At 43.9% G+C, this 72,089-nt stretch overlaps 1 protein-coding gene across 1 annotated transcript; it reads right to left on the minus strand.

The window, feature by feature from the left end:
* Window positions 1–11,928: 11,928 nt before the first annotated feature.
* On the minus strand, window positions 11,929–46,039 carry LOC125553805. Its single transcript, XM_048717499.1, has 10 exons — window positions 45,688–46,039; window positions 45,459–45,602; window positions 45,105–45,377; window positions 28,733–28,777; window positions 26,470–26,602; window positions 26,226–26,388; window positions 26,023–26,151; window positions 25,744–25,938; window positions 25,256–25,378; window positions 11,929–12,042 (listed from the first exon to the last, which is right to left on the minus strand). The coding sequence occupies exons 1-10, from the start codon at window positions 46,037–46,039 to the stop codon at window positions 11,929–11,931; spliced, it is 1,671 nt and encodes a 556-aa protein (XP_048573456.1).
* Window positions 46,040–72,089: the final 26,050 nt, after the last annotated feature.

Below are 72,089 nucleotides of genomic sequence, written 5' to 3' on the forward strand. Positions count from 1 at the left end.
AAATAGGCCGAGATATAGTTAATAATGATTGAAATTACCTATTGACTATCCCGTTCACGATGGTGTAGTCACTTGCTTTCTTAAGTAGCGAGTCTAGTACTTCAACTGTTCCTTCATCAACTTTAATGATTAACAAGATCCAGTGATATCTGCATGCACACACGTTTGCATGTCTTAATTAAGCGGGCATATGTAAGCAAAAACATGTAGCTATAGCTAGTAGGGAAAAACAGAATTTGTAGTACAAGACAGTGTGACTCAGTGGAAGTTGTAAGGAAGTAGTATATCTTCATTGTATTTGAGTTCCTTGAAGAACTGTAGCATGCTTTCCTCTACACATTATGCGTGATATGGATCTAATTTCCATGTGTATTCATTAATGGTATTTGTGTCAATGAACCCAATGCCATAGCGTCCACCTTTTTTCATTTCATAAATCTTCATCCTGCATAATACCACAGAAAAGAATATAGTGAGGATAATTACAGGTAATGATTGATCAAAATGATCAGCTAGCTTGAGACTTAAATTATAGAAAGGAATCACTTACAGACAATAGCAACTGACGATAGATTTGTCAAGTGCGTCTTTATTGTATAGCTGAAAAAGTTCTGAATACTCAACAGTCACAGCTTTCTTATGGTAGTAATGCTCCTCATTGACATTCACCATGAGGGACTCTCGATTGGAAATCTTGGTAATGTCCATGTACCATTGATGCAATTCATACATTCTTGTTGGGAGCTTATTGACCTCCTCTGGCTCGACCAAAGGTTGGCCCTGGGCATATTTTCGTTTTATTTCCTCCTCTCTAGTCGGAGACATGGGCTCGATATCGAGGAGTTGTCCAACAGTGATCCTGATCGATTGAGCCTGCGTAATATGCTCCTCGGTTATTACCACATCGCCCACCCCGGGAACGTTAACGGTTTGCCCACAATAATATTGGGCACGCCTACTCTCATGTGTTGTTGGCACAACAAGCGGGGGGATTGATTGCGCAGCCTGTTCTCCCAACTGGGGAACAGTTTTACCGCTCCTTTTGCCAGCTGATTTGCTCGAGCTCGCCACTTTCTGTAGACGTGCTCGATTTAACTTCCTGAGGTGGCGCTCATAGTCTGTGTCAACAGGCTTGGGAGCTGGTGGTTTAGCCATACGAATGAAGTGGTCAATCTTTTCCACAGGCACTTTCTCCCTTGGCGGCGGTGGCGGTTTCAGTGCGAAATGGGCTTCCACCTCGGCCTTCGATATGGCTACGTTTTCCGCCTCGGACTTGTCGTAAGGCCTCTGCGGAAGAGGCACGAGGCTTGGACCATATTGAAATCGCTTGCCTCCGCCTGTACCTGCAGTACTACCTCGACTTGTACCGCTACGCACCATAGCTGAGGCGGCTCTCTTCCGTTATTGCTGAGGCGGTAAAGACGGCTGGCGTGGCTGAGTTGGAGGAGGAGGAGTGGCCTGAAGCTGTGCCGGACTTGGAGGAGGAGTGGCCTGACGCGTTGGTGGACTTAGAGGAGCGGGAGTCTGCTGACTCGGTGGCGGACTGCGACGAGGAGTCGGATGACGTGGTGTCGGTGGCATTCGAAAGATGATACAATCCTTTATCCATGGGATGATACGATGGTTGGCCTCTCCTAGTGTGTGCTCATTGTCACCTCCAGGAATGTCAAGCTCTAGCCCCGAATATTGGTCCACCACCTCATCAACCAAGACACGAGCATAGCCCGCTGGAATAGGGTTGCAATGGAAGGTTGCCTCAGGGGGATTTGTAAAAGCAAGGGCGTCCGCCAACTTCATGGATATGTTCTTCATTTTGAAGTGTAGCTCGCAGTTAGTGTTCTCCATGATGTCATCCACTTGGTAGCTATCCAGCAATGCGTCACCCAGGGCGGAACCCACGCTGCTTCTCGGCATGGATGGGACGGTGCTATCCATTGGTGGATCATCTGCTAGCTGCTGAGACCCCCTCTGCTGGCTAAGTGAGTCGATCTGCTCCTGCTGCCACTGGAATTTGATTGCCAAGTCCGCGTGCGCTGATTCTAGGCCTTGAAGGCGTTCATATTCTAGCTTCCTCTGCTCCTCCTCCATCTTCCTCTTCTTCTCCTCCGCAATCTTCTTTCTCGCACGGGTTCTGTAGTCGGCGTTCCAGTCCGAAAACCCCTCATACCACGGAATAGCGCCCATGCCTCGTGTTCTTCCCGGGTGTTCAAGATTTCCCAGGGCACGTGTAAGCTCGTCGTTCTCTCTGTTGGGCTCGAACAACCCAGATGGAGCCTCTTCTATTGCAACAAGTAGCTTATCTTCGGCTCCGTCTAGACATGCCTTCTTGCAAACTTTGCCTTTCTTCGGGTCCAACTCCCCCCCCATGCGCATAGAACCAAGTCCTGCACCTGGGGGGCCAGCGCAATGTTTCTGGAGTGACACCTGCATCCAGCATCTCTTTCTCAGACTTATCCCACTTAGGAAATCCCACCGCATAGCCACCTAGCCCTAGCTTATGGAACTTATCCTTTTTTGCGGCATTGGCCTTGTTTATTCTCGACCGTTCCTTAGATAATTCCGAATCCTTGAATTTCACGAAATCGTCCCAATGAGCACTTTGGTTCTCTAGTGTTCCCTCGAATACTGGATTCTTCCTTCCTCCGTTGACGTACTTGGCCCATTCACGAATCTTGTGGTTCTTGAATGCAACCGCCATCTTCCTAAGAGAAGCGTCCTTGACTTCCTCCACATCTGCATTTGTGAAATGATCTGGTAGGGTGAAATGTTCCATGAGCGTTTCCCAAAGAAACTGTTTTTGTCAGTCGTCGACAGAAGTAACTCCTGGACGTGGCTTTGATGGCTCTCTCCATTCTTGAAGGGAGATCGGGAGTTGGTCCCTCACAAGAACTCCGCACTGACGAACGAACTTGTCCGCAATCTTCTTAGGCGCGAATGGTTCGCCATTAGGTCTGATTGCCTCGATATTGTACTTTACGCCCTCCTTCAACTTTTTGTTCGGGCCTCGTTTCGTCCTGTTGCCTGAAGATTTGCTCGATCCGGATGGCTGAGAGAAGAAAGATCGATTCGTTAATATATCTTCAAGTCATATAAAACATGTGATGATCACCAGATGCCTGCTTATATAAATATATATACCTCGCCGGTCTTTGTTGTTTCAAGATCAACATTTTCTTCGTCATGTTCATAGTTCACGACTTCATCAATTCAGTCATCGTGATCGAACATCATATCACCCTCCCCGGTGTTGTTTAGATATTCGGAGCCGTCATAATCTTCTTCATTCTGATCATCATCTCGCCCGCGAGGATTGCGTATGATATTGAACAGGGCCTCTTCTCTCTCTCTGCTGGTATTGTCGGCCATACGTTTTGTTTAACAAATCCAAAAGAAATATATTCAAATTACAATGCATGGATGCAATCAATTAATAAGGAAAAACTGAATCAATCATAGTACATAATAAGCATCATCGAATATAATCTCGAATACGTCGTCTCGAATAATAGATATAATCTCGAATACATCATCTCGAATAATAGATATAATCTCAAATACATAGTCTCGAATAATAGATATAATCTCGAATACATCGTCTCGAATAATATATAATCTCGAATACATCGTCTCAAATATTATATATCGAGTACATCACTGGCTAGGTAGCTAATAAAGATTGAATACTACAGAAGAATCTAGGACACTCGCGGTTCCTGCGGCGCGGGCGGTGGACACCCAAAGAGAAGGAACCCTCACAGGATCATAGCTGAAGTGAGATCCCTGAAGAAACTGCCAGGTATTGGAGAACCTGCCGCCCTCTAACGCAACCACATAGCGATGGACATGCTCGTCCTCCTCCCTGACACGGCGACTTACCACCTCCGGCGGGGCCGGCTCCCTCCGCACTGACACTGGCCCACGCAAACGCCACCAAACGAGATCAGGGTCGACAACGGGGCCCGGGGCCGGGTTCCTCATCAAGCGGCGCGCCCCTCCAGGCAGCACCTCCCAGTGCCAGCCCGGCGGAACCCAGTCCCGGACATGGGTCAGCCGGACATCGTCGCGGACGGGTCGACGGCGGATGCTGGCCGGGCATCGTCGAGAACAAATACTAGCTATATGCCCGCAAAAAGTAACATTTTTAATGATTGGATTTTGATAACTAAAATTTCTAACATTTCTATATAACTAACATTCCTATAACATTTCTAACAATGCTATATAACTAACATTTCTATAACATTTCTAATATTTCTATAACTAAAAAACAGAAGAAAAAAATTATAACATTTCTATATATATAACTAACATTTGTATAACATTTATAATATTTCTATAACTAAAAAAAAGAAAAATTTCTAACTTTTTTATAACTATTTCTATAACTAAAAAACAGAAAAATTTCTAACAATTCTAGCTATTTCTATAACTAAAAAATAGAAAAATTTCTAACAATTCTAACATTTCTAACAATGCTATATAACTAACTATTTCTATAACTAAAAAAAGAAAAATTTCTAACAATGCTACGTGTGTGTGTGCTCACCGGCGAGGCGAGAGGCGACGGGGGGCGGCGACCGGGACGGCGACGGGCGCGGCGACGACGGGGACAGGGACGGGGCGGCGACGACGTGGACGGGCCGGGGCGGCGATGACGGGGACGGGGACGACGCGGGACGGGCCGGGACGGCGCGGCGGTGACGACGGGGACGGGGACGACGCGGGACGGGCCGGGATGGCGCGGCGGTGACGACGTGGCGGCGACGACGGGGACGGGGGCGGCGACGAGGGTTATGGAGACGGGGGCGGCGGGCGATGGGGTAGAGGAGAAGAAGTAGAGGAGAAACTGAAATTTTTGAAGTGTTTTGTTATATAGGATGGACCTTTAGTACCGGTTGGAGCCACCAACCGGTACTAAAGGCCTGTTTTGGGCAGGCCAAGCGGCGGGAACCGCACCCCCTTTAGTGCCGGGTGGTGGCTCCAACCAGTACTAAAGGCCCCCCCTTTAGTACCGATTGATGCTACCACCCGGCACTAAAGGGGGTGCACTGGCGCAGGTGCGGTGCGAAATGTTTAGTCCCACCTCACTAGCCGAGGGGCGTCCGCACTGGTTTATAAGCCCCAGTGCGGTAGCTCCCTCGAGCTCCTCTCCAAAGCAGGCCTACCGGGCCTAAATGTTCTGTGCTGCCCTGTGGGCCTACTGGGCCTTTGCGGGCCTACATCCTGGCCCAACAATAGGTTGGGTTTCTAGTCGTATGCAGGCCGCTGTGGCGCAGTAGGTGGGCTTTTTTTTTCTTATTTTTTTGCTTTATTTATTTTTGTTTGAGTTGTTTTTTTTCTGTATTTAGAGTTTCTTTGTGAATATTTTTGCTTTAGGTACAAAAAATTACAAACTTTATGTTAGTACCGGTTGTTTACAAATTTGAATATTTTAAATTTTGATTTATTTGAAATTTGTGTGAATCACTAGTTTGTGAATAACTTAACTTTGAGAATAGATTTTTCAGTGATTCTTTTTTCTTATGTTTAATATTAGTGTGTTTTATCATTATATTCAATTTGGTAATGCTTAGGTTATTTAAAAAAATGAAATGCCTTTTGTAACGGATGAGTTTTCGTCCGAAACCTTGATACTTCAAAAGAGATTGTCCATTTAGTACACGAAGTGCATCCAGTTTTTGTAGTAACCCTCTCTACTTTTTTGCACATGCTATGTGGGTGAAATTATGATACCATGCCAACTTTCAACCTTTTCTGAGTTCATTTGAAATGCTTTTCAATTTCAGGGTCATTTAGCTTAAAAAAATCAGTAAAGGCATGAAAGAATTTGTTTGCACATAAAATTTCTTCGCGTTTCAAATGCCAAAACACATAACTACCCTAACTATTACAGAGATTCCCTCCTGGGTGTGAAACACAGAAGAAAGTGATGATAGTGAAGCCGATCACATCCCAGATCTTTGGGTGTGAAACTTTTTCTTCGCGTGTGTCCCTTTGCACCATAACCATGGAAAATCTTCATCATTTAACGGGATGCTCGGATCAATATTCACTGTGAATGGAGCAATTTCATCAAAATTTTCATAATCTTCTAACATGTCTGTCTTTTCATCCACTCCCATGATGTTTCTCTTCCCAGAAAGAACTATGTGCCGCTTTGGCTCATTGTACGATGCATTCGCTTCCTTATCTTTTCTTTTTCTTGGCTTGGTAGACATGTTCTTCACATAGAAAACCTGTGCCACATCATTGGCTAGGACGAATGGTTCCTCTGCATACGCAAGATTATTGAGATCCACTATTGTCATTCCATACTGCGGGTCTTCTGTTACCCCGCCTCGTGTCATATTGACCCATTTGCACCGAAACAAAGGGACCTTCAAACCACGTCGATAGTCAAGTTCCCATATGTCCTCTATATAACCATAATATGTTTCCTTTCCTGTCTTGGTTTCTGCATCAAAACGGACACCACTGTTTTGGTGGGTGCTCTTCTTATATTGGGCGATCGTGTAAAATGTATTACCATTTATCTCGTACCCTTTGAAAGTCATTATATTCGAAGATGGTAACTAGGACAACAAGTACAGGTCATCTTCAATAGAGGTGTCATGCATGGTACGTGTCTGCAACCAGCTGGCGAAACTCCTGGTTTGTTCACGTGTAATCTAGTCATCAGACGCTCCGGGTGTTTGGAGCGTATCAAATTCTTGTGTTCATCCATATACGGAGCCACCAAGGCGGAATTCTATAGAATTGTGTAGTGTGCTTCAGTGAGAGAATGTCCGTCCATACATATTATTTGTTCCCCTCCTAGCGTGCCTTTTCCATCCAGTCTGCCCTTATGCCGCGATTCAGGAACACCAATCGGCTTAAGGTCAGGAATAAAGTCAATACAAAACTCAATGACCTCCTCATTTTCATGGCCTTTGGAGATGCTTCCTTCTGGCCTAGCACGGTTATGAACATATTTCTTTAAGACTCCCATGAACCTCTCAAAGGGGAACATATTGTGTAGAAATACAGGACCCAAAACGTTAATCTCTTCGCGTAGGTGAACTAGGACGTGTGTCATGATGTTGAAGAAGGATGGTGGGAACACCAACTCGAAACTGACAAGACATTGCACCAAATCATTCTCTAACCTTGGTATGATTTCTGGATCGATTACCTTCTGAGAGATTGCATTGAGAAATGCACATAGCTTCACAATGGCTAATCGAACGTTTTCTGGTAGAAGCCCCCTCAATGCAACCGGAAGCAGTTGCATCATAATCACGTGGTAGTCATGAGACTTTAGGTTCTGGAACTTCTTCTCTGCCATGTTTATTATTCCCTTTATATTCGACGAGAAGCCAGACGGTACCTTAATACTAAGCAGGCATTCAAAGAAGATATCCTTCTCTTCTTTGGTAAGAGTGTAGCTTGCATGACCCTGATGTATGTCGTCTTTTCCGTGCATACGTTGCTGGTCCTCCCGTGCCTCAGGTGTATCTTTTGTCTTCCCATACACGGCCAAGAAGCCAAGCAGGGTCACACAATGATTCTTCATCACGTGCATCACGTCGATTGCGGAGCGGACTTCTAGGTCTTTCCAATAGGGCAGGTCCCAAATTATAGATTTCTTCTTCCACATGGGTGCACGTCCGTCAGCGTCATTTGGAACAGGTTGTCCACCAGGACCCTTTCCAAAGACCACCTTCAAATCCTTGACCATATCATGTACATCAGCACCAGTACGGTGGCGAGGCTTCGTCCGGTGATCTGCCTCACCGGAGAAATGCTTGCCTTTCTTTCTTACGGGATGCCTACTCAGAAGAAATCGACGATGTCCCAGGTACACATTCTTCTTACAATTAGCCAAATATATATTGTCGGTATCGTGCAAACAGTGCGTGCATGCGCGGTATCCCTTGTTTGTCTGTCCTGAAAGGTTACTCAGAGCAGGCCAATCATTGATGGTCACGAACAGCAACGCCTTTAGGTCAAATTCTCCCCCATGTGCTCATCCCACGCACGTCCACCTGTTCCATTCCACAGTTGTAAGAGTTCTTCAACTAATGGCCTTAGGTACACATCAATGTCGTTGCCGGGTTGCTTAGGGCCTTGGATGAGCACTGGCATCATAATGAACTTCCGCTTCATGCACAACCAAGGAGGAAGGTTATACAAACATAGAGTCAGAGGCCAGGTGCTATGGTTGCTGCTCTGCTCCCCAAAAGGATTAATTCCATCTGCGCTTAGACCAAACCATACGTTCCTTGCGTCATCTGCAAACTCCTTCCCGTACTTTCTTTCAATTTTTCTCCACTACGACCCGTTAGCGGGTACTCTCAACTTTCCGTCTTTCTTACGGTCTTCTCTGTGCCATCGCATCCCCTTGGCATGCTCTTTGTTTTGGAACAAACGTTTTAACCGTGGTATTATAGGAGCATACCACATCACCTTGGCAGGAATCTTCTTCCTGGGGTGCTCGCCCTCGACATCACCAGGGTCATCGCGGCTGATCTTATAGCGCAATGCACCGCATACTGGGCAAGCATTCAAATCCTCGTACTCACGGCGGTAGAGGATGCAATCATTAGGGCATGCATGTATCTTCTGCACCTCTAACACTAGAGGGAAGACAGCCTTCTTTGCTTGGTACGTCCTCTCGGGCAATTCGTTGTCCTTTGGAAGCATATCCTTTATCATTACCAGCAACTTTCCAAATCCCTTGTCAGATACACCATTCTCTGCCTTCCGTTGCAGCAATTCCAGTGTGGTGCCTAGCTTTTTCTTGTCACCTTCGCAATTCGGGTACAACAATTTTTTGTGATCCTCTAGCATGCGCTGCAACTTCTTCTTCTCCAAATCACTTGCGCAGTTTCTCTTTGCATCGGCAATGGCCCGACCTAGATCATCAACGGGCTCATCTGATGCCTCTTCTTCAGCTTCTTCCCGCATTGCCGGCTCAGCTTCTTCCCGCATTACCGGCTCAGCTTCTTCCCTCATTGTTGTATCATCGTATTCAGGGAACCCATGGCCAGGATAGCTGTCGTCGTCCTCTTCTTCTTCATTGTTTTCCATCATAACCCCTCTTTCTCCATGCTTTGTCCAAACATTATAGTGGGGCATGAAACCGGACTCAAACAGGTGGACGTGAATGGTTCTTGATGTAGAGTAATTGCGACCATTCTTACAGCCAGCACATGGACAATGCATAAAACCATCCGCTCGCTTGTTTGCGTCAGCCGCAAGCAGAAAAGTACGCACGCCATTAATGAAGTCGGGAGAGCATCGGTCATCGTACATCCATTGCCGGCTCATCTTCAATACACAGCACCGAAAACATCAAATTAATACAATACATAAAGTTCATACATAAAGTTCATACATAAAGAGCATACAACACTTTAATGCAACAAACAAATAACTCTCTAGCTAAAGAATTTAAATGCAACAACAAATGCGATCAAGATCGCAACTAAGGTAACAATTGATCCAACAGCATAATGATACCAAGCCTCACTATGAATGGCATATTTTCTAATCTTTCTAATCTTCAAGCGCATTTTCTCCATCTTAATCTTGTGATCATCGACGACATCGGCAACATGCAACTCCAATTCCATCTTCTCCCCCTCAATTCTTTTCAATTTTTCCTTCAAATCCTCGTTTTCTCTTTCAACTAAATTTAACCTCTCGACAATAGGGTCGGTTGGAATATCGGGTTCAACTACCTCCTACATACAAATATCTATGTCAACTTGATGGGCATAATTTGTCATAAACACGAAATGCAATGAATAGTTTTAAAACAGAATATACCACATCCGAATCATAACCCGGACGAGGGCCGATGGGGACGGATATCAAAACCATGGCACTATGCATAACAAACAACGTATGGGTAAGATAATTATACGAGTAACTATATATCCAAATCACACAAACATCATTTTTATATATAAAACTTCATGAACAAGAGGCTCACCACAAGGTGGTGCCGGCGACGGGACGTTGCGAGCGATCGACGGTTGTTATGACGGAGATTTAGAAGGTACTAAGTAAACCACACCTACATATGCAAAACTAAGTGTTATTTTTGACCTCAAATTGCATATAAATCAAATACTAGCACATATATATAATTCCTCCCAAATTACTAAACTCAAAAATCAATCACTATATAAAGCATTGCATGAGCTAATCTAGCAATGAGAGATGAAAGGAAAGAGTTGCTAACCTTTTTGATCATTTGAATGGATGGGGGCCTTCAAATCATGGGCAAAATGTGTGATGAGCTTGAGAGGAAGAGGGGAAAGAACAGAGAGGAGAGGGGAAAGGGGAAGAACAGAGCGAGCTCGAGTGGATGAAGGGTCTATGCAGGACGACCTTTAGTACTGGTTCGTGATACGACCCGGTACTAAAGGAGCTGGAGGGGCCCCGGACTGACAACATCTAGCCACCACTCACTTTAGTACCGGTTCGTGGCACGAACCGGTGCTAAAGGTTTTCCACGAACCGGTACTAATGAGAGCGGCCCGGCTCACCGTTAGAACCGGCACTAATGTACACATTAGTGCCGGCTCAAATTCAAACTGGCACTAATGTGCTTCATGTTTGACCCTTTTTCTACTAGTGTCACCCAATAAACCAATTGGACCGATGACTAGGGCTCGTGCATGATCTATCGAAACCGAGTTCAACTCCCTCCTTGTTGAACTTCAATCACATGAGACATGGATACTACATCAAATGAAGACATTTTTTATGCTCAAGTACCAAGGGACTAGCCATGGAGAAGCTAAGGACCAAGGCCAAGCAATGGCCGAAGAAGAACTTGGTGAAGAAGAAAAAAATTAGGCAATTCTGACACTTACCCGAACGCTAGGACAACGTCCCAGATGATCGGCGTACACCCAGATGATCCGGCTTCTAGCCGCGACAATCCGGCTACAAAGCCCGAGGACACCCAAAGCCTCTACGCGAAGTCGGATCATCCGGCAACCTACCCGGATCATTTGGAAGATGCTCGGACATCCGGACAGCGTCCCGAACGCCCGGCTGTCCTTAGCCACTACGACCATAGCCATACCATATGGGTGACTACCCAGATCATCTGCGAAGTGTCCAGATCATCCGGGCACCCACTCGGACGTCCGGCCTTGCCTACACGCAGATCGGTGATGTGGCCTTGTATATCTCCACCAGCCTGTCTATTCCACCCTAGGCTATGAATAGACCTTCCGCTCCTCCTTGTATGGTTAGAAAAGCATATTATGAGATCTTGAGAACTTTTCTCCTATCTACCTCTCCTTTTGGAGATCAAGGCCTCCTTTAGGAGAAGATCCCAAAGTGGATATCCAGACCTCCTCCCCTAGGGATTGGAGAAGACGATCAACAAGATCTCATTTCCTCTCAGGATTGGGAAGAACTATCCTATGCTATTTCCTTTTGTTGGATTTGGATCTTGAATCTTGTATCTGTATGTGGAATTGGTAGATGTGTAACCTTGGATGTCGCTTTAAGTGTTCCTCATGTGATTCTACTCTTGATTTCTCCTTCCTCACCACCAAGTGTGAATAAGATCTCCACCTATGGTTTCATCCTACATCAGAAGTGTTTTACAAGAAAATATTGTGCCTAACCAATATTTGCTAGATGGTATATCATATGCATCATTACAAAAACAGTTTAAGAATTATCTTGCCAAAGCAGTACCGAAGCAAGAGAAGTTCACATGTTTCACCGCTACAGTTATATATTTTATCTATCAGAAAATATCCATGCCTATGAAAGCAGGCAACATAGCGAATATATTAGGCTAAATGAACATGTGAGGTGCATAATTCTCATGGAATTTTGATTTTTGTTTTGTTCCTCTAGATCTTCATATCTAGCCTTCCAACAACTTGCACAAGGCAGCCGCTACAATCCAGTATATCACTTATCATCGAATGCGACAATCGTTGGAACTTGCCCATGATTGACAAAGTCTATCTTGTTCAATCTAACACAACAAAGGACCTGCTCAGGGAGTTCCTCTTGCTTCTGGGCCTGCAGTATGATTATAAAATCAACTAAAGAAATGAAAATAAGTCAGACAAAAGAAATATGATATTTGTCTTGGACAACTACCTAATTTTTTACTTTCTAAATGGAGACACCTCTTACAATGTTCATTGGTCATCTATGTTTTATTTATGAAAGGTCAGGCATGAAAATAATGTGTCCACGCGGTAAAGCATATGATCCTTAATCATTTAGAGCTTGTCTAAAAGGAAAAGATTGCATGTCGGCTGAGCAAGGTCGTCCTCGCCAGTCGCACACATCTGGGCCACGTCGTGGGTCCGAGGCATAGCTTCCTTTGCTTTCTTTATCCTCCACCAAGAAACACAATCATTTTACTTCCATCTCACTTTTCTTTTTCTTCTTTGTCTCCTGATCACCACGCATGCCCTGTCCTAGCACACCTATCCTTTGCTCTCTTCCCACCATGCTGACCACGAGCCATTTCAATACCACCAATTGAAGCGCTACTACTTTGCCTCCTCCCACACGCAATGAGAGCGACCATGATGGAGTGGTGCTCCACCCTCATGGTACTATCTAGAGGATGGATGTGACGACGATGAAGTGGGGAGGGGAAGGTGTGCCCTGCCTCTTACCATCTGGGACGCTAGTAGTCTCCCCCACCTAGGCATCCCCCTTTTGCCTCGAAGTGACCAGAGCTCAAAGGGAATTTTGAGTAGAGCATGAGCCTCGACAAAGAATCTACAAACCCCGTCACCATAGTTTTTGACCAGCCAGTACAGAAGATGAAACCTTGGTTCCTCCAAGATGTGACTATGGTGACCAAGGGAAGCGACGGTGTTGAATCGGACAACTCAGTATATTGGAACACACAACATGGGTGATGGAACCAGTAGCGATGCATGTTGCGAACGCATGGCTATAGGGGTGGTGATGGCTGGTGCAGGATGTTGGAACTAGAAGTAGGGTGTGCTGCGACTGGGTTTATAGTGGGCTCCGAGTTCCGATCCCATCTACGCCGAATACTACAACCGACAACACCAAAAGATGTGACCGCTGGTGGATGGTGCTGGAACCGACATCAAACGATGTTGAAACTAACATCAACGATGCTTCAAGCGATGGCCTGCAAGCTGGAACCAGTGCCTCTAGGTGCTACATCTAGCTTTGACAGCTGATGCGAGGAACTAGCAAGGCGTTGGATCCCAAGCGGACCTTTTTTCTCGAGGGTCACCGCAATTTGCGGTTACCACGGTAACCGTGAAATTCCGAAAAAAAATTAGATGAAATTTAAAATTGAAATTTGAATTCAAATATTTTTGACGTTGATATATATACGTATTTGACTCTAGAGTTTCACTAGAAATGCCCTGGCGTAGTGGCTAATGCACCACAACTTCCGCTTGCTCCTACTTCGCGAGTTCGATCCCTGGATGCTTCAGCATTTTTGAACTTTTTCTTCGTAAAAAAGAATAGAAATGCTAGAGGGCAGACTCAAACCCGCGACTAGAGATGGCACCTATTTAATCCGACATTAAGCGTTTGAATTCAAAAATTTCAAAATATTCGAGATATTTTGCTCGGTAAGAGTGTTTCTCGAGGGGAAACGGTAAACGTGGTAACCGCGTGGGATCATGAAATTTCACTCGGTACCCAAAATGCGGGGAACTAGACAGTCATCCATGGTGGATACGACGAATGTAGCTGCGATGAGCTAAAATTGGTGGACGAAGATGCCATGCACAAAGCTGCGACAACGAGGCAAGGGCTAAGTTGCCCGATGACATGGCGGGGGTGATTGGGAGCTATTAGTGGTGCAACTATTGTCGATGGCTGCTGGGAGCAAATTGGTCAGGGGAGCGTCATGGGAGTCTACATCTCTTGCCCAAGAACAAGGGTGTCACTTTCCCAGGTGCGCTATTTGTGTGGGATGCGTCCCCCATAGGGCAGTTATTTATTTATCCTATGTGTTTGTGGTGAAAGATATCCAACTCTCACCAGGGATTAATCATTGGTTTTTGGTCAACCGATTTGGGTTGTGGACATTAAGCTGACACTTAGCGGTGCCCTATATAATATGCTCAAATTGAGCAAACTAAAGAGTGAAGGACATATAAGTTGTTGATGTCTGTTCTTTCATCCTTCATGCCTTTGTGCCTTACGTAATGTACCAATTGTAGGAATAATAATCTTCGTGCTCATAAATACATACCTGAATATCCCATATGTCAAACATATGAATAATTCATTCATGGGAGCCACTCTAGCCCTAGTCGGTAGCCACTTTTGGCCTCGGTGTCAACCCACCTCCTCCCACATATCCCGCATGGTAACCCGTGGAGCTATCCCACACCCCCACTAGCCTATTGATGGAGCTGTGTTGGCTCTATCGTCATTTTCTATGTGCTCTTATAGTATAAGCCCTCCTACCAAAACTGACTATTGGACATGCCCCTATGTCCCTAATGGCGGAGGTGCTCACACACCAGACACATCTCTGATCACTCTGTATCCATAGCCGAGGTTAAATTACATTCGGTCCTCTGTGATGGAAAACAACCCAAGTACACCTGGAAAGTCGCAACAAACCGCAATCATTGTCGCCCCACCCACCGGTCGATGAGTGCCACACGTTCAACGACATGCGCCATAATGTCTCTGGTCGCTAGGCGACTGGTAAAGGAGTTGTTATCACTTCAGCCATGTAGTGTGTGGGTGCACTCTTCCTTATTTCCAGCCTATTGTGCACTACCAATTTGTCGCCTTAGAGGTGGTTTGACTTCCTTGTCTTATGGATCTACCTCTTCAAGTGGTGCAATCGTCTTTTATCATCTAGAACGATGACCTCTCCTCTTGGGTGGGTGGCTTGCCTGGTGCTATGCTCCCTCCGTTGAGCACATCAATGAAGCAAATTGTACCTACAGCTAGGAAGAGCTACACCACCGAAGCCTGATCTACTCCCTTGTAAGGGTATTCTCCCACCACTGCCAGCGGATCGTCAACTGTGCTTATAGTACCACCGTGCATGCCACTTCCGCTTTGAGTAGGACTAGCCTACGATTGATGGGATTCATCAAGTGGTGATAGAAACATGGAGTTCGATGGCTGCTAAGCTGGACCCATTCTACTGCATTGTCTCCCAACTCGTGACCACCACTCAACAACTTTGTTCCTGGAGAGCCAAGAAGATCGAAAATGTTTCCCTACAGCTGCTCATATCCCGCGAGATTATCGGTTGTCTTGACACCTCATAATATATCTAACCACTCTATGCCTTTCAAGCATGGATCCAACAAAATCTCAAAGGAACCTACCTCGAACTCGCCTTCCTCTAAGTCATAGTATGCCAGGTAAACATGTGTGGTTCACATGGCTTCAGGATGGCGACACCAACTGGTTGTTTGTCTACATCACATCATAAACAAAAAATAGGATCTTAGAAATCATTATTGGCCAGTCCATTGTGTAATGTTGCCAACATGATGTAGGTCCTCTTCCCCCATTTATCTCATCTCTTGTGGACGCTAGATGAGCATGATTTCTCCCTTGCAATGCAGGAGCTTGATCCTAGGTTTTTGACCTAGTGGAGTTCGAGTGCAAGGGTACACCGCCAAGTTCCTTGTTAGTTGAAGGAGTATAATAAAATTGGACTTTGTGAGGCGTTCAAGAAAGTTCTACGACATGAACCGGCATGGGGCTCCAACGACTTTACCAAGCTGTCATTATACAAGAATCCCTAGGCAGATTCACTTTTCAATATCGATCCATCAGCCGTATACACCTCTTCACCAAGCTCGTTGTGAAAGTGCCCTCTCTACCATTGGTGCCAGAACTCGCCACACTTGTATCAACACACCGAAAGAAGTTCGTAACCTTAAACTTCATGGAGGAAAGGATCTTAAATGTCAGAGTGCTACTAAAATATTGAAAGGACCTCCTATGAAAAATACATCTGCTAGTAAGGACTCTTTCAAGAATGCCGACAAAAACTCAAAAAATTATACGGAGAACATTACACCTAGATAAAAGGCATTACAGAAAAGCGCTTGTAGGTCGCAACCTATGTTTTATTTTTGTTTCTTTTATTTTTCAATGGGCTTGTTCTTTTTTGTAACAACTTTGTTTTCTGTTATTTTTCTTAACAAAATGCCAATAATTGTCATTACCTTTCTCAGTTAGAAATTTTTGTGTTCTAGCGTTGAAACAAATGTTTGCTTCTACTAAAAAGTGAGATCAATTCATCAGTTTCTAATATAATTGTGAATTCTTTAGATAGTAAGCATGGATATTGTTTGCATATTTATAGATTTCCTTATTTTGATAGACTCTTTTGATAGTAGTAAAAAACTTTTATATTTGCAATTTTATGGGAGTGCTAGGATTGTTTGCCACATAGTAGATAATGATAATTATATTTTTCTTCAATTTTTTTTTTGGAAAGTAATGATTTTATTTAAGTATTATTTATAAATAACCAATGTCACAATTTCTCTATAAGTTCTATGCGTCTGAAGTTGTTAAAACCCAGGCGAGATAGTGATACAAGGAGAAAAATGAGAGGCTAATCTCAATATTGGGGTTTTCAAAGGCTCCTCAAGGAAGTATTCAAAAAGTCTCAGGTATCTAATCTTTGGGACGCCCAAGGAAGACCCCTTTCTTCAACAACAACTATCGGTTTGTCTCGGTTCGACCAATGTTTCTATTTATCCACATGACATGTGTTATTCTAGGAGTGTCATTTTGTTTTCATTTTGCATGCTGATCTTAAAAAATCATCACACCTGAATAAATATGCTTGGTAAGATCCCATGTATGGTCATATGATTGTAGAATTGCTTCTTTGCTTTACTTATTCTTGTTAAAGCATGAGTCTTGTTAGAAACACATTTTGAACACTCTGTTGCTTCATTTATATTTGTTTAGATAGTTGAGTAGAAATTGGTAATTGGCATGCCATTAATACCTCGGTAATAACATTAATGTGTATGCATTAAGGGTATGATTATAAGTTGCATGGGCAAGTGTATAGTCATAAAGGTAAAATAGGATCCTTTGAAATAGTTTTGAGGTAAAGTGGGAGTAATAAATGGATGAGTTAGTAAAAGTGGTTGACTACAATAGTGAGGAGTTGTTGTACGATCATATGGGATCATTACCTTTCTTAATTAATGGAATGTTGGTTGGAAACCTCTAGTATTGCGATGAATTCCAAGTTGGGGGGCAGTTGTAAGTAAACCAACAATTTTGTTTAGGTTGAGATACGAAAATGGGCCTAAGCAGCGCCAAACTACCAACGCCCCCAATAGTTTCTTACTGATGCAATATTTATGATAATACTATATAATTTTCATTATAAATGATTTAGCTCTTTATGACTAATATGAGATTGATACCACACTACATCTTTTACCTTCAATCTGGCTAGCTTCTTCAGTATCGAGCATTTACCACTCTCACATCGAGACTAGGTCCTTACTTTGTTGATACATTCAAACCTCGTGGGAGGGATTCTTCCTGTTCGCCAACACATAACCCCACAAATTATATTCCTCAAAATATCCACCATACCTACCTACCATGGAAGTCTATGGCAATTCCTAGATATACTGTTACAGTACCAAAGGCATACATTAGAATTTCTACATGATGATAATCATTAGTTTTCTCACTTGAGTTGAGTTTAGCTGGGCATGGTTGAGTTGTAAGTAAATTATGGTGTATTTTATACCATTGTAGAGTGTTGCTCCTACCTTGAGACATATAGAAAAATTACAACATGGATGCCAAAAAATAAATGGACGATTGAGAGAGGGAGCAACACTACTATCCTTTCCTTAGTATACACTTGTGCTTGAAAGTAGCTCTTTCTCTATTGAATTTGGTATATAGAGTTGTCATATAGTTCATGTTTCATAGACTTGTTGGGGTTCCTTCAATAATAGAACATGGCTTGTATATTCCAATGATGAGCTTCCTCAAATGATCTAGGTCTCCATGCGGAATCAAGGTAGTGCAAAACTTTCTTATGTCTTTTTGACTTCTCATAAACCCCTGTTATTATTATTTGTTCGGTTGTAAAAGTTATATGGCTAGACTTGCACTCAAGTATTGCATGACCTATTATGAGCTGATACGGTACTACGTGGTCAAAGTAACTTGGTTTCCCTTGGGTTGGTTTATGATTAGATTGCTATTATAAAAGGAAAACCAAGTCATCCTATGTTTCCAATATAATTTGACATTCTTTCGTAACATATGGCAATAGGATCAGGAATTCATGAAATGCAAGAGTACGTTTATTTCTACAACCAAACATTATTCTGTGATCATTTAACTGCCCAAGGACGAGCAGGGGTTAAGATTGGGATGTTGATATGTTCTACATGTATCTACAATTTCTGCTTGTTTCATGCTACACTTATATCATAATGACATAGTATTGAAAACATCTTCTCCCTTTTTCTAGACTAGCATATTAATTCAATGCTACTTTCTATTTTTTTTCCTATTTTGGACATCTAGAAATATCAATTTTCCATGAGAAAAAAGTAATAATATATGTCACAAAGATGCGGGAAGAAACAGAGTCAGAGCGGCTTGGACCCACCTAGGGACCCCTATAGGCCCTAGGCGATAGGTTGGTGCGGTCTAGGAGGGAGTAGCAAGGTGGGTTCGCGTGGAGATCATATACATCAATGTTGGTGCAAACATGTCTAGGTGTGAGTAGTTATGTTTAGACAATGGTACCTAACAGTAGCTAGTTGCAATCTCTCTCTATCTTCTTAGTCTTCTTCTTCTTCTTCAATACAATAATGACAGAAGCTGCTCTACATAATTTTGAACCATATGATGTAATTTGGTGTTCCATTCCTTATTTTGTGATGAACGGTCACTTCATGATAGGATCAATACATATTTGATTCTTGGGTTCATATGAGTTCCATGATGCTTAAATTATAGACATGTATGCTCTTGGATCTATGACTATTGCACTTTCCATCTTTAGGTGAATGATGTTCAAGAGGGGGTTGTCTACGTTAGATGGGTTCAACCTTGCAAGTAATTTACTATAGTGACAGGAAGTGGAAAAGTTTTGTAGTGTATTGTTTCCACCTAGGATAAAAACATAGTTGATTAGTTGTCCTGGTGGTGGACGGGGGTAAACACAATATATTATCTATATAATGTCATCATGCTTAATGCAATGCTCTGTGTTATTTAATACCTTTAAGATGCATACTAGATATCGGTCTTGGGGTAGAATATTAGCTATAGATATAGTTAGGTTATGGTCTATATAAGTCTGAAAATGATGCCTATGTGCAATTATGGCACGTATGGTAATATTTATAGAAATAACTTTGTCGATACACATCTGTAATTTATTCACCGTTCAATGAGATTTACAATTTCACTCTTTTCGTTGGGGGACCAAGACAAGTACCGTAGTTCTATGTAGGTACTAATCATTGACGTTCAAGCGTTCTTATTGGTTTAGTTAACCTCAATGTCATCCACTTGAGGGAAATTACTACCTGGCACAACAAACACTACCTGCCCAATCTTGCTATGAGGCATTGTTCGCAGACACAACTAGTCAGAATCAATGGCAGCTCAATCGGTGAACTTGGTATCTATTTAGCCCTTCAGACGTGTTGATGGACTGCTGACCGCTTTCTTTTTCATGGACTACCACATGCCACTAGTTGCGTGCTATATGGTCAGCACGCAAAGAGGATGGACAACCTAGTCGTGAGGTAACTACTCAGATCTTAATAGCACTCGCACCTATCATTGATCGATAGTTAACAATACCCATTCATGAGAAGGCCGATTAGTGGTGAGTTCATCTTACACCTTGGTTTGCTTCTCTTGAATTAAATTTTAACATGTATGACCGTCCATTGTTTGGTGGTCCTTTATATTAACTCATCACTAAACTCCTAGTTGGTGTCTTGGTGTGTCTCTAGAATTTGTTTGGCCTCCTTCCTACGTTGATCAATTGGGATGTGAATGGAGGCGCATTCATGTGTCCTCAATTATATGTGCATACATGGGTACCTAGTGTGTAGGATTGAACAGGTGATGATTCTCATGACGTGACAACACCTGTTTGACTAGCAACGATAATTCCCACATTGTCTCCAACTATACATATATGGAGTAATGGCACTTCCATCACCCCTCATCTTTGTTGCCTCACTGCCTCTCCCCCCATCGAAGTGATATATTATCAAAGGCTCCACTTTTCCTTCCCTTACTCTAACTAATCTACAACACTTCTAATGACACGTCAAGCCTTGTCACCGCAGAGCCCGAACAGGCTAGATGAACCAGGAAGTTCTTGGTCTTTAACGTGTAGTTAGATCATTACGCACACCAGCCTCTAGCGGAGATGACGACCAATGGACAAGCAGTCGGCATCGTGTGAAGCCTTTACGGTCGAGTGGGAGGAGGACAAGCGTCCATAGGTGGAAGCTCGTCAATGCAATGACACAATCGCCAGCCTCAAAAAATTATGCATAGAGTCAATATCAATAGATGCGAAGGCCCGCAATTCTGTGGAAGCAGCTATAGGCCCCGACCGTGAAAACTATAGTTAGCCTAAAGCTGAGATGGTAGTGTCACAAGAGACTGTATAACTGGCCTTGGGCCGAATAGAGAGAGCCCACGACTTCGGCGTGGGTGTCAAGGTGGAGGAAAAGAAGTGCCTAGTATAAATAGTAGATATTTTTAGTAAGGATCTAATTTATTTTATCTTGTAATATTCGCTTTGTGTAATCCATTTCGACCAAGTTTCATTCAAGTCCAATCAAGTATGTCTGATTAATTATTCACAGCAAAAATTACATTTACACATCAAGTTTTGAATTATAGATCAAAGATAATGAAAGAAGAAGTGCATTCAAATCACACCATATTATCTAGAGGAGGAAAATAAATGTGTTTGGTTAATCTTCCCTCGAAATATCATAAATTTCTCATAATCGAATGACACACCTCACTTCTAAACACAAGAGACCGCCCCCTCTCATGGCCGATATATAAATATTTTTACATGCATGGAATAGAACCTACAATAATAATAACATCAGATGAAAAACAACTTGTACGTAACCTATAGATTAAAATCAATAGTATTGGCACTATTTTCAACCATTAGAAAACTAAAATTCCTATGCCCTAGATCACTGATAATTACCAGTCTTATGTGGTAGTCAGTGCTACTGCCATCTCACTAACCTGCCACAAAGCAAGACTGCCGAGGGACGGATACTCATACTATTGTAATGCCATTCTAAATACTTAACCCTATTGAGATATCTGGTACTGACGTATGCCCCACCGCATTGTCCATATCACTGCCACCATGCCACATTGTCCCCTTTCCTACTTGGTGCCCGGTGGCACCATCTCCTCACCTCCTTGCCACAAAATTGACGGTACTGCATCATTGACGCACACCATCAATGGTGATGTATGCCCCACCACATTGTCCATATCACTGCCACTATGCCACATTGTCCCCTGTCCTACTTGGTGCCTGGTGGCACCATCTCCTGACCTCCTCGCCACAAAATTTACGGTACCGCATCATTGCTGCACACCATCAATGGTGAATCGTCATCAACGTGCCATGACCTTGGTGCCCATGTGTGCTCGTCATGTGTGTTCCCATGTGTACCCGTAAGAGGCCTAGTGTGCGCCTGGTGTTGCCAGGTCTCTCGCACCGTTGTGCGTTGTCATTCACTTCGGCATCACTTCCATGTTCTTTGTCCGCGACAATAGCCATGATGGTGAATTTCAGTACACTCATATGTTTTGTGTTAATGCCTAAGCTATTTTTTGTGAATATATTGTTTCCAATATGAATTGTGCTATACATCATATTAATGTGGCAACAATATGAATAATTGTCATTGTGCTATATCACTGTATGGCAATGCACATGTTAAATTGTATATGGTGAGAGTTAAAAAAACATGGGGTTGTAATTTCTATGTGATGAGGACATCACTACCACAGTTACACCCACAACCACTGCTACTACCGATGTTAGATCAATTACTAGAGCTTAGGAATACAGATTAAAATACCAATTACTTTTTTTCTTACTAATTATTCTAAATTTCATGAGAATATGATGTCGCCTAAATTGGATACATTTGTTTTGTTTACAAATTAAGGGCCTAGCATGGACAAGAAGGATGAACAGTGGAGTATGATCAAGTGTCGAGATGAAGGCACGCGCAAAGTGAACAAGAATGGAGTTTACAGCACTTTGTAGCCACCATGATGACATAAAAATACATGGACGAAATATACAAGATTGACTTTAAAAAAATCATCCTTTGTTTATTTTAGGTGCCACACCACATTATTTTTTGGCCAAGCCCATTTAATTTTGAAATAGATTTAACAGGTTGTTTCCAGAGTTTGTATTAATCGATAAAATGACTTAGGACAAAATTTAGTTCCACCTTGCCAAGGGTGGACGAAATTCTCCTTTGCCTCCCTATAAATAAAACACTTAGGGTGTCAATTAATAGTTGGGATTTTTTTAGATTAGAAGTTCGCCATATTTGCTACTCACAACTTTCATTTGTGTTAAACGACTAGATCAAAACATCACAGAACCCCACTTGGATCTTTAATGCTTTCCACTTAAATTCGGAATATCCAGATTCTATCTCAGTTTCTTGCTTTTTCTTCCTTTGCGTGAAGGAAATAGACCCTCATGGTCAGGTTGCTTATGCTCCTCCATGGTCAATAAACCCTCGGTACTGGTCTAGCTATTGCTAAGGCACGAAATCTTCGCACGTTCGTAGTCTGATCATTAAAGTTGACTTCCACCAAAAATGATAGCTACCTCTCATCAGAACATCAGGACAGCTTCGCCTCTATCACTATGGGATAATGTACAGAGCAATTACAAAAATAATCATGTTGTAGTTTCAATATCATAATGCCATTGTTCTAAAAGTTACGAAATATGAATGTTCTGATTGCTATGTCATTGTGCTAAGAATCCGAAAATATAAGAATTTTCCTATGACTGCGTTAGAATTTTATCATATCCTCTCACCAAGTTTGTATATACTATTAAATGTATTCCTTCTGACCTTATTCCTTCTCATCTCATGTGGACTCCTTCTTGAACAGATATAGTTGTTTCTATCATAGTACACAAAAATATCATATTGTTGGTTTTGTCCTATGAAGAACATTAACGAAACCAACATGGTATTCTCTGTTTTGTGCCACCCACCTGCTTCTTGGAGAAGCTAGGGAGAAAGGAGGTCATATTTATTTACCTAGAGTTGTTCAATCGGTTCCTTAGCTAGAATACTTGAAAAATAATTAGTGTTGTCTTCTATTTGTGTTTAGCTAAGTATACCTTGCTCTTTTTTCAAACAGGGAGACATCGTTCACCATGTTGTTCTTTTAACAAGTGCTATGTACAGTGCAAGCAGAATGTCTAGCCACCGAACTTTCTCAATTTCTATCGCAACGTACAAAAATATTGATTCTTCGCAAGATTACCTGTTACAACTGCGCCAACTATTTATTCGAAACTGCAATTGTTAGCAAGACAATGGTATATTTATTCCAAACTAGATCGTTCTACTTAATTCACACACACACACATATAGAAATTTTTCCAAAATATTTTTAGCGTGCTTTACCACGGGTGTTGATATCTGGCAATTGGAATTCAACATACATTATTTCCTTCAATAGTCTGGATATTGAATGCGACATCATAAATTTATTGAGAAGTAGCAAACGAAGGATACAAAATCCTCTAAGTGAAAATCTACTAATGTGATTATCATGATATGCAATTATTTGTATATGAAGATAGAAATATATGTGAATGCCATGAAATGCAACATAATAGATTTTATATATGTAATTTGTATTTGATGTTATTTTTTGTATTTGATGTTACGACGCTCCAGTGCATAGTGGACGGCTAAAGCGTGCTGGTAATGTCAAGAGAGGTCGGGGTAGACCGAATTTAACATGGGACGAGTCCGTAAAGAGAGATCTGAAGGACTGGAGTATCACCAAAAAACTGTCTATGGAAAGGGGTTCAGGGAAGCTTGCCATCCATGTGCCAGAACCATGAGTTGGTCATGACATCTGATGGGTTTCACCACTAGCCTACCCCAAATTGTTTGGGACAAAAGGCTTCGTTGTTGTTGTTGTTGTTGTTGTTGTTGTTGTTCTTATTGTTCTTGTTGTTCTTGTTGTGTAGCTGACGAACACTGTGGTACTTCTAGGAGAATGATAGCAGTGCAGCTAAAAACTGCCAGCCAGAATTTGACATCACTGTCTGCCTCTACATAGAGGTTGACGGTGATATTCCACTGCTTGCTGCATTGGGATTGTTACCATTGACAGGATAGCCCATATCTAGTATTCATCATCACTAACAGGCCTCTTGGCCCGTCAATGATTGCAAAGTCATCACTGACTCGGAACTACTAACATTTCACTGGTGCGTTAGTGATGATATGATTTGGCCGGTCACTTCTATTCCGTTATGTGGTAGAGGGTGCCTGTTATTGCACCAAGTACGTCAAAATATGTTGTCTTTGTGCCGCTCAACCAGGACCCCCCTGAAAATAGCTAAGAGTTCATTGACTAGTGGACTATGACCTTCAACAATTCGTCGGCTAGCCACCACATGGGGCTCTCCTCCCTGTTGGTCCTAATAGCATGGTGGATTTGTACAGATTGCATTGCATCCATATTCAATCTTGAGAAGCCTTCCATCTTCCTACTCACTTTGATCCTCGGCAACAAAGCTCGTCTCTATGTCCGTAGTGGGGCAACCAGCATGGTCACTATCTTTCCCGAAATTTAGCCCTAGACTTTTAGCTTGAGTGCTCGCTACGGTTGTGTATCCCAATCAATAGCTTTGCATCTTGATGTTTACATGCGTCATGGTGTTCTTGTACTCTCTCTCTTTCTCTCTCTCTCCACATATGGTAACATACCAACTTGTTTGACTATTCATGAAATACATCAGTAAATGGTCTGAAAGGTGTGAAACCTCTAATCAATGCTAACCGCTCTTAAAAGGACGAACTCCTGAAAAGTGTGCAGTTTGACTCTATTTTGCCGACCATTATAAATATATAAAATTTGTATCTCGTAGTCTATGTCAACTAAAATGACATGTGTTTTGAAGCAAATGGAGTAATTACAGATGGAAAAAACAACTTACCTGAATTGTCAAACCCAAATCAAGGATGCCACTCTTGAGGCGTTCCCTAAATGATTCCAGTCCCCTCCTTGCAATGTAGCTAAACCGGTGTATATCAAGATCTACCTCAAAGTAGTTCTCACCCTGGTTATAAGAGATAAAACACTTAATTTCATGTACACTAGTATAATGCCCAATTTATTATTATATTTACAAACATTGAAACAATGTAGAGAATAATGAAATGGTTTTAACCCGCCTAATAATGTTTCTACAATTTACTTATTTATCATTATGTGGTTATGTTCAGTTATGAAATTTAAAGAGGAAATTTACTATCTATTGAGCATATTTGAAAATCTACTACGTTATGAAATTATTTATTAGTTTTGAATTATTTTGTTAGTTTCTTGGGCTGAAAAAAGATAAAAACACATACACACACATAATATTTATAATATTTAATCGTGTCCATCTAATAATATATGAAAAGGAATTTGTTTCTTAACCTCATAAAAACTATGCTGAGGGCGGGAGAGGACTGGCTTCTCATTGTATGCTTGGACAAGCTTTTTCTCTGTGGAACTCAACTGAAGATCATCTGGGTTAACCAATCCAGCCATGATTTTCAAACGATCTCTATATGCCATTGTAGATTCTGATGCAAACCCTTTCACCTTCTCACATTCATTCTCAAGAAATCTCTGCCAAAAGAAACATTAATAGAACTCACTATAAAGAAGTTATAATATTACAACATTAGTATGTTGACTTGAGAAGGCACTCACCATGATGGATTCCTTGAAATGCTCTGAAACCTCCTTGTCAAAGTACTCTGAGATTTTGAAGTACAAACAAAGGCTGAACCCTTCTCCATCGCTGTCCCCGAGGAACATAGCAGCAGGATAGGTAGGTATCTGTGGTTGTAGAAAAAAGGAAATGAAGATCAGAGCGACAAAGATGAGAAACTATATATACCTATTAGATATACCTGGATGTTGACGATCAAAAGTGATGGGAGCTTGTCGTGTGATTTGACTTGTGGAAGATCAATGTGTTCGGCGATGTGCGAAACCTTCTTGGGGCTTGCAAACAAGTCAACACCTATTGGGTAGTACGCGGCATAGTTCGGAGCTGGACATTTCTTCTTATCTCTGAAAAACAGAAATTAAAATCAGAGGTTTGGTATGGTCATCCCCTATATCAACTAGATTTTCCTCTATAGGTTTTCATGCCTGAGGAATGTTTCACTCCTTAGCTTGAAGACAGATGGATCAATCCGTGACCATCTTTCGGGAGTGGGCTTTTCCCCTCCAAATGGGATCATCATCCCTCCCTGGGGATGGATGACATATTTCTTCGATTCACCTACATTATTTACACTATTAGGTGCATGCATGTTCGTTATGGTGCAAAGATAGGAATTTTACCATCAATTATTTATGTAAAAAAATGTTGAATTGAGAATGTATGGCCCGATGTGGTTGCCTGGCATTGCTCCTTTATCTATTATGTTGCTTTATAGTTTCTACTGGGATATCCTCCTCATGTGAGATACGAGGAAATTAACATTTAAAGCTTTTGTAGGCAGCCAAAACTTGTGCAAGATCCCACTACCAGTTGGGGTTATGACCGATGGTCAGTTTGGATTTTGCACAACAAGGGAGGGTAATTTCCAACCTCATATACAACTGTTTACGAACAGGTGTGATGAATTTCAGGTTAGCCTCCGTTGATGAAGTAAAAGATAAAACGAAGATAGTATGCGAAGAAGATGAAGATTGAAGGAATATCTTCCCATCAAGAAAAGGAAATTCCTCCTCAAATGTTGTGAAGAATAGATCTACCACCTTATATCTTTCAAGTTGTGTATCTCTGTTGTTTGGTTAGTTGTTCCAATCTATAGCTCTCATAGTACCTAATCTTGTTTTTGTCATCAAAGAACCAAATATGTTCATGTATAAGAACATCTAGTGCCACATGGAGAAGAAAGTGTTGTATACCGCACTTGATAACAGTGTAAATAGATTGGGTCACTTTGGATCGTCGAGTTTATCACAACTTGTGGTTTTACCATGGAAATATCTTGTGTTAGTTTGTTAACATTACTACTGTAGTTAAGACTGGTGCTCATGCAAGTCAATGTTTGTGGTGTGTCTGGTGTGTTGTGAGAGTTATTTTCCTCATATCCTTGAATTAGTACAAGAATTGGTGCAAGATTGCTTTGTTTCCACTATAGGTTTAGATCATATATGGATGCTAATTCTTGATAGAGGTATACCGTCGAGATTGCTAATCCCATTTCTTTGATTGTACTCGAAGAGCTTGCTCACAATTTCTATGGAATAAGGCGCCACAGCAAGTGGCATGATAAACCATGCTTTTTCCCATTTCTCTCTATGGTATCCCATTATGAAAGACATCCTTTTGCAAGGAGCCAATTGTAAAGATAAAATACACAACAATGTCATATACGTGGAATGGAAAGTGATGCATACAAATCGAACAGGTATGAATGGTTCGCACATTAACCACCATATATTCCACCATGTTGCAAATCAAAAAATGTGTATGAGATGTGCCGGAGTTTAGAGGATATATATGAGAGGAAGACATATGTATATATATAGGGCTTTGGTGATCAAAATACTTGTTAAGTTTGTCTACTGAGATGGCAACAATGTGATTGAACACCTGAATGCATCCTAATGCCATATAAATCAACACTCAATGTTTAAGATCAATTTTGAGGATGATGTGTGAGTATTGTTGCTAATTGGTTCCATCCTTAATAGTTGGATTATACTTTTTTGCATCCCAAAAATATTCAGCTCCAGATTGTAAGCTCGCGTTGGAGATGGTGAAGAACAATATGCTAAATGGAGATACCAGAAAGAAGAAAAAGGGAAAGAATGGCACTGCTTCTTTTAATGTGTATGTGCATCAAATTGATGTGAAGAATTAGAATCAAGTATGCAGTCACACAAGAGTTCGATAAGGTAGAGATAAATTGAGATGGAGATCAGAGTCAAAATAGATAAAAGAAATTACTTGCTTTAATTGTGGAACGTCATGACATACAAAGAGAGTTTGTCGAGAGTAAACATACAAAGAAAACCGAGAAAAATGTTGGGAACAATTAAGCCATAACTTCACTAGTTGAAGACTACTTAGTCACTAAAGATGAAGCATTCTATAGTGATGTTCATGATATTCGATGATTTCAGCTATGTGTTTGGTGTGTCCTCCCACATTACATATAAAATGAGTATTGCACATCCTAGACAACATATGTTACAAAAAAGTGATTACGGGAAATAGTAGTTCACCGAAAGCTATTGGCGAAGTCTCTATATGCATTGAGGAACAAAAATGTTGCAAGTTGGTGAACAATGATGCTATAAAAGTTCAAAACATAAGTTTGAATTTGTTATTAGTGGGCAAGCTTAGTCATATCAAACATCCTAGATATTTTGGCGAAGGATAGTGGAAGCTCACCAAAGGCTATTTGATTATTGCTCAAGGAAGTGGGCAAGGTTTTCTCTATATGACCAAAACCATGTTGTCTATATAAGTGTTGAACATTGCCGAGAAAGAAATCTCGATTGATTTCTGGTGCAATAGGCTTGGTCTTATGAGTGAGAATGGCATTAACTTTCTTCCTAGCATGGAAGTACCTTGCTGAATTGAAAGCTATATACTTGAAACCCAATGAACATTGTGTTTCCGGAAAACAACTTAGGCTTGCATATTTACAATCCCTCAACCCTGTGTGAATGTTCTTGATATTGTGCATGTTTGCTCCATGACTTAAAACCCATTAGTGGAGCAATATCATTTTGACATTCATTGTTGACCGTTCTAGAAAAGTTTTTTGTTTTGTGTTGAAAATAGTCATTGGGTGATAGAATCTTCAAGGATTTTCCTACCAAAGTGGAAAGTGAAACTCGTAGGATGCTACAATGTGTGGTATCATACAATGGTGTTGACACGAAGGCCATTTAGAAAGGCACCATAAAAAGTATGGCATCATGCTTGAGAAGAGTCCACCAAAAACATCTTATGTCAATGATCTTTGGAGAGAATGAATAGGACAATTGCGGAAAGAGTCGTACTAATAATATCTCGTGCTAAACTACCTAATATTACACTAAAGGATTCATGAAATTTATTTATGTTTTTGACCTATGTTGCTTAGTTCCTCTTGTTGGTGATATTCCTCAAACAATTTGGTCAGGGAAAGAGGTATATTACAATCACCAGAAGGTCTTTGGTTGTAGTGCATTTGTGCTCATACCAATGGATGCGAGATTCAATCTTAATAGCAAGACAAAGAAATGCAGCTTTCTCAGCCAGCCGAGTGAGGAGTATGGCTATAGTTTGAGGGATCTAACAAATAGAAGGATTCTAAGAAGTGAAGATGGTGTTTGAGAAAATTGAAATAGTAAATGTTAGTGGGAAACCAGAGAAGCCAAAGACCACCAAATATTAGCTTAACATGGATCCAATTCCCCTTTTTGTCATGCATGGGGATCATGGACGAGATGATGACACTAAAGACAATGGACATGCAACTATCCAAGGAAGTATATGTCAAAGTGATGAGGAGCCTCTAATAATCCTGATAATGATGGGAATGATGAAGCTAATGACAGTTCACCTGATTCATCACCAGTGTAGGAGAAAGGAAGTGGGAGAGATTGAGTGCCTTCATGCAAGCATCCACCATATCTATATGTGGTGAAGAGCGATGCAACTGGGACAATGTCTGATACACACAAGAATGAATGGTTGGAAGCCATATAGGACGAGATGAATTTTCTATATGATACTAACACCTTGGAGCATTCTTAAATGGTGGCATAGAGGTCAAGATATATATGGACCAGTCAATAGGATTCATAGTTGTAGGCAAGGAGCATATTTTTGGAATTAAAAAAGACCTTCTATGGCTTGAAGCAAGCTCCGCGTAGTGGTACAAGAATTTTGAGTCTTTTATGACTGACTTTGGTTACCACAAATCACAACTTAGGCATTATGTCCTCATTAAGTGGTGTTTCCATGCTGATTTTCTTATTATCTTGCTATATGCTAATGACATGTGTTTGAAAATGCACAAGACGATTGCTCTCCTTACTAAGGCAATGAGTAAATCATCTGCCATGAAGGATTTGGGACCAACCATGCAAATAGTTGGCATGAAGATCACCATCATAGATCAAGGAAGCCTATTTGCCTCTCACATAAAAGACACATTGCGAAGGTAGTTGAAATGTTCAATATGAAGTATGCAAAATCATTTAAATATCTACTAGCAAGCCATAAAAATTTGGCTATTGGACAATAACCTACAAGAAAGAAAGGAAAAAACAAATGACTTAAGTGCGTACCAGTATGTTGCGTTTGATGTATGCCATGGCGTGCACTAGGTATGATATTGCCTACGGTTTTAAATTTATTAGCTCTTCATAACAAAATCATGTAAAGCTCACTAGATAGCAATGAAGTGGATTCTCAAGTATCTCAAAGGAACTTCTACATCGTGTTCATGCTTTGGAAGTTGTAATCTTGGACTCTAAGGCAATGGATATGGAGATTGTTGTGCTAACATCGATCCTAGAAGGTCAACCTTTGGATACCTAACAACTTATGTAGGGGGAGTAGTGTCATGGCAATCAAAATTACATAAATGTGTTTCTGCAACAACCATAGAAGCCGAGTACAAATATGAGGTTGATGCTTGTAAACCAGTGTTGTGGATGAGAAATTTTTAGAAGAGATGGGCATGAAGCAAGAGAAGTATTTTTTATTTTGCAAAAATCAATGCTGTAACGCCCCGAAACCGTTGTGCCAGGTGTCCTCCAGTTATTCGCTGTTTTTGCCTTGTATTTTGCTAGCGTGTCGCATCTTGTCATGTCATCATGTGCATTGCATCATCATGTTTTCGAAACTTGCATTAGTCCGGGTTCCCCCAGTTCCGTCCGTTATCCGTTCTGAGCCCAGACACACTTGCACGCGCCCGAGGCATGTCTGAAATAGTATTTTATAAGTGGCCGGAAAATGTTCTCGGAATGGGTTGAAAGTTGGCATGTGGTGTTGTTGTGTTGTAGGTAGGCCGCCTGCCAAGTTTCATCGCATTCGGAGTTCGTTTGATAGCCCAACGGATAACTATAGCGACATTATAGTCGGTCTAATGTCGGACGTTTTCGGTCTCCGGAAACAGATGCCGGGCCCTCTCTCTCTCTTCCCCCCCCCCTCGCAGTCTCGCCACAGCCCACCTAGTCCATCCTCCTTCCCCTCTTCGCTTCCGGTGTTGTCCGATGTGACCTGGCAGCCTGCGGGGCAGCCTGCAGGGCAACTCGAGGGTTGGTTTTACTCGTAGCTTGACCTATCTGAGTGTGCCCTGAGAATGAGATAGTCCAACTCCTATCGGGATTTGTCGGCACATTCGGGCGGTGTTGCTGGACTTGTTTTACCATTGTCGAGGATGTCTTGTAACAAGGATGCCGAGCCTGATCGGATTGTCTTGGGAGAAGGAATATCCTTCGTTGACCGTGAGAGCTTGTGATGGGCTAAGTTGGGACACCCCTGCAGGGTTTTGAACTTTCGAAAGCCGTGCCCGCAGTTATGGGCAGATGGGAATTTGTTAATGTCCGGTTGTAGAAAACCTGAAGTTTATCTTAATTAAAATACATCAACCGCGTGTGTAGCCGTGATGGTCTCTTTCCAGCGGAGTTCGGGAAGTGAACACGGTGTTGGAGTTATGCTTGACGTAGGTTGTTCTAGGATCACTTCTTGATCATACTTTCTCGACTGCGCTTTGCCTTCTCTTCTCGCTCTCATTTGTGTATGTTAGCCACCATATATGCTAGTCGTTTGTTGCAGCTCCACCTCATACCTTTTACCCTTCCTATAAGCTTAAATAGTCTTGATTGCGAGGGTGTGAGATTGCTGAGTCCCCGTGACTCACAGATACTTCCAAAACCAGTTTGCAGGTGCCAATGTACCGAGCAGGTGACGCAACCAAGCTCAAGGAGGAGCTCGTTGAAGATCTTGTTCTTTGTGTCGTTTCGTTCTAGTTGATCAGTAGTGGAGCCTAGTTGGGGTCGATCGGGGATCTGTGTAGCATTTGGGGTAGTCTTCTTTTATTTTGGTTCCGTAGTCGGACCCTGATTGTATCTGGATGATGTAATGCTTTATTCATGTATTGTGTGAAGTGGCGAGTGTAAGCCAACTATGTATCTTTTCCCTTATGTATTACATGGGTTGTGTGAATATTACTTCACATGCGACATTGCTTTCAATGTGGTTATGCCTCTAAGTCGTGCTTCGACACGTGGGAGATATAGCCGCATCGAGGGCGTCACAAGTTGGTAATCAGAGCCTTCCCCGACCTTAGGAGCCCCCTGCTTGATCGAATCGTTGGAGTTGTTGAGTCTAGAAAAATGTTTTGAGACATTTAGGATTATATATATCAGAGAGTTAGGAATTCTTTTTACTCCTCAGTCCCTTCGTCGCTCTGGTGAGGCATCCTTACGTAGAGTTTTGACTCTTCTCTTCTCAAATTTCACTAAAAAAAATTTGGGATCACGCGGGTATCTTGGAATCGTTTCGATGGTTTTGTGACGGGAACATTGTTCTTGGTGCCTCCTGACATTTAGGGGTTGTGGCAGTGTCCCGGGGAGTTGAGCTCCGAGGTGTTGTCATCACAATTTTATCATTGCAGTTCTGGAATACCTGAGTTTAGTTTCGCCAACATCGAAAATCTCTTTTATGTAGTTGTTGGTGAGATAACCTCGACGCCACCCAGTACTGGGGCGGGAGTTTGGGAGTATTGCCATAACTCGTATAACAGATGCTTTTGGAAGGTTGAGGTAAATGATTTCCGAAGGTTTCTTGGTTATGTGTTGAAGGATGGATACAGCTGGATGTAGGATTTGTTAGTTTTGGGTGAGATATTATGCTTCCCCTGTATCCCCAACACCTGATTGCATAACCGGAAAATTTCGGGTGTTTATAAGTGGGAATTCAAGTAGCTCCTAGGATATGTTTCCGACGGATATATGATATGAAATTGGGGTTCTACGTCTAGTGGTCCGCCTGTTCACGGTTGGTTTTACAGTGGTCTCATTGTGTCTTAAAGAGTCCTTAGCTATGCTGACTCGGGGACGCTTCATATGTCATGTGCACTGCCTTGTACATGATGGTGCCGTATGATCGAGCCCATGTAGGCCCCACCACAAAAACTTCGGACGAAATCTCTATCATATGTTTGTTCTGGCTTATTCTGCAAGCCAATCCTTCATTTTGGTTTTGAGTTGTGGTATTCGAGTTGCTTCGAAGTCAAATGTTGATTCCATACCTTCCCCAAATGGTGTTCTGATACTCCGATGTGAATACTAATCCTTCTTGATCATCGAGGTTGTCATGTTAATTCTTTTTCAACAGGCGTGTTCCTCTTCAAGTGGATCTGTTCATTTTTCAACATCCGCAAGATCAACTCAAGTCTTCTCAATGTTGTTTGTTTCATCCGTCCCAAGTTGCCTTTGTTTTTCCCGCCCTCCCTCCCTTGTTTTCTCCGAGGACTCAGAATTTTTACTCAACTATCCTTTTATTGATGGGAAGTCTCTCCATTCCTTCTCCGTCAATGTTATTACCCGGTGATGCTCATGAAGATTCTAACAGAGCCTCAAGTTTATCATTCTTTGTTCTTTTATCTTCTCAGGGGGATTCAATTCAAGATTTCGGTGTTTGATCATATTCTTTTCCTTATTTAAAATACCTTCTCTTGCTGGTGCACCTCATATTCAGTCATTTCTCGCTATTCAATTGTTCCGGAGTGCTGAAGATATCCTGAAGATTCGTGCTTACACTCTGCTTTCGTTCAAGCTCTTTCAAGGATGTTCCCTCATTCAAGTCATTTAATTCAACCAGTGCTTTCTCTCTTTTGAATCGTTCTATGATGTTTCTTTTGAGTGGGCCCTAACCCACAAGTCTTTTCCCAGGATCTTACCTGACTCTTCTTATTTTTCTGGAGCTATCCTCAAATTCTTTTCGAAGTTTGACGTAAGAATGAATTGTCATCAGTCAAATGCTTTCCTCCAAGATCTTTCAAATCCTTTTCATCGTTGGTTCAACCTCTTCGCTTTTGATTCTCCCAGAGTGTCTAAATAAGTCATGGTGGTGTTTCTCATCGTCATTCTCGAATTTTGAAGACCGAAGTAGAGTTTTCCTCAAAATCTTAAAAATTCTCTCAGAGATGCGTAGTTCAAGCTTGACACAATCCTCTCATAATTGTTTTCGATTGTGAGAATTCTTTTCACCTATCAGGAGCAATTCAAGATTCTGTTCAGTTTGATTATCCAGAGCCCATCATCTAAGATTTATTCATTCTCAGCTTTCAGCTATGGTTCTCCAAATCTTACTGGTGCATCATTCAAGTATTCTCTTATCAGCTCGTGATCTCTTCATTCTCATGTATCTAAATTCTCTCAAGCATCTTCGTTCATTTGCTAATTCTTCCCGGGGTTTCTTTATCCTTTCTTCGTTCTTTCTCAATTCTTACGGTGGTTCTTCCAAGATTCTTCTTCCTTCGTTTATCATATCAATGGCATTTGTGCTGTCAAACTCTACCAGTGGATAGTTGAAGACCTTCTCAAGTTTGCACTATATCAATCTTAATCCTTAAATTGATGAAGGATAAGCATAATATAATTCTTATTCTTGTTTCATCCAAGTGATTAATTCCTTATTCCGGAGGTTCATCATATCACATTCTCAGTTCGAGAGTCTTTATCTTTTCTTTTCCGGAGTTCCAAGCCTTTCCGCTTTGTCTCGTCGCAAAGCTCCTTCTAATTCATTACAAGGTTTCACTTTGTGTTTTCAACTTCTCTTTCCTTCCGTTTGATCATTCTTTTGTTTAATGGAGTGCTTCATGGAGGTTCAGCATGATGGGTCATCAACGATTTAATTCCTTCTTGAAGTGTTCATCGAGATTCTTTTCTATGAAGCTCAAGTTTTCCTCATATTGTAATCCGGAGTGTAATTCTTTCTTCCATATCATTGGAGGTGGCATTATGTCATTCTTGATAATTCGGGTTCATGTTTCATGATTCACATGTTGTTAGGAATGAGGTATTTTAAATTCATCAATCTCTTCTTTGGAGTTATCTTGGGTTATATTTCACCTAAAGCCTTCCCTAAGGTTTGTTGCTATCTATGGTGCTTATAAAGGACCCAAGTTCTTCTTTATCCTCCCGGTGAAATACTTCCTCGTCTCCTTGTTGATATCAATCCAATTCTGCTTCCCGTGAGTGGCAGGTTTTCACCTCATAATTTGAGATGTAGTCCATAAGACCATATCAAGCTTATTCTTTTCGTTGTTGGTTTTCCAACAACTCCGTTCTAGCATTTGTTGTAAGCGTGCTCTCTCAAGATCTTGTTTCCCTTCGTTCATTCCATTCTTACTTTTGTTTTGCTGGCATTGTGATGTTTCTCTCTTCAACCCATCTTCTTGTTTTGTCAGGATCGTGTTTTTTTCTTGGTTATCCATTTAACCGGAGTGTTGTGTCCCTTTTGCTCAAGCTCTTTAATTTTATCAAGTCTTTCATCTCTTTTCAACCGGAGTGTTGTCGGATTTTGGTGTTCCTTGTTCCTCGTTTCTAACGGAGGTTTTCAACTTTATTTATCTCTGTTGTATTCTTTTCTCGAAATGGCTTAACTTTTTTTCAAGGTTCTTTGGTTTCACTAGTTTGTCAAAGGAGCAACTTAGTTTTACCTCTTCTCTTTCTCTTCTGTTGTCCCTCCGGTTCCATTCTAGATCTCGGGACGAGATCCTCTCGTAGTGGTGGAGTGTTGTAACGCCCCGAGACCATTGTGCCAGGTGTCCTCCAGTTATTCGCTGTTGTTGCCTTGTCTTTTGCTAGCGTGTCGCATCTTGTCATGTCATCTTGTGCATTGCATCATCATGTTTTCGAAACTTGTATTAGTCCGGGTTCCCCCAGTTCCGTCCATTGTCCGTTCTGAGCCCAGACACACTTGCACGCGCCCGCGGCATGTCCGAAATAATATTTGATAAGTGGCTGGAAAATGTTCTCGGAATGGGTTGAAAGTTGGCATGTGGTGTTGTTATGTTGTAGGTAGGCCGCCTGCCAAGTTTCATCGCATTCAGAGTTCGTTTGATAGCCCAACGGATAACTATAGCGACATTATAGTCGGTCTAACGTCGGACGTTTTCGGTCTCCGGAAACAGATGCCGGGCCCTCTCTCTCTCTTCTCCCCCTCGCAGTCTCGCCACAGCCCACCTAGTCCATCCTCCTTCCCCCCTTCGCTTCCGTAGTTTTCCGATGCTACCGCACGGTCCGAAACCCTCTCTGCACAGTGCATCGAACCCCTCACGTGCGCGTCCGAAATTGTCCCGGACCCGACCCGGGCAGTCGTCACCGTTGGATCCAGATCATCCCCAAACGTCTACAAAACGTCACCATTTTCTTATTTGGACTTCCTAGCTATTTTATTCGCGATCGTTCGATTGCGATCGGAGGGACGATATACCCCTAAGTCAACCCACCTACTATATATAGCTAGTCTAACCCTAGACCAAATCCCAAATTTCTAGGGATCCATCCCACCGCCGCCACTCTCTTCATCGGATTCCACACCGAACCAGCAGCATCCCCTCCCGATCCAAAATTCCTCCCACTCTCGTTTTCCCCAACGAGCAAATCACCACAGCCCCGCCTGACCAACCCATCATCCCCATATGCCATCCTCCGTGCCTGATCTGGACGCCGAAGCTCCCGCGCGCTTCCCTGCCCGAGTCGCCAGGCTAGACTCCCCCGCCCTCCTCCCTTGCTCTCCCTTTCTTCCTCCTTTTCTCTCTCTCACTTCCCGATCTCTCTCTGTTATGAGCAGAGCACTCCGCCGCCAAGGACTCCAAGTCTCGCCTCGTGCTCGGCATGTCTTGAGCCACCCGATGTCTTCCTCCTCATCGACGCTGCTCCGGCGAGCAGTACCAGGACGCCGCCGCCCGTGCTCCCTCTGCCCCGCGCCATGCTCCGTCGTTTCCCGTAGCAGACCCTCGTCCGCATCGCCGGGACCGCTCCAAGGCCACCGTTGTCCTCTGCTCAGGAACGAGCTCCATCCGCCACAGCGCCCTGCATCGCCCGAAGCCGCCCCTATGCTCCCGTCGAACCTGTAGCCGACACCTCGTTCTACAGCCATGGCGCCGCAGGCCTCTCTCGCGCCGCTGTGCCTCCTCTTCATCGAACCAGAAGAGAACGGCATGGCCGTTGTCGTTGTTCCGTCCGCAGCCGGATCTGGTGCCGCCACACCTGTAGGTCGTCGCCTTGACAAGTACCGCCGCCTGAACTCGGAACGGCCAGGTTGGGCCGGCCTCCGTCAGCTTTGCCGTGCGCCAAGTTCATCATCGTCGTCCGAAGCCTCGCTGCCGGCCTCTACTTCTTCTGATTCGAGCGCGAGGAAGACCAAGGCGTGCCCCTCGTTGACCCTCTGGTTCGACGACCGAGCCAACGCACGCATCGAACTGCGTTCTGCCGCGTGGGCCGCTTCCAGCGCCCTCCTGGTCTCGTCCCGATTGCAGGCCCCGCTCCCCGTCGGCCCTCCTCTGCATTGCCAACCGGGCCGAAGCCCATGGGTGAGGCCACCCCAAGCGCCCGCTCCTTTTTTTTCTTACTGCTGGGCCAGTTCAGTTTTGGCCCAATGGATGTTTTTTTTGGTTCTCCGAATTTAGCTATTTTCCAGGGTTTTGCAGATTTACAGAAAACCCCCTAGCCTTCATGCATTTAATATCTCACAAACTAAGCATCACATGTAAAAACTTTGTATATGAAACTTGCTTAGTTTTTCATCTAGTTTCATAATATGTCTTTTTCATCCATGTTTAAAATGTTTAATATGTTGTTTGTTTAAATTTTCTTAAATAACTTGCTAAAATGGTTTAATTCATAACTAAATAACCATAACTCGGAATTTAATAAACTTTATATGTAAATGGGGTAGAAAAATGCCTAGTTTAACATGGTGGCATCACTTTGCATGCTTAACAACTCTAAAATTGTGTTTAGGGCAGAACAGTACCAAACCTAATATATGCATATGGGGATTTACCGGAATTGTTGTTCGTTGCTTCCGGCCTCATTTAACCTTGACTAGATAGGTAGTTTTACTTTGCTTCACCCTCTTGCCATGTTTAACAACATTGAATATTGTTGAGTACCTAAATGAGAGACAACTAAATAATTGATGTGGTGTTCCGTCAATATGACACTCGTTGCATATTGAGCTCCACTTAACTTGTAGTTTTGTTTATGCATTTTGCCATGCCATGCCTCATTAAACCAGACATGCATCATACTTGGGTGTGCATCATGCCATGTTTATGTGGTGGTTGTTTACTATGTTGTTTGCTTCTTTTCGGTGTTGCTTCTTCGGGTTGGTTCCGATAACGTCGTGTTGTGAGGATTTGTTCGACTTCGACTGTTTATCTTCTTCATGGACTCGTTCTTCTTCCTTGCGGGATTTCAGGCAAGATGACCATACCCTCGAAATCACTTCTATCTTTGCTTGCTAGTTGCTCGCTCTTTTGCTATGCCTATGCTGTGATACCTACAAGTTGCTTATCATGTCTCCCATATTGTTAAGCCAAGCCTCTAACCTGCCTTGTCCTAGAAAACCGTTGTATGGCTATGTTACCGCTTTCCTCAGCCCCTCTTATAGCGTTGTTAGTTGCAGATGAAGATTGGAGCTTGTTCCATGTTTGGAACATGGATATTATTGTTGGGATATCACAATATCTCTTATTAAATTAATGCATTTATTACTTGGTAAAGGGTGGAAGGCTCGGCCTTATGCCTGGTGTTTTGTTCCACTCTTGCCGCCCTAGTTTCCGTCATATCGGTGTTATGTTCCCGGATTTTGCGTTCCTCACGCGGTTGGGTTATAATGGGAACCCCTTGACAGTTCGCCTTGAATAAAACTCCTCCAGCAATGCCCAACATTAGTTTTACCATTTGCCACCCAGCCTTTTCTTTCCCTTGGGTTATGCAGACTCAAGGGTCATCTTTATTTTAACCCCCCCGGGCCAGTGCTCCTCTGAGTGTTGGTCCGAAATGGGCAGCCTGCGGGGCCACCTCGGGGCATCTCGAGGGTTGGTTTTACTCGTAGCTTGACCTATCTAAGTGTGCCCTGAGAACGAGATATGTGCAGCTCCTATCAGGATTTGTCGGCACATTCGTGCGGTGTTGCTGGACTTGTTTTACCATTGTCGAGGATGTCTTGTAACCAGGATGCCGAGCCTGATCGGATTGTCTTGGGAGAAGGAATATCCTTCGTTGACCGTGAGAGCTTGTGAGGGCTAAGTTGGGACACCCCTGCAGGGTTTTGAACTTTCGAAAGCCCTGCCCGCGGTTATGGGCAGATGGGAATTTGTTAATGTCCGGTTGTAGAAAACCTGAAGTTTATCTTAATTAAAATACATCAACCGTGTGTGTAGCCATGATGGTCTCTTTCCGACGGAGTTCAGGAAGTGAACACGGTGTTGGAGTTATGCTTGACGTAGGTTGTTCTAGGATCACTTCTTGATCATACTTTCTCGACCGCGTTTTGCCTTCTTTTCTCGCTCTCATTTGCGTATATTAGCCACCATATATGCTAGTCGCTTACTGTAGCTCCACCTCATACTTTTTACCCTTCCTATAAGCTTAAATAGTCTTGATCGTGAGGGTGTGAGATTGTTGAGTCCCCGTGACTCACAGATACTTCCAAAACCAGTTTGCAGGTGCCGATGTTATCGAGCAGGTGATGCAACCAAGCTCAAGGAGGAGCTCGTTGAAGATCTTGTCCTTTGTGTCGTTTCGTTCTAGTTGATCAGTAGTGGAGCCCAGTTGGGGTCGATCGGGGATCTGTGTAGCATTTGGGGTAGTCTTCTTTTATTTTGGTTCCGTAGTCAGACCCTGATTGTATCTGGATGATGTAATGCTTTATTCATGTATTGTGTGAAGTGGCGAGTGTAATCCAACTATGTATCTTTTCCCTTATGTATTACATGGGTTGTGTGAAGATTACCTCACTTGCGACATTGCTTTCAGTGCGGTTATGCCTCTAAGTCGTGCTTCGACACGTGGGAGATATAGCCGCATCGAGGGCGTTACAAATGCTCTATTAATATTAGCAACAATTGAAGTTACCGCTCTTGAGCCAAGCACAATGATGTGAGGTACCATTGGATTCCATATGTAGCGATAATGTTGCGAATTTCAAGTTTTCATAATTTTACAAGATTCATACCGACAAGAATTGTTCAGATATGATGCCAACATATTTCCAAATGAGAATTTACAAGAATGTTGGAAGGTAATAGGCATGCCTATGCCCCATCGTGAGATTTGTTGGGATATCCTCCTCATGCAGATTGTGAGGATATGACCATTTAAAGTGTTTTTTATGCAGCACAAACTTGTCCAAAGAACCACTACTCCTTATGGTTATAGGATCACTTTAGAGTTTGCACACGGGGAAGGGGGATGTCCATCCTCCCATCCAATAGTCACTTGGAGGTGTGGAAAACTTTAGGTTGGCACCTACGACACAAAGAGAAGAATAAACCAAGAGAGAAAGGGATGAGAGGGAGACTGAAGGAAGATATTGCCATCATGTAAAGGGAGTTTCTTAACAAAGTTATTAATATGAGATCCACCATATAATCTCCTTCAAGTGGTGGTTCCACCCTCATTAGTTAGATTTTACCAGTCCCGAGTTCTGGCTATCTGAAATCAAGTTGTTGTCATGCTAGATAGAGAAAACTTGATGTATTAGAGTCTCTAGTGCTATCTATAGTAGATTTATTGTATCCCACATGTTATTAGAGTGGAAGAAGGTTTGGGTGGCTTCGTCCCATGGTTTTTACCCTAACTTTTGTTTTTTTGCATGTACAATTATGGTGTTGATGTTATTGTAGTAGTATAGATTCTCTCTTCCGATTAGACTCTATCTCAGGTGCATCCGGGTGTTGTGACAGATATTTTACTTATCTATGTTACTATGTAGTGCAACATTAGGCTCTAGGGAGCCCGGGATGCCGCGTAGGGCATGGACGAAAGATTCTTCATGGACTATAGCATACATTACAATTGTAACATGTTATAGGTCACTATCGCTAAAGGCTGGTCAGGGCCAAGGTTTTGGATCCCAAGCGGACCTTTTTTCTCGAGGGTCACCCGAATTTGCGGTTACCACGGTAACCGCGAAATTCCGGAAAAAATCAGACGAAATTTAAAATTGAAATTTGAATTCAAATATTTTTGACGTAGATATATATATATATACACGTATTTGAGTCTAGAATTTCACTAGCCATGCCCTGGCGTAGTGGCTAGTACTTTTGCTTCGTAAAAAAGAATAAAAATGCTAGATGGCAGAGTCGAACCCGCGACTAGCTGGTAAGGAAACAATGCCTTTGCCACTAAGCCACTGCCTATCTTGCTCTCATAGAAGAGACGGTAAACGCGGTTTGAATTCAAAAATTTCAAAATATTCGGGATATTTTGCTCGGTACGAGTGTTTCTCGAGGGGAAACGGTAAACGCGGTAACCACGTGAGATCACAAAATTTCGCTCGGTACCCAAAACGCCTGTCAGGGCATGTGACTCATGGTGGACACGGTCCGGGCCGGTCCGGTCCCGGTCCGAGCCGTCATTTGGACCGGCCGCCAGCGGTCCGGTGTGGACCGGACCGAGCTGTCCAACGAGCTGCTTTTCTGCAACCGGACCGTTTGGGGGTCAGCTCGGTCAAGCTCAAGAGGACCGAATGGACCGACCAATGATGTTGCGTGGCAGGCTGTTTTTTGCTGCGTTTAGGTCCTATTTAGCTGCAGATAGCTGCCGGCCGCACAAGAGAAAGAGAGGGAGAGGATTTACTGAATCTAGCTAACCATCTAGCTTGATGTTTAGGTCCTACGAGTGAAACTAGCTAACCATCTAACTGAATCTACTGACAAACTAGCTAACTGAACTACTGACCGTACTGACGAAACTGAATTTTGACGAAACTGACGAAGCTGACAGCGAGCCGCCGTCGTATGTGTGTCAGCATTAATCTTGATCATGTAGATGGCGGCTGGGCCTGCGGCTGTTGGTAGCGGCTGTTGGAGTCAGTTGGAGGCAGCCGCGTCGTGCGCGCGGCCGGAGCTGCATGGAGTTTGATCGTGGGTTAGTTAGTGCCCGGGTGTGATGCGTGCATGCTATGGTTAGTGGCTGTGTGATACCCCGGTAATGCGTGCGTGCGTGTAGTGTGTGTGTGCACAAGTCTGGGTATAAAAGCCCTCTGTGTATTGATGTAAACCTGAGCGCAGGTGTGTGCGTCAAGGTGTTGTAGCGGTGTAGCCTGGGGTGAACGAGTTCGTGCTCGTGGAATACAACGCCGTTCGTGCGGCGGGCGGAGTATGTGCTCCGGGAAACACCTGTGTCCAGCATCCTTCTTCCTCCGTCATCTTCTTCTTCGTTGTCTCATAGAGAGAACGAGCGGGAGGTGCAGCGAGAGAGAGGAAGACAGAGGCGGCGCCAACAATTGGTATCATGAGCTTGGTGTCTTGCGTGCTTGCCGTGCCGGAGGCGTGGCAGCGATGGCGGCGCTCACCGGCGGCTGCGCGATGGAGCTCCGGGCCGAGTGTCGGCCTATGGAGGTGGGCGGCGATGTGGCTGCCATGGCGCGTGGTGGAGGCGGCGGGCGGTGACGTCGTACGTGCGGCGACCGCGGAGGCCGCCCAGGCGCTGCGTGGTGGCTCGGCGGCACAGCACGGCGTGGCGGCATGGAGGCACTGCATGGCGGCATGGAGTCCATAGCGGTGCAGGGCAATAAGGCGTGGCGGCGAGCCGGGCGCGACCGGACCTGGTTGCGCAGATCGCGTACGCACGCGGCGGGAGCGCGGGCCGGGAGCGCGGGGAGGTGGGGAGTGCACACGAAGGGAACGGCGATCGCGGAGACGAGGAGGTCGCGAAGGACCTTCGTGGTGGCACAGAGGTCGCAGCGGCTCGGCGCGACAACCATGGAGGCTCGTGGCACGGAGCCACGGCGCTCGTGTCAGATGCGTCAGGCGCGTGTATGGGCGCGCGCCGGGTGTGTTAGGCGCGGCGGGACCGTGGTGTAGGGTGGCCGTTGACGAGCGGGGGTGTGCGCGTTGAGCTGGTCCATCGCGGGCTCGCCGCGCCCAAACGTGTGCGTGCATGTTGGAGGGGGCGCGGGCAGAGCGGGCGGGACTGGCGCTCGACGTGGGCTGGGATGTGGGTGCGTGCCCGGCGCGTCCCTGGGTATAAAACCCCCGTGTATGTTGTAATGGCAGTGCCTGGAGTCGAGTTCAAGCTCGAGGTAATCAAGGCCGTTGGTGCGCTAGGAAGAGAAGGTGCGGCGTGTGTCGCCGAAGATGAAGAAGGGCGTTCTCCGTGGCGGTCGACGATGATCTATGTCAAGATTATGGGGGGAAATTGTCAGCATTAATCTTGATCATGTAGATGGCGGCTGGGCGCTGCGGCTGTTGGTAGCGGCCATTGGAGTCAGTTGGAGGCAGCCACGTCGTGCGCGCGGCCGGAGCTGCATGGAGTTTGATCGTGGGTTAGTTAGTGCCCGGGTGTGATGCGTGCATGCAATGGTTAGTGGCTGTGTGGTAGCCGGGTAATGTGTGCGTGCGTGTAGTGTGTGTGTGTGCACAAGTCTGGGTATAAAAGCCATCCGTGTATTGATGTAAACCTGAGCGCGGGTGTGTGTGTCAAGGTGTTGTAGCGATGTAGCCTGGGGTGAACGAGTTCGTGCTTGTGGAATACAATGCCGTTCGTGCAGCGGGCGGAGTACGTGCTCCGGGAAACACCTGTGTCCAGCATCCTTCTTCCTTCTTCATCTTCTTTTTCGTTGTGTCAGAGAGAGAACGAGCGGGAGGTGCAGCGAGAGAGAGGAAGACAGAGGCGGCGCCAACAATGTGAACACGCTCATCGCCCTCTAGGTCCTGCAAGACAACAACGGTAGCAATTGAAGGCGGCAGCGTTGGCTCGCCGACGGAGAAATCATGGGCTTGTGTGCCGAGTTCGTCGGTGCATGAAGTGAACACAGTGGCCTCAGAGCTGCAGTACATCATGGCGAACCTGGTGAAGCGCCCACACATGCAAGAGGCCGTCCAGTTCATCCTGGTGGCGCCGGTGAGGCGTTCGCCTACCTGGGCTAGCAGGTGGCCAGTGTGCGAGCTGCGCTCAAACGACAGCCATGGCCATGGTCGAGAACTCCAGATTGGCGGCGGTGCAAGCACGGCAGCGATGGCGAGTGGCAGCAAGAGGCTATGGTGCATGGGGAGGAGAGGAAGGAAGAATAGGGGAAGCTCGGGGACATGATGGTTCACCCGGGGACTGCCGGTGGCCGCGACGACGAGGAGCGGCGGCGGCGGTAACTACGTTTTCTCGGTCCGCTCGGTCGGCTCGGTTAAAACCCGGACCGGACCGAAACTTTGCCGGGCCTGATTCTTGAGCTTGGACCGACTGATTTTTTGAGTGGGCTAGGCCCGAGCTGGCCAGAACCGAGCGGGCCACGAGCCGGTCCGAAAGACCGCTCCTGTCGTCCACCCTGACATGTGACGATCCTAGCTCTTGTTGTTGCATATGTTTCCATTTGTGTAAAGAAATGATCTTAGAATTAGTTCATATACTCGGAGTACCTTGTTTCTGTTGTGGTTTTAGACCATAAACCCAACATTTTTAAAGATTTTAGATCTTCTACTTTATATTCATATATATAGGAGGTTTCCGTATATAAATCAATGACATGAGCTTGTTGTTCAAAACAAACTATTGAGAGGGCCTGAAGTGTGGCTTACCGATGTCACCACCACATTGGGAGTCCTCGTCGCATGATGTCCTTTTGTAGGAGAGCCGTATAACTGTAGACTTCCTCTTCGTCGGGCTGACGCAGGTGAGTTGTTGCACCTTTTCATTGAAACTGATGGAATGTAGAAGCTTGCGTATGCGAGATGGGGTGCTAGGATCCTTGTTGTTCTTGTCCTCTACATCATTTTTGTCCTTGGAACTTGCCACACACTTGCTGGCACATATCGCCATGCTTTGGCTCCTATGTGCAGGATCATCACCACCTTTAAATGTGAGATCACATGTCAGAATGCAGTCTTTGTGCTAGTGTTTTCAACCTTCCTTTTAGGCACTTGCATACGTACCGTCGTCTCTTTTCAGATATTGTTCAATTGACAATGTCATGGGGACACCCCGCCATAATTCACCGATGCGAGAGAGAGCATCAGCAAAATGTGATGCCTTGTCTCGCTTCTTCTGCTCCTCATCTTCTTCATCGTCGGAAAAATCTGCAGTATGGGATAGACATGGACCAGGGAAAACAATCAATGAACACTAGAAAAAAGACATGTAGAATTTCAAGGGCGGAAATACCTCCATCTATGCTCTTGAATTCTTCCTCATCAGAATCGTCCTCAAGGATGCTAACAGAGTCGAACCAGGCATCTTCTTTGCAGCAACCATTTGAATCTCGCTCGCTGTGGTGCCACTCCATCTGGGTGAGGTGGAACGTCTTGGAATGATCCGACTTGCATGCTGACTCGACGTGGACTATCTCGCTCACTGAGAAGTCGGTGGTGCGCCCTCTTGCATCCACAATTCGTGGCTTGGGCCCGTCCGGCATCACTGGCCGGGGATTGCCGCGCCCTTTTCTAGCCCTCCTTGTTGTGTAGTACCTCTCCGTCCGACGATGCTCAAGAGCTGACTTAGAAGCACATGAACCCATTGTGCTATTTTCTTTACTTCTAGTCCTCTAAGCTTCAATCTACGATACTACCTTCGTTCGTGGTAACTAATTGGTTGGCCTTCAATCAATTAGTATACGTACGCAGTACAAACATGAAATGTAGTAGACCTGATCTGTAAGCACAAGAACACATACATAAGGGTGGCTGGAGCCTAAGGCTAGCCTGGAATACAATTCGTGATGAAGAATGACATGTTTGGGGAGCATGTGCATGTGTGGCATCATACTACATTAAAGGCTCGTACAGTACATTATTTTTTCATTGTTGGAATGAGATCGATAAACTTCTTTCTTTCTTTTTGGTAGTTTGTGAGGCCACTTTCAATTCAATAAAAGCTTCTTGTTCGGTGAGAAACAAATAATTTTTGCAGGACAATAAACTAGGTAATCTTTGATTGAAGAACAATAATGATGAGCACATATGTCTCGTATTGTTGGAAGGGGAATGCTATTAAATAAGCATATATAACACAAAGGCATGGATCTAGTGTTCTATCGCAGGGTTGGAGGCACAATTGTGTTTGTCGAGGAATTTGCAAGGTCAAAGACAAGGAAATCTCTGAGAACCATCTACTTGACATCCAATAATGAGGTAGGAAAAATTGGCAGGTGAACATGTGAATTATAATTTGGAAAACCAATAAAGGAATGATGGAATTTTTCTGTGCATAAACAAGCGACTCCTACACTGGGAGATATCTATTATAGAGAACATTCATTTGTTGTGTTGGTAAAGATGTTTTTTTTTGAAGGGTGTAATAAAAAATAGTTTTCTAACTGAATTATAACAAAAAAGTAGTCTAGAAACATTGAAAGAAGTCATGTGGAAGATTTGATATGAAATTTCTAGAGTAGTTGCAAGCCCGGTTATTATTTAATCTTTATATGCACATGCACACCCTATACGAATATATGCATCAATAAGCATGTGCATTCATAAATATTTTTTTGTGCTTTCCGTATCTCAATATACATGAGTACAAATTTACTAGGAAAACTGTGCGTCCAAATCTGAAGTGTATAGAGGAGTGAGAAAGAGAAAGGGATGAAGTACCTCTCAAATTAATTTTGGAAGAGTTGGAACAAGGGGTAGTAACGAAAATGTACATGCATGTATGTAAGTATACTACCGCTCCAGGATCACATGAAGGTCAAAAAAATGTGGGCGACGCCGTGGGGGTTCCCGGTGCCACTCCCTTGTGTGAGCACGATGGACGTCAAACCGCCGGCAGGCCTGACGAAGGACGCAGGGAGGGAATCCAATTGGATGAAGAAGCTTAGTAGCAACAACAATACCATCTATTAATTAGCATTATCTATATATAGCATGTTTCCATGTTTGGTTCTTGTGTCCATTCAAGCAAGCACACATGCATGCGGGAGGGCATCAGGAAAAAATAGGTACGTCAGTAAACGAGGCATGATGAGCCCTACATTTTTAGGTGTGAGGCAAGAAGCGCGTGATTTTATAGAATAAGCCTCTGACTAATAGCCAGCAAGGTTAGCACCTTACAATGATGCAAAAGGAAGGAACTGAGCCGGGGATTTCAGTTATATGGTGAAAAAACATGAGCATATAGTTAGAAGAATAATTAAGTTCATTGGTGATAAGCATAAACATAGATATACAATTGGTTTAAATCATGCATCTATTGTCTTATCCTTCAAATCCCTCCCACCTTTCTACAATGTGTGTGTGTGTCTATATATATATATATATATATATATATATATATATATATATATATATATATATATATATATATAGTGTTACTATTCATAACCCAGGCTGCAGAATAAGTTATTCTTTATCCGAGGTAATCTTACGATTATTTCATAATTAAATTACATTTCGAATTATATAGGGTGGGTCTATTCTCATAACACCCCTTAAGACCTTATTCTCATAACACCCCCCCCCCCCCCTTAACACAGGTTTCTAGCACGGCAGCGCCCCGAGGACAGCAACCCCCTCCCCACCCCGCCTTCTAGCGCGGCGGCGCCCGCAGACGACGGCCCCCTCCCCACCCCGCCTTCTAGCGCGGCAGCGCCCCCGCGGCCGGCGGCGACCCCCTCCCCTCCCCGCCTTCTTGCGCAGAGCGCCGGCGTACAGCGGCCCAGGAGGATGCAGATCGAATCACGCGACCCTTCTCCGGGGGCAGCGCCTAATCAGTGCCGCCGCCCCTCTCGTCCGCCCAATCGCCCCCAAATAGCCGCCGCTCCTCTCCTCCACGAAATCAGCGTGGACAGCGCCGGCGGCACGCTTCTGGGCTCCTACTACCGCGATATGACTGGTGCGCCGCCTCCTCAAGCACCGCCAGCGGCAGCACCAGCGCGGATCGGAGCGTCTCGCATGGGGGATCTGCCGCCGTTCACCAAGCTGAAGCATCCAGCCTCGGTAATGCATGGCAGGGGGAAGAGAACTGCAAGGATGCCTTCTCCGGCAACCTCGCAGTCGTCGTGGATGCGAACTGCAATGGTCATTTCGCCCATCCAGCCTTCTCCCGCGACAATAGCAGGCCGAGATGCATCTGCAGAAGGAGAGAACTGCTCTCAAGAGGAAATTCACGCTTGCAGATAATGTAAGAAATTCACATACCCAACCCCCCCACCTCCAGTTTAGTATAGTGCAGTTGCTTTCTAGTGTTTGATGAGAAATTCAAATTGCAGTGCCCTTTTTATTACCATGCAGTGCCCTCTTGCGTCAACTGCAGTGCCATGTATCTCCCAGTAAAAAACAGAAAGATACTTCGAAAATGAAACTGCGCTATGGCTGAACAATACAGTCCACCATGGCTTACATATGTTGAGCTCTATGGCTTAAAACTGAAGTGCATTGTTTCTTCATGTTAACTCCCAGTGCCCCTGCTATAGAATGAAAAATTGAAGTGCAATTTCTCCAGTTGCATATATAATGATATATAGTACGAAAATGCAATTCATTTCACTGTTAGCGTGCATAACGCTTTGGCTTAATACTGTGCAGGAAATTACTATGCCTCCAAACCAGAAGATACCTCGATTGATTCACAACACAAAGCCCCTGAACTGCGTTGGAAGAGAAGAGTGGGAGATGGCTGGATGGATAACACCTGAAATACCTAGGGATTTCTTTAACACAACAAACAGAACTGCGTACTCGGTGGAGGAAGATGTAGAGGATAAAGATGAAAACAGTGAACCAAAGATCACTCGAGATGGAGAAGGCAGTGAAGCAAAAAGCGCGCAAGATGAGGAGGACGACGACGATCTGGTCTTCATAGGGGAGCATGCGTAGAAAGATGATGAGGAGGATGATGATGAAGAGCAAATCATAACAGTTATGCAGCCAAGGTACACGCGTGTCTTTGAAACATTTGGCAAGCAGATCAGAACGGATGATATAGCACCTCCACAAGCCAATGTTGAAACCCAGCAAGTTTGGCAAGTTCATGAGCAAAATCAAGGAGAGCCACAAGCAACCAAAAAAGTAAAGTTCTCAACACTTCTGCCTCCTCACGATCCTAAATTACACATATCTGTTGTCACTCCTCCATGCCCAATAAACATCGGTGAGCTGCAAACACCGTTACAGAAAAAACAGTACATGCATGTAAGCTTCCTTGCCTAACTACTGCAGTTCACTTACGCATTCTTTCAACTTGTGCATTCTCATTAACAAAAAAAACATTCCATATTGTGGTGCAGAATGAGAACATGATCCAAGAACTTGTGCCTGTGAAAGGTATGCAATTCACATCATACGCTGCGGCGCAAAACTTCTACAACACGTATGCGAGGCATGCAGGCTTCGGCACACGCAAAAATGGCGGATACAAAACAAACAAATACATAGCGTGCTCAAGGGAAGGCAAAAGCAAGGAAACTGTCACAGATTATGACAGAAAGCGAGAGAAAACAACAAAGAGGACTGGCTGCAAGGCGAGAATCAGAGTGAAAAAAATCAAGGATGTGTTTGTGATAGCAGAGATTGAGCTCAATCACAACCACAGGATGATTGAGAGCCCGGCTATGCTTCTGCACATGCACTCACATAAGACGGATGATGTGTTACTTGATAAACTGGTGAAGGACATGCAGAGCGACAACCTGACGCACACGCAGATGATGTCAACCCTGTCAAGAATGTCAGGAGGGCTGCACTTTATGGGGCGCACTAGCCGTGACTGGGTGAACAAGTATGTTCACTAAACAAAAAACGATATCTCGTCTATTTCATGCAGTTCGCTTGTGCATTTCTTTATGCCTTTAATGCTGCAAGTATATTATTATTTCGATCTGCAGGAAACACCAATTCGCGAGGGAGGAAACAGAAGACGATGTGAAGAAACTCCTGGCTTTCTTTGAGAAAATGCAGCAAATAAACCCGGAGTTCTTCTATGATTACGACAAAGATGTCGATAACCGTGTGCGAAACATCTTCTGGGCGAACGCGAGCTGCCGGGGATCCTACGAAGATTTTGGAGATTGTGTCACATTTGACACGACCTACAAGACCAACAAGTTCCACATGCCTCTGGCCGTCTTCGTTGGAGTCAACCACCACCTCCAAAGTACAATATTCGCTGTGGCTCTCATCAGAGACGAAACAATACCGACTTTCGAGTGGGTGTTCCGGACGTTCTTGCGTTGCATGAACAACAAGCGGCCAATCTGCATACTTACAGGTATGCTAAAGAATGGGTTTAAATAACACTGCAGTTCACTGCCAAGTTTTGTAGTCCATTTCTTCCATCCAACGAAAAATCAGCAAAAGCAGAAAAAGATATGCAGTTTTCTCAATAACTCAGTGCTTGGTTTTTCAAAAACATGCAGATTAATGCCCCTCCATGGATGTCGCGATAAAAAGTACACTAATAGGCATGCTGCACAAGTTATGCCGTTGGCATATACTGAAAAAAATACAAGGATCGCCTGTCCTTGCTGTACAAAGCATATGAGACATTCAAAGATGAGCTGACCTCAGTTCTCAACCACCCGCTAATGCCATCAGAGTTTGATCGCGCTTGGCATGAGCCCATGGAGAAGTATAACCTACAAAATGATGAAATTATGAAGGCGCTCTGGACAGACCAAAAAGAATGGATATCAGCTTACTACAAGGAGGTGTTCTGTGCACGGATGACGTCGACACAGAGAAGTGAAAGCATGAACCGGATCTTGAAGAGGAACTTTGTCAAGGAAAGACATGACCTACACATCTTTGCATCGCAGGTGGACAGGTGCATCCAGACAAGGAAGGGCGTCGAGCACGTGGAGATCATAGCTAACGAGGTATATAACCAGAGCAAAGTTTTTAAGCTGGATGAGCAATTAATAAACACTACTCACTTCCTTGATTTTTTCTGTGAAAAACAACTACTTAACTGGTTTTCTTTGTTTCATAGACGAAAATAAAGACTACTACTCAGTTTGGTTTCGAGGTTCAGCTCTCCAAGATTTACACCAGGGCGGTCTTTGCTGACTTCAAGCAAACACACTACCGCAGCACTGCATTCAGATCAGAGCAGTCCCCTGACAACCCAACGAAATATTTGGTGCGCCACTACAACCAGTCTGATGATTTTGATTGGGCAAGACACGAGTTCCAGGTAGTTGCTGATGTGACGAACGGTATCTACGAATGCGAATGCAAGCTGTGGACACACACAGGTCAGTGAGAGAAGAAACAAAAATAAGCACACAAAAAACATAATGAAGTTCACTTATTGCTAGTAGCAAGAGATGAAAACAAAAAAAAACCTTAGTGAAGTTCACTAGAAGAGAAAAACCAGGACGTATTTATAATGCAGTTCACAAACCAAAATTGAATGTTGCATATTTATGTGAAGTTTGCTGACACAAACAACCGAAAAAATTCTTTGTTGCAGGCCTGTTCTGCGTGCACATCATTTGCATGTTCGATCAGCTGCGGGTGGACAAGATACCTGAAGAGTACATACTGAAGAGATACACACGGAACGCGCGCCAAAATGCAACTTTTGACCGCAGAGACTATGAGCAAACTGCTCTAGATGGGAGTTTGATGTTCTGCCGTAGGAGACTACTTGCAGAAACAGTGATGGACCTGGCAAACAGGGGTGTCAAATCGGATAGAGGGTACAACAGAGCTTTAGCTGGGATGAGAGCACTCATTCAAGAAGTCGACGTACTAAACGAAGAAGAAGAAGCAGAGAACATCAGGGATGCGCTGAGTGAAGAACAAGGAGAGGAGCGCGAACATGCCGCTGATGGTGCAGCTCATAATATGGATGACACAATTCTTCCCCCACCTGTTTTAAACACAAAAGGGAGAAAGAAAGAGAGCAAATCAGCCAAATAAAAAAGCTGCAGCAAATGAAAAAGGTCCTGAAAAAAATAGCAGGCTTGAGCCAGAACTGGACAGCGAAGGAAGACCACTAGGGGTAAAGATGTGAAAATCATGCAATAAGATTGCGGGACACAACTCAAGAACATGTAAGGAGAGGCTAAAAAAATCCAGGCTGAAAATGCCGCCACAGATCACCAATCTGACCAACAAGATGATATGACAAAGAGAAGACTATGTAGCGTCTGCAACAAGAGAGAGAAGCATAACACGAGAACTTGTCCAAATAGAACCGAAGAAAAAGATGAAGAAGATGACGAAGAAGATACTGACAAAGAAGAGAACGAGGAAGAGAGCGAAGCTAATGTAACTGAAGAGGAAGATGAGGAAGCAGAAGAGGAAGATGAGGAGGAAGAAGAAGAAGATGAAGACATCGAAGAACCATCATCAAAATCGAGGGGGAGAGGAAGAATGCAGAATCCAGTGCGTAGGCAAGCATCACAGTCACACGGTCGCGTTACGAGAGGTAATGCGAACAACAAGAACAAAACAGAAGCAGCAACCACCATTGAAACAAATGTAGTGCAGAATTTGACAAGAAGAGGACATAGCTCAACACATATACAATTTTACCTTTTAAATATATTAACTTCATCCTTTTATATATCGTATCGTATTGTGTTCAGTGGATTTCAAAAAAAAGAATTCAACATGTAATATTGAAGTTCAAAATGAATAGATATAACATAAAACAGATATACTTTGTGATCAATGTGCTGCGGGGGTATGCTTGATATAATGCAGTTCTCTTCTATATGAAAGAAATAAGATGAGAATGTCATTCTCAGAATGCAGTTCTCTTCTATATGAAAACCCTGAGATCAGAATGTCATTTTGAGAATGCAGTTCTCTTCGTCGTATAGAATCTGAGATGACAAAAACAATATAGAATGCATTTAGAAGAAAAATCTATAGAGTGAGACTAGGCTTCACGTACAGTGCAGTGCAGTGTGGTGCGTTTAAAGCTTACAATGCAGTCCACTTCTAGTATACAGTGCAATGGGCTTAGTGCAAAAATGTAAAAATTGAGCTCTCACTTAGCAGACACAGTTGATTTTTTGTCTTCTAATACAATTTTTCCAAAATTTTGAACCCCGACGACAAACACGTTGAATTCCTCTTTGCTGTCCCATGTGATAAGGTGAGATGCAGTGCGGATACGTATATTTAAAAAAACTTGGCTGCTACTCATATGAGTGAATGCAGTGCGCTACGAACATGTTACAATTCACAGGAGGAATTGGCTGAAAGCTCCATTATGTACATATTTGACATTGTCACTGTCTGCCACAAAAGAAAAACAAAAAACTAACTAGACCGGAATATACAAAAGCACACAGCAAGGTGTAAAAAGTTTTGCAGATCAAGAACTACACACAGCGACCTAGATACTGTTTACAGAATGTTTTGGAGCACACACAAAAAGACATCAACACACATAAAAGATCTGCTATCATTCTATGCCTCATCCTGCTCCTGTGAATCCAGTTTTGGAGGAAGGCCAAGAGAAATGCAGAGATTTCTTAGATCCTCCGGGAACTCGGTGACTACGACCATGTTATTAGGGTGGAACAGGATCTGGAACAAGAACTCAGCCTTCCATTCCTCAACAGCAGCTTCCTGCGATGAAGCAAAAAAACAAAATACAAGATCATCTACAAAAAGAACTAACAAAAAAAATCAAAGAATGAGGGATTATTATTGGGTTAAAAAAAGATACTTACATTACGCTTTGTGAATTTCACAACAAAGCTTTTTTCATCGTAAAACTGAGCCATCTTCAGAACAAAGAAGCCGCACTCGTTGGGGCCCTGTTCAGGGGCGCCCAAAAAGCTAGCTTTCTTTGAAACATCAACCCAGTCTACCACCTCCTTTCTCTTGTACTCATTTTCTCCGTAAACCTTCTTCAACAATGCAGTCATCCTGATCATCTGGTGAAATAAAAAAAACGAAAAATACACATCACAAAACTGTTGTTCGACATGCGCACAGATGAAAAGAAGAAGAAGGTGAAAAATGAAAAATTTTACCATTTCAGTGCGGTCGCTGTGGTATTCAGACTTATGGCACCTCGTTGTTTGATCAAATGGTCCGCTGTACCTCCTAGTGTCATGAATATCAAGGGTCTCGCGGTGCCTATTCATCGTGTATAGCGAGTAATGCTGGTCTTTCAATCGTGGTAATAGAATCTGATTTTGTTTCATCAAAATTGTTATGGGTTTGATGAGTGAAAAAGGATTACTGGAAAAAATGGGAGAGAAAATAAGTACATAAGGCTGAACCAGCAAATCTGATAACTTACTAATTTGCAATCAAGAAGATTCTCATCATCACGAACAAAAACTTTGAACTGCTTTACTGCATCGTCAACATTAAACTTGCTGTGGACAAATGGCAACACAACGTTTCCATCTTTATCTCTATCCGCGTGATCATTCATTTGAAGCACATACTGCGAGTGGGTAATTCACAAAAGAACGTTAATGTAGTTCCCCCTCAAAGTTCACTCTGGCGCTTAATGAATAACAGATCACACTTCTCTAACAGTATGCAGTTCACACTTCTCCAATTTGTTTCATTTAAGATACATGGGTTAACACAATAATGTATGCAGTTCAGTACATTGCTAAAACAAATTATTAGACACTATTAACTACAGTTCACTCCAGCAGAAAAAAGAAAAAAGGGAAAAAGAGAAATACCGTGATAAACAAAGGGGACAGAAGAACGTGTTCGCCAGATCGATAAACCACATTTATATGCTCGTCATTCTTCCAGTACCTAATGATATGATCCATCAATTCCGAGTTCATGAAACTAGCTTTGGTGAAAGTTAAGAACATGTAGTCCACATTCACAGTGTAGACTTCGACAGGATTCCTGTGCATGAAAAGCGCGGACCTGCACAAAACAAACGGCGAGGGTGGGGGGATTAGGAACACAAAGGAAAAACACACAAACATTACACATATTAAAAACCAAAGCGAAAAAACTAACGAAAAAAGAACTGACTCGCTGTATTTCTGCCTGACTGGTGTGCTCATGATGAGTTGCAAGACTTTCCTCATCTCCGCAAGATAGCTGAAACTCGCAGGCTTCAACTTCTGTACCGGAGATCTAAACTTTGATGGCTTCTGCACATGCCTCTTATTTGACAGAACTAGTGCCTCACTATCGGTTGGGCGATCCACAGCTGCGCTCCTGGTCCTCCTACGCACTGGTGGTGGCCTCTCAAAATCATCATCAGTATCTTCAGCATTTGGAGGGCTGACTGCTTTCTTCCCATGCTTGACCTTGACAGGAGATTTCTCAAGATCTTTTTCATTCGAAGGGCCGGCACCACTCCTCAACTTCTTACACACCGGTTCTTTTCCAAGCTTAACAGGGGGTTCATCAAGGAGAAAATTCTGAATTGTTGGAGTGTGAACCTGAGTTTCAAACAAGGAAATACCACCTTGGTGTGCGCCTTCGTCAAAGCCTGCACAAAAAAATGGATAATGAGCAAAATGAAAAGAATCATCAAGTTCACTAACGAAAGTCATTTTAACATGCAAATGGAGTTCTACTAAAAGCTTAACAAAAGTAGTGGGCTTCCCCTTTCTGTATCAATGAAGTTCACTTAATAAAAGGGTGTGTGACTGAAAAAATGTAATAACCTTCTTTAAAAATTAAAAGTGATGTCAGGTCCAGACAGCAATGCGACGAGTCATCAGCCAACTATAGAGCATCGCCTTCCCCATGTAGCCAATGTGCTCCTTCCCAAACTTGGCAATCGTTTCACCATCCCAGGTCTGCATGAATTGGAACATGTAAAATTCACAATCATGCCTGCAAGAAAACCAAGATAAACACATTACTAATGCAGTTCACTCAATAATGAAGTGCTACTGATGTTAGTAAAACAATGCAGCTCCCTACACACAAAACCGAGGGAGAACAACTAATAACACATTAGTAATGCAGTTCGCTCAAGGGAAAGGTGCTTCTAATTTAGTAAAAACAATGCAGCTCACTTACACAAAAAAACTGAATGAGGAAAAAGAAAGGAGAACAAGTACAAACCCGTTTCCCTGTTGCAGGACATTAACATGAGTCGGCACGAAGATGTCAAGGGTGGGAGGGTTCAACGGCTCATCGCAGCTTGCGCTGGCATCTTTCCAAACTTTTTTGATGTTCCTGACCATTTTCCTGAAGACAAGATTTGCAGGAGTGTTGTCGGCGCCGTTGTATGAGTCGAGAAACTCAAAACGCTTCTCTCGCAGGTTCAAAGTAACCAAGCATTAGTGGCCTATCGCGTCCTTCATTGTTGCGGGAGGAGGATCAAATGTTGCAAACATAATCTGAATTAAAAAAGAATAAAACAAACCAGATGAGAAAATAGAAAAACAGAAAAATTATTTCAAGATGACAAAAATGGTCAAAATGCGTTACCAAGTTTTTCTTGTCCACAAGTTCCTCTGCGCTTGAAGAAAACATCTTTTTCAAAGCCCTATTTGTGGCACCGCCGTTCCAAATGGAATTCTGCCAAAAAGATAAAACCAGAGAGTTAATGAAAATGCTTATAGCACAATAAACTTGGATGAGGGATAAATATAAATTAATGAAAATGCTTACACATAGGTTGTACGGGACAATCATCGTTTGAGATCCTTTGAACCTCTCAGCTAACATAGAGACGCCAATATTTGTGAGGCGCGTGCTCAGCGTTCCATACGACCAAAAAGACTCGCCAACCTGACCGATAGTAATATCACGAAACTCGTCCTTGAATGCAACTAGATGCCTTCAGACAAGATGGGTGTCCATGAAAAAATAACATATTAAATAACCGGGGTATAAGATAAAAAATGTCATACTTCTTCTTATTATCCCTCCTAGCCCTCGTAACAGCGTCATATAACTCATTGTATCTTCTCAGAAGAGCTGGATCAATGCTCGAAGGAGTAACAACAGGTAATTCCTCATCTGCATACAGAGTGGGAACGATATCAAAGAATAAAACAACACGATCCATTCGCCCGGGAAAGAACAAAAATAATGTAGTTCGCTTACCTTCTGTTTCAGAATACACTTCCTGCGGCTGCTCAGATCCATCTTCACTGAGCCTCAAGTGATCCAGCCCGGTAATATCATCGTCAAGCGACGCTTGATTGCTCATGTCCTGAGAGAGTCTTGGCTGTTCCTCTTCAAAACCAATCGAAACTGTCTCAGCTGGAACTTTGGTTGTCTCGGCTGGGAAAGCCAGATTGCCATCAGATTGCTCAGGGGCGCGAGGGGCGACACAAAATTTCTCAGGCACCTCATCGCCATGCAACAAAACAGTAGGCCAAACAACACCATCAATGCCAGCGGATGTCCCCGCAGCATCAAATCCAACTCTAGGAGATCCTTCTCTCTCTTCTGCCATTTCAACTGTAGAACGAGGAGCTCCTTCTCTCTCTTCATGCTTATCACCATCCATAATATCCTCCCTTCCTTCTGTCTCTTGTGCCTTATCAGCATCAATAGAACACTCCCCTCCTTCTCTACCTTCTACCTTATCAACCTCCACATTAGGCTCCTCTCCTTCTCTCCCTTCTACATTATCATCCTCCATGGTGCGCTCCGCTTGGATTTCAACATTTAATCCGCAGTTCTGATGAGTTAAAAATAAAACACATTACACAAAGAGAGAATGCAGTTCACTAAGAAAACGGACCATGAGGCTCGCATGAAAAATAAAAATAAAACACAAAATGCAAATTCTCTATACTCACCAGAGAAGCATCGCCTTCCATCTCTTTAGACTTGTCAGCCTCGTCGTCCTTGTCAGCGTCACCCTCTGCCTCCTTCCCATGTATTTCGACGTTTGATTCGCCGTCCTAAAAAACAAAAACATAAATAAAACTATTATACAAAATGCAGTTCTATAACAAAGCCAACACCAGATCATGCAGTTCACTGCTAAATGCTGCTTCTTCTCTAAACAACAACTACAGTGCACTACCACTACTGGTGCACACTACAAAAAAGTTAAAACTGTAGTTCGCTGCCACTGCTGGTGCAACTATGATTCTTTGTTTTGGACACTACAAAAAATTAAACAATGAAGTCCACTATAAAAAATAGGAAGAAATCAAACCTTGTCGATGACGCCTTCGTCAAGAGGATTGTCTTTGGCAGCTTCATCAACAGGGGACAATGTCCTATCAAACAAAAAAATCAGAATCAACACCGTAGTGGTCGTGGTGGTCATCATCACGGCAAGCGTTAGCATTAGAAGATTCTCCTCCACACTGCGAAAAGAACAAAAGGATGCGAAAACAAATAGTCAATGCCACAATACACAGAAAAGTCAATAACAAAATGGGTAAAAAAAAACTGTTCACATATGAAAAAAAGACGTACATCCACAGTTGCGCGGTCAGACAAAGAAGGCCGGACAACATGTTCATGCCTGTTCATTTCCTTCACAATTGCCTCAGCTTCCTACTCATACCTAGCACACTTGTCATCCTGAGACTGCTTAAACTGAACGAATGAAGACCTGATATTCGTAACTGTCTGTTTAAGGAATTCAAGCTGCCCACGGTCAAAGTTATGAGCGGCCTCGATTTCTGCTTCAGAAGGGCCTTTGCCTTCAGGAAACAATCCAGCAATATTCCTCATCCTAGAACCGGATGTTGGGAAATCAGAAGTTAAATTGATGACCCTGTCGAGAAGCTCATCGACCTGAACAAATTTATTGCCGTCAGCAGAAGCCTCGCCATAAAAACCTCCAGCAGCCGCCCTAGCAAAACCATGAAACCATCAAATTGGAGAACCCCTAGCAAGAGGCTCACAAAACCTTGCATGCAGTTCAGTAGCTGGAGTCCGCTTGTACACAATGTCCCCTTCCGCCTTCCACTGAACAAATTAACAAAAAAAGATGCAGTTCACAAGTAAGTACATAAGAGGTTCACATTTAGCATGGCAAAAAAAAGGAATAAAACAAACACAAAGGCTGGCTATGCACTGACCGGCAGCTTGCCAAACTTGTAAGTGTCCAGGTGTATCCTTCCCTTGACAATAATGTCGGCGTTGTGAATCTTCTTCAACTGCTCATGGGAAAGTATTGCAGCACGTGGCGTGCGTGTATGCATAACCGATGCAGTGCGAAGATTCAATGAATCGAGGTACATGAACAGGGGCACGATGGTGCAACCCTCAGTGCAGCTCTGCTTGCTCCCTTCAGAATTCCACCTTTACACAGTAGCCTGCAGCTCGTCGACAACAAGCTGACAAAAGTCCATGCTAGCCATAGATGCAAAATACAAGTTTTCAACCATAGCAGCTACCCTGGACAACCGAGTTGCAGGGCTGGGGCAAAGCAAGCTCTGGAAAACAATGAGAAAAAACCTTCACAGTCTTATTAATCTTCGCAGGGTCCGCAGCCAGCGTGCGAAGTAAAATAAGCAGGTCCTTCACATCTATGCTACGAGAACGGTTGAAACCAAGTTCATCCTTCAGATTAGCCAGCGAATCATCATGGCCGCTGTCAGCAGGCCTGGGAGCAGTGTGAGAACCCATAGGGAAAGAAAAAATGTGATGGACAGCCTCATGATTGATTTCCAGAACCTTGTTTGACCCGCAGTCCAATCTCATCATATCAGGGTCGATCTTTCCCATCAGCTTGCACATGAGAACACGAGAAACATTCTTCTTTACTTTTAGGTCGAAAACAATGCCAAAACCTGCTTGCCGCACCAAAGTTCTATGCGGCTCATCCAACAAGGCAACAGCTTTTCATACGTTTGGAATGGACAGCCGAACAGTCTTGTTAAAACGCTATTCATGCGCAACATCATCTTCAGACCTCTTCCTCTTGGTACTCTTAGCAATCTACAAAAAAGAATAAAAAATGTAGTTCACATCAGCAACTCATGCGAAACAACTTAAAAAATAGTAAAAATAAATAAATAGCGTATACCTTCCTAACATCAACATCCTCCTCATCAGAATCATTGTCCAGCGCTTCTCCAACTGCATTTTCCCGTGCCAGCTTAGATGGACGCTCAAAATCAACACCCGAGTAATCATCCACGCGTGTCCGCTTTCCTTGAATCCCATCCACATCAACCTCAGCATAATTAGGCCTGTTTGAGTAATCAACACACGGGCTCCGCCGTGGAGAACTTAAACCTTCCTCTGCAACAGTGTTGAGTTTTCTCTTCACAGGATTCTTTGCGGAGGCAAACTTAGCAGACTTCTTTGAATCTGCAATCCTCCTTCTTATCTCCTTACCCTCATCAAACTTTACTTGCTTCGCCTTATGAGCCTTCTCGAAAGTCTTATCGAGCGCAATCGCTTTCTGCCTTTTCTTCTCAACATCAACTGCAATCTGATCAGGGACCATCCAATCCTGTGTAACTGGTTCTGTGCCATCAACAGATTGCGACTGGGTTTCACTCAATTCAGGTAGAATGCTGCCCTGATCAGATGTCCCGCCACCGACAACATCGGCTCTGAAATAACGTGTAATCAAATAGTTAACACCACCACCCCCGGACCAACCAGGACATAAAACTGTAGGTAAGAAAAATATAAGAAAATATGTGTGCGAGAGGGAGACCTAAACTTAATGCAGCTCATATCAATTTGGCCACACAATGTACAAATTTAGTGCTCTCTTCAGCAGTTTATGTTTAACAATTAAAACATAACAGAAAACTTAATGCAGTTCATGTCACTTGAATATCAATTTGCCGCGTGTCTCAAATGGACCTTGGTAAAGGGATATATGATGCAGTGCACTAATTCATTCAGTAAGCAATTGACCACATATAAAATGAAGTGCGCTTTGATATACAAAACAAAACAAATTCATGCAGTTCTGTGAGAGGGAAAAACTAAACTTAATGCAGCTCATATCAATTTGGCAACCACATGTGGATAGACAAAAAAATACAAAGCAATGTACAAATGCAGTGCTCTCTTAGCAGTTTATGTTTAACAATTAAACATAACAAGAAACTTAATGTCATGCCAAAAAAATAAAAAAAAACTAACTTGAGGCTGTTCATATCAGTTTGCCACATGTCTGAAAATGGGCCTTGGTAAGGGAATCTATGATGCAGTGCACTATTTCGTTCAACAAGCAATTGACCGTGTATAAAAAATGCAGTGCACTTTGATGTATTACCAGATGGGGGAGCCATGCTGACTAGTGAGGCATCAATTGGGGAGGAAGAAGCTGTATTATCTAACGGAGATACAAACAAAAAGAAAAGTATCAGGCTAGAGCGGCATTATAATAGAACTACCAAAGCAGTTCGCTTACATTTCCCTCCAAATCTTGGACTTCTTCTAGTAGGAGAAGACATGTTGTATCTGCAAACAGAAAGGGATAACAATTAAACCCTAGACAGCAACCTAAAAATAGACAGAGAAAAAAACCCTAGATGCACATTGCTAAAATTTTGAAGGCCGAAAAACCACAACCAAAAGTTTCAATCCATAGGGCATTACGATTCGAGCATACAAAATGAAGTTAAGAAAAGCATGTTGGCTCCAAAAAAAACCATAGCACCCGATCGGGAACGCCCATGGCGATTTCCGGTGCCAAAATCGACGGAGCAGACGGGAAGATATGGGGCTCACCGTGAGATGCTGTGACAGCCGGAAGAGGAGGCTGCGGACGGAGACGGCGGAGGAGGCGCGCCTGCGGACGGCGGCGGTTGCGGGAGTCGTCGCTCTCTGCCACGAGAGGAAGGGATTTTCGTGTGGGAGAGAGGAATGAAGGGGACGGCGAGAAACAAAGAAGAAGAGAAGCTTAATGACTAAAAGACTGGGCCCATGAGTCAGCAGCACAAATTAAAATAACCACCTCTACGAGCACGGACCACAGGTCATAGACAAAAAGAAAAAAAACAGCTCGGTTAACACGATGCAGTTCGGTTGCAAACAACGAAGCGGTTCGCCTGCGAAGAAACAAACCTCACTTTAGAATGCTTGTTAAAACTGCCCGAAATATACGAGCCCACGATCGCTTGACAAAGCGAAGCGCCGCGCGAGCGCTCCTCTATCCGGCCGGTTGGAAAACGCGCGAAGCCCACGATCCCCACGAACACAAACACGATCGCCATGCCGGGTGGAGGACGAGATCGTGCGCTCGGCAGATGTTGCTACCGCTCCCCTTTAAATTCCGTGCTCCATCACCCTGATCATTCACAAAACACACAACATTGCACTTCCTCCTCCTGTTCCTCCTCTTTCCAGCCATGCTATTCACCAAGGTCTTCGAGGATGTCGAGGCGCACGGAAAGACTGTGCTCATGGTGGTCTACACCAACGACGTGGATGCCATGGCTGGGTACGTCGACAAGTACAAGGAAGTTCTCCGGGGGCGCTGCGAGAAGATCGTCGGCATGGACCTCGAGTATACCCCTGACAAGAGGGACGCCGCCGTATTTCAACTCTCCATCGACAAAAATCGCTCAGTGCTGCTTTTCCAAGTATGCGCTACAATGGGCAAGAGATGCATCGCCTTCGACAAGTTCCTCAGCGACCCAAAGTAAGTCATTCTTTCTACTGAGTAAAATATAGTTGCAGGCCGATGGGTCTCTCCTTGTCATTTGTATGCAGTTCTATTTGTCGTCTGTATGCAGTTCGCAAAAGAATAACTTGTGGTTCACTTCACTTAGGTATGAGTTCGCTGGTTTCTGCATCGACCAAGACAAGGAGAAGCTTTCACGCTGCAACCTGAACATCCCCAACTTCGCCAACATTCAGACGAACTGGAGGGTGCCTGAAGCAACGAAGACACTGGACTCACTTGGCGATGTATCTGCCATCATCATCGACGACTACTACGCAGACATAAAGAGAAAGATGACAGACCAAGAGCACCGCCAGTGGACTTGGGTTCTCACCAGGAGGCACATTGAGTATGCTGCCAAGGACGCCTACACTGCGTTCAAGATATGGAACCGCATCACCACAGTGCAGAATGGCCTCACCCGCTCTACAAAAGAGAAGACAAGGGAGCGCCCGAGGTCATCCTGGGGGATGGGGAGCAGGGGGGATCACCTTCCACCTCCACCTGGCCCGAGTAGATGTAACACCCCGGATGTAACTTTCCCTATTTGTACTCCAACTCTTGCCATTTCCGGCATGAAGTTACATTTATTTCTTGGGTTCGGGTCTTTGTCTCCGTGTGTTGTTTTCGTTTTCATGCATCTCATATCATGTCATCATGTGCATTGCATTTGCATACGTGTTCGTCTCATGCATTCGAGCATTTTCCCCGTTGTCCGTTTTGCATTCCGGCGCTTCGTTCTCCTCCAGTGGTCATTTCTAGCTTTCTTTCGTGTGTGGGGATTAAACATTTCCGGATTGGACCGAGACTTGTCATGCGGCCTCGGTTTACTACCGGTAGACCGCCTGTCAAGTTTCGTATCGTTTGGACTTCGTTTAATACTCCAACGGTTAACCGAGGGACCGAAAAGGCCTCGTGTGTGTTGCAGCCCAACACCCCTCAAATTTGGCCCTAAACCCACCAAACTCAGCTCCATGTCCTAGAGCATTCGATCACGATCGCGTGGCCGAAAACCGCACCTCAATTGGACTCTCCTAGCTCCACTTATGCCTATATATAACCCCTCCATTTTTCGGATCTCTCCCTCTTCCCGAACCCTAGTTCAAAAAAAAAACAGAAATCTCCGCCGACGGACGTGTCCGCCCCCGGCCGGACAACGTCCGCCGCGCCCCTCGCCTATCGCTAGCCGCCACGTGGCAGCGCCTGCTCACCGCCGCCGCCGGCCCGGGAGGCCCAGGAGGGGCCCCCGCGAGCCCGAGTGCACCGCGCCCCGCATCTCCTTCATCGCCGCCGCCTCTTCGGGCTCCGGTGGCCGGAGCCGCCGCCCGCCACCGTGGACCGCTCCACCGCCGTCAACTCTGGGAGCCGCGCCACCTCGCCCCGCGTCCCCGGTGGCCGAAGCCACCACCGCCGTCGGCCGCCCGACGTCCTCCGTCGGCCGAAGCAAGGTCCGGGCCGGATCCAGCCACCCCTCGCCGGCCTCGTCCCCCTCCTCCGTGGCAAGTCCCAAGTCCGGCGGCCTCAAGCTCCTGTTCCGGCGAACCTCGAACCGCGTGCAAATCTGGATCCAGATCTGAGATATTTTGGATCTTGGTTGACTTTCGTCCCTAACCCTAGTTTTTTATGCATACTTTGACCGATGCTATCTCCGCATCCGTAGCTCCGTTTTGGACGTATAATATATCAAAATGTTTGCCTCGACGAGTGCATAATTTCATTCCATTGCATCATTTTCATTTGAGTTCATCTTGATGCCCAAAATGCTGTTAGAAGGAGGCTTCGTGAGTTAATTGTCAGATCTGCTAGTTCATCTTAGACTTTTGTCATTTTTGCCATGATTAATGTGTGCATGCTATGCCTGTGAGTCCTTCATATGTTTTGTTAAGCATTTTGTCTTCTTTCTAGAGGTGCAACCCATGCATTTTTACGATGTGTGTGGTGACTTGTGCAAGCTTGCAAAGTGAGGCACCCGGTAGATCTGTTTTCAGAGACTTAGTTGTTTTCACTAAGTCTGGGATTATTTAGTTCATGATGCCATATGTTCAGCTTGTTTCCTAGTGATCCGTGCCTCTTTTGAATATGATAAGTAAAGGAGTTTTGTTAATCATGTTATTCTCTATGCATCCATGTATTTGTTTGCAATTATGGAGCACCCTAGCTTGAGTAAATCGAGCTCTACTTTTGCTTCGTGGCGAATCTGGGCAGATCGTCAACTCGTTTGCGATTTTGCCGTCGTTGTTGTAGTTGATCCGTGCATGCTATGACATTTTTTTTGCCATGTCTAGATAGAATTTTGTTCCTTCTTAATGGATGTATGTTGTCCTTGCCATTACTTGCCCCATAGTGAGTGCATCGAGCTCGTTTACATGCCTTCGTGAGTTATATTTCAGCATGTCTCAGTTTTCACTAAGTCTGAAAACTCATTATGTTTTTGCTATGTTCGTGTGCCCGTTAGTATATTTTCTGACCCCTTTTGGCCCCAGGTCACTTTGGGTCTTTTGTTAAGCTTGTTGAGTAGCTCCATGCCATGTTCTTACTTGTCATGTTCAGGTCATGTATCATGTTGTTTTGCTGCTCCGAAGAGGGCTTCGTGATCTGAAATTTCAGACAAGTGTTAATTTCACTAAGTCTGGAATCTGTTTTGCATTTGCGTTTTTGCCAGCTTGTTTGAACCCCATAATGGATGAATTGGCCGTGGCTCAGTGCTAATCTTTTGTTAAGCATCTTGTGTGCATCCCTGACATGTATTTTGTTGTCATGTTTGGTGGCTGTAGCATGTTCATCTCATTGCATTTAGATGCCTACTTGCTGTAAATCGCAGACCGGTGTAATATCTTAAAACGCTTGCCATTTCCAAACCGTAACTCCGATTCCAATGATCTTTATATCGTTTTCAAGCGATTTCATCCCCTCTATCTAGTGGCACCCTTGGAATTCCAAGTTAAAGCCAGGTTCATGCATTTCCTGTCATATCTTGCATTTTGCATCCCGCATCGCATCCCGCATAGCATATCATCATTTCATCATATTGCTTGGTCTTGCACGTGGTTGATTGTATCCTTGTTGCTTGTTTGTCTTGTTGGGTAGAGCCGGGATACGAGTTCGCTATCGAGGAGCCCGTTGAGTTTGCTTGTGAGGATCCAGTCAACTCTGACAACTGTGCAGGCAAGATGATCATACCCTCGAAATCACTACTATCTTTGCTATGCTAGTTTGCTCGCTCTTGCTATGCCAATGCTACGATGCCTACCTTTTGCTTGTCAGCCTCCCAATTGCCATGTCAAACCTCTAACGCACCTTGTCCTAGCAAACCGTTGATTGGCTATGTTACCGCTTTGCTCAGCCCCTCTTATAGCGTTGCTAGTTGCAGGTGAAGTTTGGAGGCCGTTCCTTGTTGGAACATCTTTTATTTACTTATTGGGATATCATTATATTGCTATGTTATCTTCATGCATCTATATACTTGGTAAAGGGTGGAAGGCTCGGCCTCTCGCCTAGTGTTTTGTTCCACTCTTGACGTCCTAGTTTCCGTCATATCGGTGTTATGTTCCCGGATTTTGAATTCCTTACGCGGTTGGGTTATAATGGGAACCCCTTGATATTTCGCCTTGATTAAAGCTTGTCCAGCAATGCCCAACCTTGGTTTTACCATTTGCCAGCTAGCCATTTTCTTTCCCTTGGGTTCTGCAGACTCAAGGGTCATCTTATTTTAACCTCCCCCGGGCCAGTGCTCCTCTGAGTGTTGGTCCAAACCGTCAGCCGCCGGTGGCTACCAGGGGCAACTCTGGGCTGGCCTACCGGAAGTTTGGACAATCTGAGTGTGCCCTGAGAAAGAGATATGTGCAGCTCCTATCGGGATTTGTCGGCACATTCGGGCGGTGTTGCTGGTCTTGTTTTAACCTGTCGAATTGTCTTGTTGTACCGGGTTACCGAGTCTGATCAGTGTGTCTCGGGTGGAGGTCTATTCCTTCGTTGACCGTGAGAGATTGTCATGGGCTAAGTTGGGACCCCCTGCAGGGATTAAACTTTCAAAAGCCGTGCCCGCGGTTATGGGCAGATGGGAATTTGTTAATGTCCGGTTGTAGATAACTTGAACCTTAATTAATTAAAATGAATCAACTGAGTGTGTTACCGTGATGGCCTCTTCTCGGCGGAGTCCGGGAAGTGGACACGGTGTTGGAGTTATGCTTGCGGAGGTTGTTCCTCTAGATTATCGCTCGTGCTTTGCCCCCTCTTCTCGCTCTCTTTTGCTTATAAGACAGCCACCATATATCCTAGTCGCTTGCTGCAGCTCCACATATATTTGCCTTATCCTTCCTATAAGCTTAAATAGTCTTGATCGCGAGGGTGCGAGATTGCTAAGTCCCCGTGGCTCATAGATACTATAATTCCAGATGCAAGTCCAGGTGATTTCGCTCCAGGTGACGAGTACGAGCTCAAGTGGGAGTTCGACGAGGACTCTCAGCGTTATTATGTTTCCTTTCCCGGTGATCAGTAGTGGTGCCTAGTTGGGGTTCGATTCAGGGCCTTGTCGCATGTTGGATTTTTCTTCTATTTTGGCACCGTAGTCGGGCCATGAGTGCTTGTATGATGGATGTTATTTATGTACTCTGATGTGACGTGGCGAGTGTAAGCCAACTATGTTCTTCCCCCTTTTTTTATATATTACATGGGTTGTTGTAATGATTGCCTGACTTGCGACATTGCTTTCAATGCGGTTATGTCTCTAAGTCGTGCCTCGACACGTGGGAGCTATAGCCGCACCGAGGGCGTTACAGTGGAACTAATGAAGCAGGCCAGATGCTGATAGCCAAGGGTTCCTCTCACAATTGCTCAACTTGTTTCCTTCTGCTTATGTTGATTAGTTTGCTTTCATTGTAATTTGCTTTGTGACAATGTTTGCTTATGTTGCTTTAGTTTTCTTGATGATGTACTTTGCTTATTATGAGCACAGAACCTTGGTTTGTATCTATCAACAATTTACAGTTCTCAGTGGGTGTTTTCAGTCTGTATATTGCTTCAACTGCTGCTGCTACTAGGATATACATAAAAAACTCTCTATGAAAGCAGTTCACAGAGAGTTCTCTTCACAAAACTGCTACTACTATAATGGTTGATGCAGTCCTCTTTTACTAAGAACTGTAGTTCCATATGTGGGTTACAGAAAAAAAGAAAGCTCAGTGGGTGTTTCCAGTCTGTATATTTCTTCAACTGCTGCTGCTAATACGATGCACATAAAAAACTATCTATGAAAAGCAGTTCACTTATACTCAGATTTCTTCTAGAAAATAAACTAGAAGCCACACAAAAATGTCAAATTATTACAACAAATTGTTTCATGCTGCTGCTGCTCAAGCAAGACTGATCTAAAGCAAATTTAACTTGATTTCCAAACACTTTGCATGCCTATAAAACATAGCCATGACAACATCCCCAGCCTGAAGACCAGCTTCCTCCACCAATTCCTTCCAGCCATCTTTGAGAACCAAACAATCATCAGAGCCAACAGAATACATAACATCAACATTATGATATCCATTCTTGCTAACCAAGACCAAATTAACACAACTTTCTGTTACCCTGACTAGACCAGAAGGGAATTACTGCAAGGAAATGAACAAGAACAAAAAATAAGAATAAATAAGAATAAGGTACAATCTTCAGAAACTAAATTGCTGCTACAATCTTCATAATAAATATTGATGTCATTAGATAATAATATTGACTAGACCAAATTGCTGCTGCTCCTACAATATTCATAATAAAACTCTATGTGAAAGAAGTTCACTTATACTTAGTGAAAAATGTTTCTTTAGAAACTAATACTACTACAAATATTCAGATAGTGTTAACTACACACAACACATGAAAAGACTATGCGAGAAAATACATACCCATGAATCATTGACATCATCGTCAGTCATCTGATGGACGAATGGAGCCCAAAATCCAATAACTGGAGAATAAAGTAGGGAACAGAGCGCGCTTTGCCGCTGCCTCTGGTTTAGAACCAACCCTTCAAAAAAACGCAGGTCTCCAGCATGGGCTCCATCCTTGCCAGGCAGCCGCACGCGCAATCCATTGCCAGACATAGGGTCTGGTTGGGAAGAAGACAGATCAAGGAGGGGTGCGAAAAGAGGAGGCAATGTTCGCCGCCAAGGATAAGGTAGGAGGGGAGCCGCCAGGGATAAGGTGGGAGGGGAGGCAATTGACCCAGCCATATATATATATATATATATATATATATATACACACAGAGACAACCCCAAAAAAAGTAAAACGACAAATAAAGCAGTGCGGTAACATGACAAGGTGCAGCTCGCATTCCATATTACTATAGTTCACCATGCTTGACCAAGCAAAAAACTAATTAAACTAACGACCCGCTCTTACCTAGTCCCCCCCTTCCACGATTCGCAGACGAAAAACACAGACTGTAATGCAGTTCTAAAAACTACATAATGCGCAAAAACTCAAAAAACATCTTGAGTAACGACCAACCCCGTGGCACCCAGTCCAACACAAAAAGCATCAACCAGTTAAAATTCTTCAAAATTAACAACTTAATCAGCTAGAATTCATACATATTAGTGTCATAGAACACATAACTTGCAAAATCAACAGAAAAATCATGAACAAAAACACAACAATTTTGATCCGGAAGCGGGAGGACAGTGACCTTGCCGTTTTTGCGCTAGAACAGAGAGAAATTCGATCAATTATCCAAAATTTCAATCGTATTAGCAAATTAATTTGTCACGGAATAACACAAACATGAACACGAACTTAGTAACACACTAGGATTACGGCTATAAATCGAATATGAACCCCGCCAGCACGATGCGAAGCTCCTGCCCGTGCGGAAGAACAGAGACCGATCCACCAAATCCATCGATTTCCGTCGTTTTTTCACAGAATTGCGTGTTTAATCACATAATAAATCAGCGCACACACAAATAAAACAATGGAAATGGATCAAACTAGCCATAAACGCTGCTCCATGAAGCAGTTTGCTACTGCCCCTCTCTGTGGTTCAGAACAGTAGAAGAAAGCAGTGCGCATAGCTTTCCAATGCAGTTCAGAAGTGTTATGAGAATATTATTCTCATAATGTTATGAGAATAGACCGGCTGTATATATACCATCGAGATCATATCATATCAATAAAACGGAAACCCATTTTGGCTCCTACATACAGATTATCCTTCTATTTAGACCTCACAAGCACTTAGTGATGCTCACCTTGGAGAGTATTCATGGTCGTATTGCGCACAATATAGTCAAACCATGGCCCACATGAATGAACAGAGAAATAACGTGACAAGGTAACGGCCGTGAGGTACATATGTCTCCACGAGAAACTTGTACAAAATGGCACCTTTCTCGACCATCTTCGCTAAATAGAGTTGTCTATGGGTACTCTAACTACCAGCACACCTCCATAGCCACCTTCCACCACACAATCTAAAATATCCATGTCCACTAGGGTGCAAATACCTCATAGCCCTCACCATATCTTGAATGTAGTTGTCGTCCTCAACCACCCAACGCAGCTCAGCGACGAACGCCCTCCCGCTGATTCCATGCCCATTATACGGAGATAAGATGCTCACCATTATGTGTGGGAAGATTAGATCTAGGACGAGTGATTGTCTCTACAAGTGTATCATAAGATATGCATGTTTTCATCCCCACCTCAATCCAGCTAGTACCATCCAATCCAGTGTCTGAATTTTCTTCTTCTTAAACGCAGACAAGGAAATGCCGGTTTTATGAGTGGTAGGAGGGCTACGAGAAGTACCACGCTAAGGGCTCACTTTCTTCCCTGCTTTCCCTGTTAATGGAGCCCACACATCTATCGTCACTCTGCGCAGCGCTAGAGCTAAGCCTAAGTACATAAAAGGGAATTTTCCCACTTTAAAATTGAGAAGGTCAGCGATGCGCTGCCCCTCCTCGCTATCTATCCCCATAGACAGCATTTCACATTTGTGAAAGTTGATTTTCAGCCCGGACATTAGTTTAAAGCTCAATAGCATAGATTTCACCGTGGCAATATGTGATGCCTCGAGACCGACGCGCCAGGTGTCTTCCAGTTATTCGCCGACGTTGCCATGTCATTTGGTTGTGTGTTGCATTTCATCATGTCATCATGCACATTGCATCATCTTGTGTTTCAAAACTTGCATTCGTCCGGGTTCCCCCAGTTCCGTCCGTTGTCTGTTCTGAGCCCAACCACACTTGCACGCGGCCGTGGCACCTCCGAAATATTATTTTATAAGTGTCCGGAAAATGTTCTCGGAATGGGTTGAAAGTTGGCGTGCGGTGTTGTTTTATTTTCAGTAGACCGTCTGCCAAGTTTCATCGCATTCACAGTCCATTTGACGCCCCAACGGATAACTATAGCGGGAGTATAGCCAGTCTTTTCGTCGGACGTTTTCGGTATCCGGAAATAGTTGCCGGGCTGCTCTCCTTCTCTTCTCTCTTCACAGCCCACTTCCACTCTAGACCACCCCATCAAACCCCTGCCTCCGTGGACTTTTGTCTGAGCCCCTCTCCGCACAGTTCTCGACCCCCCTCGTGTGCGCGTCCGAAAGCTGTCCCGAACCCGACCTGGGCAGTTGTCACTGTTGGACTCAGATCATCCCCAAACGTCCCTAAAACATCACCGTTTTCTTATTGGACTTCCTAACCTTTATTTTTTCTCAGTCGTCTGATTTCGATCGGGTGATCAAAATCTCCCTCCTTTCTCTATATATTGTCCAACCTCACCGAATCTAGTCTAACCCTAAAAACTAGGAGGTTTGTTCCTCCCGCCACTGCCGCTCAGGATCTTCCTCGGGATCTCCTCCCACAGCAACCCCCGCTCCACATCGTCTTCATCGCCAGGCCAACCATCGACCCCATCCAACCAGCAGCCTCCACCTCCTCCCTTCAAACCATCTTCGCGCCCGCCTCCAGATCGAGCAGGAGGCTCGTTCCCGGCCTCCTCCTCATCGCCTCGCCCGTCCTCAAGCTCCTGCCCGGAGCACCCCCGCAAGCAGCAGCAGATTTCGCGTCTTCGGCCACAGCTCCAGGCCACCGGTGCACCAGGCGAGGACTCCCCGTCAC

This window comes from Triticum urartu, chromosome 4, assembly GCF_003073215.2.
Source record: "Triticum urartu cultivar G1812 chromosome 4, Tu2.1, whole genome shotgun sequence".
Taxonomy (NCBI): Eukaryota; Viridiplantae; Streptophyta; class Magnoliopsida; order Poales; family Poaceae; genus Triticum; species Triticum urartu.

What these genes read in the sequence shown, in the direction of transcription:
- LOC125553805 (XM_048717499.1), bottom strand. Translation starts at nt 46,039, where the DNA reads ATGGGTTCATGTGCTTCTAAGTCAGCTCTTGAGCATCGTCGGACGGAG. An exon ending in ATATCTGAAAAGAGACGACG is followed by an intron (nt 45,378 to 45,458) that starts GTACGTATGCAA and finishes TCACATTTAAAG; the next exon opens with GTGGTGATGATCCTGCACAT. An exon ending in CCAATGTGGTGGTGACATCG is followed by an intron (nt 28,778 to 45,104) that starts GTAAGCCACACT and finishes TTGGTCATATAG; the next exon opens with AGAAAACCTTGCCCACTTCC.